The 60948-nt window shown below is 38.1% G+C and overlaps 3 protein-coding genes across 4 annotated transcripts; 2 read left to right on the top strand and 1 right to left on the bottom strand.

Annotated features, from left to right (window-relative positions):
* The first annotated feature begins 2212 nt into the window (after positions 1-2212).
* Positions 2213-7960, top strand: LOC116507166 (DNA-directed RNA polymerase II subunit RPB11-a). Its single transcript, XM_032215134.1, has 4 exons — positions 2213-2336; positions 5230-5319; positions 5995-6169; positions 7754-7960. Exons 1-4 carry the CDS (start codon positions 2284-2286, stop codon positions 7787-7789), a joined length of 354 nt encoding a protein of 117 aa, XP_032071025.1. The 5' UTR covers positions 2213-2283; the 3' UTR covers positions 7790-7960.
* A 108-nt stretch (positions 7961-8068) lies between these two features.
* Positions 8069-44864, bottom strand: LRWD1 (leucine rich repeats and WD repeat domain containing 1). 2 transcript variants are annotated; one of them, XM_032215132.1, is made up of 17 exons: positions 44732-44827; positions 32232-32306; positions 25824-25963; positions 24439-24673; positions 22985-23104; positions 20853-21005; positions 20312-20521; positions 17505-17849; positions 17151-17277; positions 16097-16206; positions 14280-14487; positions 13949-14021; positions 13727-13870; positions 12644-12741; positions 11587-11745; positions 11000-11124; positions 8069-9127 (listed from the first exon to the last, which is right to left on the bottom strand). In XM_032215132.1, exons 3-17 carry the CDS (start codon positions 25901-25903, stop codon positions 8987-8989), a joined length of 2328 nt encoding a protein of 775 aa, XP_032071023.1. In that variant the 5' UTR covers positions 25904-25963; positions 32232-32306; positions 44732-44827; the 3' UTR covers positions 8069-8986. The 2 variants fall into 2 exon arrangements, with proteins under 2 accessions (XP_032071023.1, XP_032071022.1); XM_032215131.1 differs by lacking the exon at positions 32232-32306 and having other exon boundaries at positions 44732-44864.
* ALKBH4 (alkB homolog 4, lysine demethylase) lies at positions 44825-54649 on the top strand. Its single transcript, XM_032215133.1, has 3 exons — positions 44825-44974; positions 50895-51092; positions 53178-54649. The coding sequence occupies exons 1-3, from the start codon at positions 44846-44848 to the stop codon at positions 53832-53834; spliced, it is 984 nt and encodes a 327-aa protein (XP_032071024.1). The 5' UTR covers positions 44825-44845; the 3' UTR covers positions 53835-54649.
* Positions 54650-60948: the final 6299 nt, after the last annotated feature.

The following is a 60948-nucleotide window of genomic DNA, read 5'->3' as shown; positions in this document are numbered from 1 at the left end:
ACTCTAAAAAAGATGTTGAGACTAGAAAAAATGCAGAGAAAAGCAACCAGGATGATTAGGAGGCTGGAGACTAAAACATGAAGAACGGTTACAGGAACTGGGCATGGCTATTCCAGTGAAGGGAAGGACCAGGGGAGACATGATAGCGGTTGTCCAATATTTGAGGGGCTGCCACTGAGAGGAAGGGGTCAAGCTATTTTCTAAAGCACCTGAAGACCAGACAAAACTGACCAAGGAGAGATTCAGCCTAGAAATAAGGAGGAACTTTCTGACAGTGAGAACAATCAACCAATGGAACAGAAGTTGCCTTCGGAAGTTGTGGGAGCTTCATCACTGGAGGCTTTCAAGAAGAGACTGGACTGCCATCTGTCAGAAATGGTGTAGGGTCTCCTGCTTGGGCAGATGGGGTGTTGGACTAGATGACCTAGAAGGTCCCTTCCAACTTGTTAATCTGTTATCCCTCCCATAGCATGGGATGCTCTTCCTTCCCTTACTTCAGAGTATTCCTTTGGAGGACACTGCCAAGACAAATTCTCTTAGCAGGATTTCAAAGGTAGCTTCCCACTGCTTCCTTCCTAGGGCTGAGAGGGTAGGATTGGCCCAAGGGGAATCCACGGGCTTCGTGCCTACAGCAGGATTCAAATTCACAGTCTCCTGGTTTTATCCTGGTGCCTTCACCATGACTCTAGAAGATGTTGAGACTCTAGAAAGAGACAAGAGCAACAAAGATGATTAGGGGACTGAAGGCTAAAACATATGAAGAACGGATGCAAGAACTGGGTATGAGCAAGAACTAGTTTAATGAAAAGAAGAACTAGGGGAGACATAATAGCATTGTTTCAGTGGTGGGTTGCAGGCGGTACGCCCTGGTATGGGCATACTGGAGCCTGCCCAGAGCACAGTCCGGTACGATGCTCCAGAGGGCCCACCCGAGCTCCTTACCTGTCTTTTAAGGCTTCCGTGCTTCCATGGACAGCACCTGTGCGACGCTCCGCGGAGCAGCTGGAGCATCACGGAGGCTCATGGAGGCGCTAAGACACATGTGTGTGCTGCGCATGTCCATGTGAACGCCGCCGAGCCCGTTCCAACTGCACCAGTTGGAATGGGATCTGGAACACACTACTGCAGTGTTCCAATATGTCAGTGGCTGCCACAAAGAAGAGGGTGTCAAACTATTCTCCAAAGCACCTGAGAGTAGGACAAGAAGCAATGGGTGGAAACTAATCAAGGAGAGAAGCAATTTAGAACTAAGGAGAAATTTCCTGACAGTGAGAACTGATGAAAGAAATGTCCTTCTGGGTTCGGCTCCAAGTGGGGAAAAAGACACTGGAGAGACATGGAGGCTGCTTGGAAAGATGGTTTATTGGTGGACAGGACCACATGGCTTGAGTCCTGAACAAAAAAGGTGATCACATGCTTCAATGTTGATGGAGAAAAGAGAAGGGCCGACTGAGATGCTGAGTCCCTGGTTTTACCCCCCTCTGGCCTTTGATCTTGATCTTGTATTCTAATTGGTTGTCAGACCCCCATGGGGCCATGCAGGGGCAACTCTCTAAGCTGCGTTTTGAATCCAGGTTTGGTTGAGTTCTCAGATGCCATGTGGTGAGTTGGGTAGAGGGCCAATATTATCATGCCTTAATCCCATCCCCTGGAGCTGAAGGGGAGAACTCTTTATTATGTAAAGTGGACTAGCTTGGCCTTCTAAATGGCCCATTGACAAAGTGGGGATGGGCAGGAAGCTACGGGGAGCTATTCTGTCTTTTAAAACATGTTTCTTCCTTTTCACATCCAGAGAAATATTCTGCCTTTTCAATATTTCCGAGGATATTTCATTTTTCTGGGAGAGGGCTGGGTGATAACTTCCTACAGAACAATTATCAGTGGAACTACTTGCCTCCAGAAGTTGTGAATGATCCAACACTGGAAGTTTTTAAGAAGATGTTGGATAACCATTTGTCTGAAGTGGTGTAGCGTTTCCAGCCTAAGCAGGGGTTGGACTTCAAGGTCTCTTCCAACTCTTGTTATATTCCATTCTACTCTGCACTAAAGAGGTTCCCAAACACCCACTAGGGGGTGCTAAAGGGCAGCCTCTTGGGAGAAAATTGCTACTGGAAACGCGACGGGGCATTTCGTCCTCCTTGCCGCTGGGTGATGCACCGTCACCATATTGGCACAAGGAACCTGAACCCGGAAGGAGTCGTAGAAATTTGACCCCCGAAAACATATTTCTCCCGGAAGCGGCGGCTTTGCTGAAGAAACGTCTGCGAGAAGCAAGTGGGGAGAATGAATGCCCCTCCGGCCTTCGAGTCCTTTTTGCTCTTCGAAGGGGAGAAAAAGTCAGTGGGAGAGGGGAAAGGGTCGTGGGGTGGGCGGAGAGGCAGCCAAAGTCAACCCTCCCGGTTAGGAGGGTGGGGGAAGGACTATGCTAGCCCCCTGTATCTCAAACCCTTGCAGAGAGGGATGGGGAGAGCAAATGGGGCGGGTGGGCTCTTCGTGGTGCCTTCAACTCCTGAAAGAAAGATTTTATTCACTTATTTAAAGAACTTAAAGGCAGCTCGCATCAACTGCCTTCCCCCTTAGAAGGGGTAGGAATCTAGCCAAAAATACGAGGGCGAGTTTTTGCCTAAAGAAGCCCTGGGCTTTACTTGTTTGACATTTCTAAGTTAAATTCTTCAAGATCTTGGGGGAAAAAATCAATGCTCATTGCTATCACTGTTAGTCTTCTCATCGTTCCTATCACCCATCCCCTCCCACTTATGACTGCAGGACTGTAACTTGGTATCCTTGTATCCTTACGATTTATATTGATACTGATTGTTTCCTGATTGCTTATGTGTACCCTGCGACTATCATTAAGTGCTGTGCCTTATGATTCTTGATGAATCAATTTTATTTTTCTGTATGGACACTGAGAGCATATGCACCTAAGACAAATTCCTTGTGTGTCCAATCACTTGGCCAATAAAGAATTCTATTCTGTGCTATGCTAGATTTTAGAAAAAGGTCTCAATGGATCTCATCTGTTGATTCTTTTTTTTAAAAAAACTATGTTTTTATTATTTACATAGAAGTATATTGAACATGCAGTGATTGTCCTGGCATTTCACTTGCCATAAAAACCAAAGTGAAAACAAATAACATATATGCTACTTAAACAGTGCTGCTGGTGTACAATTATTTTAAAGCATTCCTATTCATTCTAATTCCACGATGCATATATAGATTTCCAGGTCCCCCTACCCTAATTTTTTTCATATTCCAACTTCCACCTCATGCTTCTAACCATTGATAGAATCTGTTCCATGTGTCATAATATTTTATCTCCTTTGTCTTTTATTTTTAACATTAATCTATCCATTTCTGCACAGACTAATATCTTCCTTATTATCTCATCTGAAGGGTATTTTCACTCTTCCATTGCGGTGCATACACCATTTTTGCTGCAGTCAGGATGCGTAGTATTGGGTATATTGTTCCTTTATCATAGCGATCTGTGGTGGCTACTTGCCAGACTAACCAGCAACCCTAAATATATGTCTCATTCAAATTCTAATTAGGTCCAACCCCATTTTTGGGGGGGGGGTGAGCAGATAAGCTTAGCTATATGCTGCCACCTGACTAGACATACTGGGCTTTGAAAATATGTATGCAAATACTAAAAGCTCACTGGCATAGTATAGGATTTCCTGCCTGAGCAGGGGGTTGGACTAGATGACCTCCAAGGTCCCTTCCAACTCTGTTGTTCTGTATTCTGGTGCCTACAAATGGAGATTTGTATGTGTAAATATTTTCCATATTTATTTCATCATGTTTATTTCATCCATTAGTTTTGATGGTCAAATGGGTTCTAGATTCTATCTCAGCACACTCTTCTTCAATAAGAGACTGAGTCCAAAGATCATTTAATACAATTTATTAGAGTACTCTGACAAAGGGGTGGGGGTTGTCTCTGAAATAAGAAGAGACCAAGAGGAACCTGGGGCAAATCCTTGGAATACCTTAATACAGCAGAAAGAAATACAAAAGAATAGTTGGTTGGATGGGAAAAAAATCATCCTATCCAATTGCATCAGAAAGATGGACATTGCTAAACATCCCATAATATTAAGCATGGTCATTTGAATGAGCATTGTTTTAAAAGTAGGAAAAAATAAAAGTTAGTATGGGAAAAGATGTCACACTCTTTGAGTGTTGTAAAATAATAACAGTTGCAGTCAGTTGAAATAGTACATAAAGCTGAATATCCCTTTGTTACCTCCGCCTGAGAAAATTCTTATCTTGCAGTTAGAAAGTTACAGAAATTTGGTTGCTAAGGCAGAAAACCTCTGCATTCCATTCTCTACTACAAGGTTATGATAAAATGTAAAAGAAAATACAGTGCAACAAAACCTAACTTAAGAGTTGTGTGGCCCTCAGTTTCTTGATGATTTGTGAATGTATATTTTGCATATTTTTTCAATTTCCTCTTTTTGTTATATATTTAGCAGGACTATTCAAATTTTGTAAAGGTATCTGTTGTGTGTGTTTTTGGTTTATAATTTGCGTATTATGACTTGGTATATGCTGATTGATTTTTACCAGGTTTTAAGACTTGCTGGATTTTGTTTGTCCCCAAATAACCATGTAGATTGATTTCCTCTAAAGGCAATTTCCTATGCACTAAAAATCATAGCTTTTAGTTAATTAGAATGTTTTTAAGTAGGAAATTTGGATAGAAATATAGACAAACTTACATCTTTGCATCAAAACACTGTGTCTATTATTTTCTCTATTTTTATTTTTAAAAGTGTCATTATGATATAGTGATTGGAGGAGACCTGGATTCTAATCCCCACAGATCCATGGAAGTTTACTGGGAGCCAGTTCCTCTTTCTTAGTCCAGTCTATCACACAAGCAAGGTTGCAGAGAGAATTGGAAGAAGGAATGCATGGAGCCTGCCTTAAAAAATGGCAGATTGAAAAACAGATATTTATCTAATGAATAAAAGATTTTTGACAGGCTCTAAATGCTGCTTCCACTCTGAAATGGCTTTGTAAAGCAACTTCAACTTCGTGTCAAGGTAGCTTTATGTACTTAAAGTATGAACAATTTGGCTGAACTTAATATAATCTAGGTTTACATAAAACAGTTGTAACATTATTGCATGATTATTTGTAAGAGAAGACTGCACAAGCTGGTGTTAATATGACCCCTTTTTTTCTTTTTTTTCCTGGTCTGTCTCATTGAAGGATTACAATAAATAAAGACACAAAAGTGCCAAATGCTTGTCTATTTACAATCAACAAAGAAGATCACACTCTTGGGAATATAATCAAGTCGTGAGTAGCAATGGTTTTTGTTCTTACAAAATAGAGTTGATGAGTTGATTTAAGAATGCAATTCAATTGGTCAACTGCCAAGGAACGCAGAAAAAATAGTGAGCCTTTCAGTATCCCTACCAAATCTTATCTTACTTGTAAAACCCCAGAGTATATACAGACCATGTGGAGAGCTGGTGTAATTTAAATCTATAACACAGTGATGGCCATATATATTTAGCTTAATTTCCTTTCCAGAATTCTGTTCCACAATATGCTAAAACTTTTCATGTTTAATCATCACACTCAATATAAGCTTATTGATTGGTTTTGTTTCCCTTCTCTAATGGATTTTTTTTCCATTGAAATTTTGTAGAACCTTGTACGTTATTGGGATCTTTCAATACTAGTGCATTCTTTTTCTAATCGATGGATGGAGTTATTTTGGCTACAACAGTCAGCGCTCCGTGTAAATATACAGTGTGTAGAAAAGAGAGAAGAATAGTCATAATTACCCAAGCAGAAACTTTCTTTTCTAGGTGTTAAAAATGAGCAACAAGAAACATATTCTCTTTGCATTCTTATTGCATAGTTCCAAAGCTGTGTTGGAAAAAGAACTGTGAGATTGACTGGCCCTTAGTCATCCAGCATCAGTTATCGTTTTAACAATGAAATTTTGTCTGTTTTTTTCCCCAGGCAATTGCTGAAAGATCCTCAAGTGTTATTTGCAGGATACAAAGTCCCCCATCCGCTTGAACATAAAATAATCATTCGTGTTCAGACAACCCCCGATTACAGCCCCCAAGAAGCTTTTACCAATGCAATCACAGATCTCATCAGTGAGCTTTCTCTCCTTGAGGAGAGATTCCGGGTAAGTCAGCAGATCCTAACATCACATAATTTTGGGGGGCTGAGGGCTGCTTGCCAAAGGCAGAAATGATGAAACCTAAAGCTATGACTGTGAATTAGGTGAGATATTTCAGCTCTGTTAAATATTTACCATATTTTTCGGAGTATAAGACGCACCCTTTTTCCTCAAAAGAGGCTGAAAATCTGGGTGCATCTTATACATCAAATACAGCATTTTTTGCCTCCCGAAGCCCCGCCCCTTTACCAAAATGGCTGTGCAGAGCCTTATGGAAGCTTTCAGAGAGCTCCTGGGGGCTGGGGAGGGCAGAAATGAGCAAAAGATGGGGCATTTTTTCCTTTTGGAAATCTCTTTAACTGATTGATGAGAATTACATTGATCAAGTGCTGTGCCAGCAGAAACACCTACCTATCTACTGTATTTTTCTCTCTATTTCTCTCTCTCTATTCCTCTACCTACCTACACACTCTCTCCCTACCTACCTACTATATTTCTCTCTCTATTTCTCTCTATCCCTTTATCTACCTTATCCACCTACCTAACTACTCTCTCCTTACCTATCTACTGTATTTCTATCTCTCTACCTACCTACACTCCCTCTCTCCCTATTTCTCTCTCTCTATCCTTTTATCTAGCTACCTACCTACTCTCTCTCTCCCTCCCTCCCTACTGTATTTCTCTCTTTCTCTCCCTCTCTATCCCTCTACCTACGTTTTTTAAAAATTTGCCTCTTCAAAACCTTGGTGCGCCTTATACTCCAGTGCATCTTATACCGAAAAATACGGTAAGCTTCATTGGGGTTTTTTAATTATGCATCTACCCTTATAGCAAGATGAACTTTGGGGCCGAAACTTGAAATTGAGGCATGTTAAGCCTTCTGGGGAGACAGAATCTTGTAACTGTCACCCATAAGATATTAAAGTATATAGTTGTTAGAGAATAAGACATCAAAAAAATTGCCTGTTAATATCATTTGATCTGAAGAGGCTCCCAAGATCCATCATCTATTCCCACCTCTAATATGCGAGTTCTGGGCAATAAAGTCACATAGATGTCAAACATCATCAGAAATCAATGTGTGGGTCTTCTATGGCAGGGAGCTTTATATCCTCGTTACCCTAACCAAGAATGTCCTTTGTGACATTTCCATCAAATTATGTTTCTGGTAATAATGGGGCTTGCCATGAATAATTAGGTACAGAAAAAGAGATATGGCATTTTAAACAGCTGTGTTGACTTTTCAGATGGCTTTGTTTTCTGAGAAGGATAAGAAAAATCACAAATATAAGAAAATGTTGCAGTTTCTTTGATAATTTCACCAATCTGCCATTAATGATGGTGGATAATTAAATGGCTTCAGTTATTTGTAAAGAAGAATAAAGGTGGGCTATAAATAAATAAATACATTTTGTCTGGTCAGGTTTAGCTCATGCATTTTGAAGTTCGGATAGACTTGGAATAATGGCAGCTCCTTCCTCCAACAAGGGAACTTCCCTTACTTTTATAATCAGACCTTAAATGAAATTCTCAAGATTTTTATTTATTTATTTTTATTTTTCAGTTACCATGTGCTTATTTTTCTCTTAGGTTGCCATCAAAGACAAACAAGAAGGAATTGAGTAGTAGTTATGTTTATCAAATATATTTGTAAATAAAATTCATTTTTCAATGTAGTAGTCTACAAGAAATGTATTTATGATTACTTTGCTACTTTATAACCTCTAAGAAATTTCAATATAGGTCATTTACATGAAAGTTCAGCTTATGTGATGGCTAATAAATTATACTTCTTAAGTTTTGCTCTGTTTTCCAAGTGATTATACCTTCAGCAAAAAAACATGGTAAAATAGTTGTTGAAATTGTCTCCTAATTTAAAACTGACAATATACTGTGTGCTTTCCATTTCAGTTAGAAATACCTCTTGATTTTCTTTCAGATGCATAGTTGTTTTTACTCTTTCTCAAGATGTGCCTATAATTCTTCTCTGCGTTACTGTTAAGATACTGCTCTTTTTAAATTATGCAGGCAAACTGTATGTCTATGTACAATATATTTTCCAAGCACATATTTTCTGTGCCTGAGGGTATCCCCAGAGGCAATTGTATATATCAGAAAGGAGCAGGGAATGCATTGCAGAACTGCTATTGTTCCCTAAGAGCAGGCCAAGTAGACAAAGTTAATTACACCAACAGTCAGACGATGATGAATTATAAAATTAAATTTTACTTATATCCGCACCTTATGAAGTAATAGTTTTACTCAAGGAGGTTCTCATGCTTCCCCCTTTTTGCAGTTTCCTCTAAGGGGAATCTTCCTTTATGCAATTGCCTGAATGAAATTATCCTTGTACTGTACGTACAAGTCCACACTGCTTTACAATGAAAAGTATTTCTTTTCAGTGAGTTCAACAGTCCTGCCCGCACAATGCAAACTTGGATAGGTAGCTTTTTCCAAGACCTTTCAAGAATGGGGGCCTAAGTAAATATATTTAACATACTTTGTAAAAAGTGCTTCAATTATGTTGTATCAAGTTTTATTAAATACTGTCCTATAAAACAAATACACTTAAGACACAAATAAAGCAAAGTCACAGTTAAAAGATGTCGGCATTGGCAACAACTTCATGTAGTTCCAGCCAATACCTTTGGTTGATTTTCTTGCATTGAGATATATATATATATCTATATATATGAATTTCATCCCACCAACTCCCATCCCTATCCCCAACCCACCCTGATTATTCTCAGAACAGTCACAAATACTGCACTACTGAAATGTGGTTGAAAAAATGGGATTGCTCCTCCTGGGTTGCCAACCCAGCTAGACTTTCTTCCATATTGCGGCAATGTTGACATCTGTCAGTGCGACTAGATATGTAAAAGTGGGATCTGTGACCACGTTGTTCACCAAGACATCTGTCAGCAACTCACCATTTGCCTTCAATTCCGGCCACTTTAGAATCTATGTGGGAAAAGAGAGTGAATTTATCCGGAAAGTCACGAGATTCACAAAATTATTTTATTGTGCTATAAAATGTTTAGGAAATCAGCTATTTTCTTTAAAATTGCAATGGATGTTTGTCAAAAGCTAAGACTCTTCTCTGTATTAATCCTGACAAAGTTATATATATGGGCACATAAAGGTTTGTCAATCTCAGCATGTTGGCTGGGGAATTCAGGGAGTTCAAGTCCATACATCTTAAAGCTAATAAGATTGACAGTTTTTCTTGATTTAAGCTGAAACGTGTCCCTGTGCCAAGATCTTCTCATATCCATGTCTGTCAGGCGCAAAGAATAGCAATAGCAATAGCAGTTAGACTTATATACCGCTTCATAGGGCTTTCAGCCCTCTCTAAGCGGTTTACAGAGTCAACATATTGCCCCCAACAACAATCTGGGTCCTCATTTCACCCACCTCGGAAGGATGGAAGGCTGAGTCAACCCTGAGCCGGTGAGATTTGAACAGCCGGACTGCAGAACTGCAGTCAGCTGAAGTAGCCTGCAGTGCTGCATTTAACCACTGCGCCACCTCGGGAATCAGGACCATATGTTAAGTTCCAGTTAAGAAGATTTATTGCTCATGCCTTTGTACAGGAATCTACTCAACTGATGGTCAGCACTAAGAGGCAAAAGAATTTGGAGGGGGGGGTGTAGGTTTTTTTGGACATAATGTGGACATTTTTTGGGCATAAGTCCGCTCTTGACTCCACCTCAGGTTCTGCCTCTTCTGTACCTAATTCATAGGAAAAGGATGTATAGGAAATGAATTTTAATTTTCTTTCAGAGGGGGAGGAGGAGGGTTTTTTATGTTTAGAGGGTCATCATTCTTTGAACTAAATAAAGTATAGCACACTGTATTGTAGATAAATGATGCCGATTTGGGATGGCAGGGCAAGCAGCTGATGAAGCCTGAATGGTAGGAATGGTGGCTAAGAAGATAAAGCCCACTACTGAGATAGGTAAATCACGATTAGTACAAGTTTAAATAATGCAATATTATTTTAGTGCAAATTGTAAATCGATGCCAGGTTGTGTTTGATGTAACCCAAATTTCAATTAATGCGAAGTGTGTGTAACATGTGAAATGATAATTTGGCAACCATTTGAAGTTATGATGCGAAACGAATAGGGATTACAACTGGTCCTCGGAATTCCAGCCACCCAGCATCCCTATGCACACATGATTATAATCTGTGTGCTTGACAATCAGGTCTCATGACCGATTGCAGTGCCTTGGGATCATGATCTCCATTTAGAAGCTTCCCCAGAAAGTCAATCAGGAAGCCAGCAAAGAAGGTCACAAGTCACTGGGGTAAATCTCCCCCACCCATGCACTCTCCCTTAACCCTTCTGCTCTTGTACTATACTAACCATTTGCATACACACCTTACACCCTCCCTGAGCCTCAATGTGCCTTCCTCATACCCCTTTCCACCCTCCAGCAGCCACTTACCTGCCAGCCAGCCTGCTTGCAAACAAACTTGGTTGTAAAAACCTGGCCTTTAACAACCATGGGATTCAGTTAATGATGGAAGTCAGGACTGCATGAATTGTTAACGAATGCCATCATGCGTTACGACTGCATTGCATAGCAATGGAAATTTAGATCCCAATTGCTGTCATTAGTTGAGGCTTACCTGTGTGCTTTTAAATTTTTAAGTTTATAAACTTAATTTGTAAATTAATAAACAAAAAAAATTATAAGCTGCCCAGAACATTTTGGCATTTGGTGACCTCAAAATAGAATAAATGAATTGAAAACACTTGTTTCTTATTACAACTCAAATCAATCAACATTAGATCATCGTGACCTAGACACCATATCCTTGAATACCTGGGAAGGCCCTATTCTCTCGGTTGGGCAATCTTCCTTGGTGGCACAAAGAGCTGACAAATGGTTGCTGAGGTCATACATCCAGATGCTTCCTTTCTCATCACCACAGAACACATATTCTTCTGCTGCAAAAGTAAAACGAGTATCACCAAATTGTTCAAATGCTTCTAGGCCAGGTTTGAATTCCACATCTGGAGTGCATTTTGCTGGGGGTGCCTTCTCAGTTCACTTACCAGCATCCACCCTTCCTACCAACTATATTCTTACTCTACCTCTTCCCCAATGCTTCTCTGGGGTCCTGGCATGTTGGTGATTGAAACCAGGGAGCTAACCTCATCTACTGCCCCAAAGGTAAGCCTACATTAATCTGGAACTGCAGCATTTCATAAAATGAACACCCTGGTGATAATCTGTTACTATTTAAGAGCGTTCTCAAGTTTCCAACCCAACTGGTTAAGCTTATCTGAGGGGACAAAGAAGCAATAGCAGCAGTAATAAACTAAAATGGTGGCAGAGGACATGTTTGTGCCAGAGACATGAATGGAGCTATATATCCATGGCTATTCAGGGATGATACCAGCACTTACTTGGGCATGTACTGAGAGTGAGGTAAGGAAGATCTGTTGAAGACCATTCCAGTTCAGCCAGAATGACAGCCTGTACTGTCCTCCGTCCACCTTTGCCTTGTTTGAAAGAGCGACTCCAGCTCCAGAGGTTTATAGATTCTCTCTTTGAACTCTTGGTAACTGAAGAGGAAAAAAAAAACACTGGTACCCTTGCTAAACAATGGGTCTGCTGCTAGATCAGCATTTCTTCCTATATTCACTACTGTTTTAAGGCAATTATCACAGCAGGTTCAATAAAAATATGCGACATCAATGACATTACAACCTTTATTTTCTGGCAATTATGGTGCAATCTTAAAGCCCCTAATAATACAGCTATTACTCATAAGCTCATAACTTACAACACATCCTGTAAAATGCCTTTGACATCAATCAATTGAATTCAGTGGCTTTGGTCCAATGTACACATAGCAATGTTTTCCAACTTTGGGAATAATTTCCAGGAGTATGGACTTCAGCTCCCAGAATTCCATGACCATTGATGAAAATTCTGGGAGTTGAAGTCCCAAGGTTGGAGAATCTTGGTGTATAGCATAAAATAATATGTCAGGTATCATTTATTATTCTAAATTAAAACATACCAAAATAGAAGAGTTCTAATGGATAGTAGGAAATTTAGAATTTTCTATGTTCCATACTAAGCATGGAACAGCCTGGAAAAAAAACTCCATGCAAGCCTTGTTTCAACAAAGCCTCCTTATTCTCTTTAGAAAAAACAGACTGAAATAACACAGAAATAACACCAAACTGTAACATTTCCCTTCTCTATTGTTACTCTTTGTAAATATAGATGGGTCAGCAGCTCTGAGGGAATACTAATCTCTTAGTTTTTCCATTTCATCCTCTTCCACCCTGTTTTCTAAATGTACATGTTAAGACAAAAAATATTTTGAGATTATGTGTTGCTCTTTTGTGTGGGAGAGGCTCTTTATAAAAAAAAATGATCATGCAAAAAAAGAAAAGATGCTCCCATGAATTTCCCTAATTTACTTTGATATATCATAATGTTATTTCTTACCCACAATGTCTTCATTCAGAAAGGCTAGGCCATCCACCCGATGAGAAGACGTGTCATTCCCTTCATCATCTGGAAATTGAAATTCAACTTCAAAAGCTCTGAAATGTTAGAAAATAAAAAATCAATGTATTGAGCAATTTGTATAACTTTGACCTACAGTAAGCAAATGCTCTAATAATAAATATATTGGTTTTAACCCTTATTTCAAGTGGACATCTTCAAAATACGTAGGCTATAGTTTTTTGTACTGTACATCTTGATAGACATTGGACAATCAGTCCATGAATCTCTAACTAGAAAAACCATTGATTTAGATGAAGAACAAATATATCCTAAGACTTGAATAACCACTGATAGAAAATAGTAGACAACTGAAAATATTCATATATTAGCATTGCTCGTTAATCATTTTTGCATGTAAGGAGAATTTAGAAATCATTAAATTTGGCATAACTAACTACAAGTCAGAGTTATATTGTAACTGGTTTGCCATTCAGAGTCCGAGCCACAGATGGCCTTGCAAAAGTAGCAAAAAATGCAGTTTTTAGAGTTCTCAAAAAAAAAAAATCTACTTTTTTTTCCAACTCCAATTTTAAAATCCAATTTCAGTTTTAAATTCTTTTTATTTTTGCTTATTTTTACAATATTTTGCTCAGCTAAAACATCCTATAAAGACCAGTTTGATATCAAAGAGATCAAAAAGCTGCCAATTGTTTATACAGAATAGGCAAAAAAGAGGTGTAGTTTTCTTCTGATGAAAAGTGTAGTGTCCCAATTACAACCACTAAACACTGGAGAAAAAATGTTCCATAGTGAACAATGACTTCACTTTATGGCCACCATGCTTGCTTAACAACTACCACAAAAAAAGTCATGAGATCGGGTTTGCTGATGTGATAACATGCTTTCTGACTGTCACAATTTATGACTACAATTGCCAGGATCATTTACTGTTGTAATTCAATGACTACTTGTAATTTATCTTTCCAATATGCAGCATAAGCTGATTACATGCCATAACATTGGTATAGATTCTTAGCAGCCACAGAGTTAGATTTTCCCAGGAAGACACTTTCTACTCACCTGTTTTTCTGCGGTTTATCATCCAGTCTAATATCCCAGGCGAAGCAGCCCTGTTCGCAGCCAGCCACCAAGAACCGATCTGGGCAAGAGGGTACTAGGGCAATACGTAAAGGTGTGGAAATGGTGTCCAGTACCATCAGCTGCCTAACAAATGAAATACATTTCAGTTCCTCTCTTCTATTAATGCAAACACCACTTTGCAGATGTGAAAGGTGGAATTACCTTTCTTGGAAATTATAGTCACAGTCTGGAATTCCAATGTCCCAGGCGCATATTTTTTTGTCATAGGAGGCAGCTGTTGGGATACAGAGAAGAGAGAGGAAAAAGAGATGTAATGAAATAAAAAGATAGGCTTCCAAATAACAAATTAGGAAAATAAGACCCACTCCTTCAAACTCAGAACCCCAGAATATTGCAGCTAGTTCCAAAGATAATAATATGAGATTTAGCTTGTCATCTTTGTAATCGCAGACCAAACAAGGCAGTCTGCTCTTGTCTTGACTCAAAAAATGCTGAGAAGAAATGAGTGATTGGAGAACATAAGATGTCTTACTGAAAAGGTGTGTTTCACAGGTTGGACTAAAGCAAGCAGTAGCAATGGGTTTCTTGTGAGCCTTGATTTCTCCGTAACAGTAATCGGCAGTCACATGAATTAGCTTTACGATTCCTCTTCTCCCAGCAGCAGCCAAAACGTTGTGTTTTTTCTTTCTCCCGTCACTTGTTACCATTGTTAGAGTTGTCCATGTGACAGTGTAAAACTCCTGGTGAAAAAGGCAAGGTATTGGTGAAGAACAAGCCATGAAAGACGAGACGTTTGGGTAGACTTGGATAAAAACAACCAAGGGCACCAAACAATCTTTGAAATGGTAGTTTTATGAAAAATTGCCCTTACAATAATTTTAAAAAACTAAACCAAAAAGAAAAAAATAGAAGTGAATAAAAAAGAAAAGAAAAGAAAAAAAAATAAGAAAGAAAACTAAGAATGTAGTAAAGGAAAAGAAATATATAAATAATTTCTCCTTTCATCAGACATATAAACAATTTTAGTAGATTATTTTCTTTTTAAATACTGTATAACAAATCATCTCTTTTTCCCATATCTCGTCTCTTTATAAACAAACCCTTGCCATTTCAGTCCTGGTACAATGTTGATATATTTAATCCCCTTAAATAATGTCTCAGAACTTGATTTCTTTTCCTTTTTTTCTTTGTCCCACCCCCACATTTTTTCAAAGCTTTAATCAGCCTCTTTTGCAAATCCAATGCAGGAAAATTATCCAGGTTTGCATATACAAGTATCCCTTGGTTTGTTATATGTATATTCCTTTTAATTATTAAGACATCAGCTGGATTATTTTGTACGTGCAGTGTAGCATATTTTTCCATTTCATTCTTGTAAAAATTCACTCTCAACTCAACCTTGGTCTTGTCAGAAAGAACTTGCTTCTTTCATAATGAATTTTTGGCATTGTCTAAAGACAGATGCTCAAGTCCATTATTCAAAAATATCCTTTAATATGTCCAATGTTAAAATATTTTGCTTCATTCTGTAACTGTATACTTATTCCATTTGTAACTTTCCAAAATTTAACTTCTAATCACCCTTTTGCTGTTTATTGAAAAACATGTTTTAAAAAAATCCTTAAACTTGTATCTTTCACTAAGGAAACTCATCTAATGTTTTCAGACTTATCTATCCAAAGCAAGGTTCCTAATAGTTGAAGCAGTTACAAGCAATTTCTGAAAGTGATTAGAAAATGAAGTATGTGAATATAGTAGCACCTTTCAATGCCATCAACTATAATTTGAGCAAGATGGTTATCTCCCTCATCACTCAGAGCTCTAAACTCTCTGCTTTGCAGTCTCTTGGCATGGAGCAACTATCTGGAACACTTGTGGCCGATCACAAATCCCCTCCTCGTTCAGAGAGGAATTAAGAAGAGCTTGTCTACTTGCTGATTCTTCATTCTGCCATGGTCATTCAATCTATTTTTTTGTGGAGTCATCTTCAGTTTGCTATTTTCCCCTCTGGAAGTCCAAACATTCTAACATAGACAAATCTGATAAAAACTGCACTGAATTTCTAAGGGGTAAGGCATAACAGTTTACTCACGTTCCCTTTTTAGAAATTTTCTGATTATAATTTAGCAGCCTCCTGCCACTCTTCTGATGACCTCCCCAAGTCAAATTTCAATTCAACAGAAAGCTTTATTAGTTAAAGAATTCGGGTATTTTGAAGAACAGAATTCAACACAGCACCAGTGTTAAGTCATGGGGTGCATCAGGAGACATTACTGCACTCATAAAGCTTTTGATTAATGTCCCACTAAATAAAAAGCAGAAAGGCGAGAGCAATTGTGTTTCCCTTACCTCCCCAGTCACTTTGTACTTTTTCAAAACAATGCCTGTTTCACAGTCAACCAAACAAACAGAATCTCCACCACAGGTAGCTGCTGTCCGAGAAGAGCTCACCACAGGGTCTGAAAGATAAAAGCACAGTGACTGTAATCCTCTTGTCATCATAAGCCTCCTGTTTTTAATTGCTGTAGAAGTGAAACAGATATTTAAATAAATACAATGTATACATTCCATACCTATTATCTATATAATACTTTTGTAAGTGTGAATCAAGGATTGCTACACTAAATAGGCCAGTTTCTTCTTCATACAGGTAGACTTCACTTAATGACTGCCCTGTTAGTGACTGTCTGAAGTTATGACAGCACTGAAAAAGTAATTCCACAACCAGTCCTTGCATTTACAACCCATGCAGCATCCCCATGGTCCCATGGTTCAAGCATTTTGTAACAAGTGTGTGTTTACGACTGTCACAGTGTCACTTGATTTCCATTTGCATACTTCACAACCAATTTGACAAGCAGTCAATAGAGAAGTTTGCAGTGAAATTAAAAGTTGCAGTCATATGACATCTCACTTAATGACATTGATGGAGTTGCCAATCCCAATTGTGGTTGTTAAGTGAGACTACCTGTACAGCAAGAGTAAAATTCCCCAGACAAGCCTGATACTTTAAACTAAGAGTGAGATTAGGCTCTTCGCCAAAGATGACAAAGTCCTAATTTGCTCCTGTCTCTTTGCATTTTTATTAAATTAGGAGTGGGCACCAGCCTGATCACCACATGATAACTGCAACTTCTTTACTAATTTACAACTTCTTTACTATAGGCATACCTTGAATTATGAGTGTATTGAAAAATAGCAGCTCCTTTATAGCAATCACCTTCATATTTGAAATACAAATAAGCAACTTGCTGGAGAAAACAAACATGTAAAAATTATAGAACAATGTGCATAAAAATTCAGAATTCACAAGAGGAATGAGAGTTCCTGGAGAACACTGTGATCAGATTTACTGACTGTCATTTTAATTCTAGGACAGCCCAGGCCACTAGACCATGCTCACCTTTTCTCGTCCCACAATCTAGTGGTGGCTCAAAAACACAGGCCCATAATTGAGTCTTGAAGTCATCCCTGTTGTTGGCCTTACTGTGACATTGTAGAAAATGGACCGGTTCCAGGGTGATTGTCTCCTGTAAGAAGGCAGAAAGCTTTGAATGCAAAATGTCCCATGATATGTGGTATAAAACAGAGGTTTTCTGGATGGAGTTAAAATCTAGGTAGGTACACAACAACATAGCCATGTTTTAAAGTCAAGCTTTTTAAAGTAGCCCTTTGCTACATTGTTATATAACTATCTAACTGACTCACAGAGTTTATATACTGTATATATCTTTGACAGTGGAAGAAAATGGATTACCTCGCCTTCCAAGTCCTTCTCTGGAGTGCTGCAAGCATCTCTTTCATCCTCTTCCTCTTTGTGCTCCTCTTTCTGCTGAGTGGCCTTTTTGTGGCTTTGTGCTTTTGTGGCTTTGTGCCGTCCTCCATTCCGATGAGCTCCGTCAGGATCCGGAGGGGTCTGAGATTCCTTGGTCTGTGGGCGAGAGGCTCTTGTGGCCGCAGTACTGTGCTCCTCCTGCAAGCGGCTGAGCTTCTTGGGGCTGGGTGATGCTTCTTCCTTGGAGCTGCTTTGAGAATGGGATCTCTTGCTTTTTGCTCTTCCTTTGGAACGAGCCCCTTTCCTTTTGCTGGGAGTTACTGGGCCCTAGTAAAAATAAAAGATCAGCAATGTTCAACATGATGTTGTCAAAGTCATCTCAATTGTGCAAGATAACTTTCCCAACAGAGAAATTTGCCTGGACTTCTGCTTAAATCTACAAAGTCCCCAATCAGATGAACATTATTTTCACATTTAAAAGAGCACCATCCACTGTTACCTTTCCTACTGAAATTAACAGAAAATAATCCATTCATAATCCACTAGACCAGTGGTTCTCAACCTTCCTAATGCCGCGACCCTTTAATACAGTTCATGTTGTGGTGACCCCCAACCATAATATTATTTTCGTTGCTACTATGTAACTGTAATTTTGCTACTGTTATGAACCGTAATGTAAATATCTGATATGCAGGATGTATTTTTATTGCTATAAATTGAACATAATTAAAGCATAGTGATTAATCACAAAAACAATATGTAATTATATATTGTGAAATATTTATTTCTAATTACAAATAAATGAAATATTGTCTTGAAGCATGGTATAGCACAGGGGTCGGCGATCTTAAACACTCAAAGAGCCATTTGGATCCGTTTCCCACAGAAAAGAAAACACTGGGAGCCACAAAACCTGGGTGGCTGTGGCCAACTCAACATCACTCCCACCCAGTCACATGACATCCCCCCCCCCCCGACATGCCTATCCAGGTTTCATGGCTCATTGTTTTCTGTGGGAACAGGGTCTCTCTCTCTTCTCCCCCCCCCATTTCTGTTTTCCTCTATTTTTCCTCTCCCTTTCTCTTCTTCCTTTCTTTCTTTCCTTCCCTTTCCTCTTTCTTTTTCTTTCTTTCTCATTGAACATGATAGCAAATCCAAAATAAAGTTATTAATTGTAGGAAATTGCTTCTCTGTAATCTTTTTATAGTTGGTAGAAGCTTGCAAGATTGTACTAACAGCAATAGGATATATATTTTGATTTCTTTTGAGTTTGACAATATAATACGTTATCCAAAATTATAAATAATCTTATTTTCAGATGCATTTTTTTGCCATCTCTGTTATTTTCTTTTAAAAATATTAGACTTGCTTCCAATTTGTGCCTTCTGGCAAACTGAGGTTTTCTTGACAAGAGATCTAGCTTGCCATTGCTTTCATCATAGGTCTGAGAAAGTTAGTATCTCTTTCTTTTTCTTTCTTTCTTTCTTTCTTTCTTTCTTTCTTTCTTTCTTTTTCTCTTCATTTCTTTCCCCGATTTGTTTCCCTCTCTTTTCCCTCTCTCATTCTCTCCCTTCAGCTCTCTTTCATTTCTTTCTCCCTCTCCTTCTCCCTCTAATTTGTTTCCCTCTATTTTCCCTCTCCTATTCTCTCCTTTCAGCTCTCTTTCTTTTCTCTCTCTCTCTCTCTCTCTTTCTCCCCTTTTCTCTTTCTTGCGCGTGCAAGCAAAATACCTGCCTGGGCCGGGAGCACGGCAGCGGGGACAGCCACTCTTTCTGCTGCCGCCACTGAGAAGTGAGTAGCTGGCTGCGCTGCACAGGAGAGCAATGCTGTGCAGGAGACTCCTCAGCGTCAGACTCAGGTCAGCGTCAGCCGTGGTCCAGTTTGTGTTGGCTCAGGAAAGAGCTGGAGCAGCCGTCTCTGGATGCAGAGAGGGAAGAGTTCCAGAGCCCTGCGCAAGGAGAGCTCTGTGCAGCGCAGGAGAACTGGAGCTCTTCCCTCCCTGCACCCAACCAGCTGCTGCTGCTCCCCATTCCCCTCCTTAAGCCAACACAAAGGGGACAGCGGCTTGCGCTGACCGTGGCTCCCCTGCGCTGCTTATCCAGTTACTCCCTTCATTGTGCAGTGGCGACAACAGGAGGAGAATCGTTGTCCCCTTCACCTTGATCCTGGCCCAGGAGGGTATTTTGCTTGCACGCATGCACAAGAGATGAGAAGCTAATGATCCAGGCCTGTGCCGGGCGAGGGGGGGGAAGCGATGTCAGGTGGAGACTCGGCAGCCACTGCAGCCGCTCCTCAGCCATTGCCCTTCTCGCTGCCCAAGCCTCCCCCTTTGATGCAGCTCAAACCCGGTGAAGGCGTGCACCCTGTAGGAGCTCCCGGGCAGGAACAGTCACAGAAAAACACCCGCATGGGAGGCTGGCCGGACTGGCCTGCTAGGAAGCCTGTCAGTCTACTGGCACCTCTCCTTCCACCGCGCGGGGAATCAGAGCAGCTCTTTCCTTTCAGGCCGGCTCCTCGCCAACCTCTCCATGGGAGGCGATCCGTGAAAAGGTCGTTTGACCCCCAAAGGGGTCATGACCCACAGGTTGAGAACTGCTGCACTAGACTATTGCAATATGTTGTACATGGGGCCAGCCTCAAAAATTACCAAGAAGTTTGCTGGTATAGAATGCAGCCTCACAGGCAATCTCAGGCATCCAAGAACAGTTCATGTAACTCTTTTATTGCGCAACCTGCATTGGGTGCCAGGTTTTGAGGGGCAGGGAGGGTTGAGTCTCTTGAGTTCTGACCTTAGCAGTAACTTTGTTGTCAGCATCCGTGGTATTTTTCTTAATTTCTTCTTTTTCTTCCTCCTCCTCTTCTTTCTCCTCCTCTTCCTCCTCCTCTTCCTCCTCCTCCTCCTCCTCTTGCTCCTCTGTTGATTCTGCTGCTGCTTCTGTGGCAGACTTATGTTCCTCATTAATCAATGAAGTAAGAAATTCCTCAGCAATCATTTTCACCTAAAATAAGAGAATAGAGACTTCTCAAATTGTTATAATAGGAAAGGAATTTAGAATAGTGTCTCTCAACCTCAGCAACTTTAAGGTGTGTAGAATTCAAAAAAACTCTGTCTTGCCTAACTCTTAACTCTAACACTAACTACTCTAAGCTTTGTACTGGCTTACTATTAATTAGTGGTGTCTTGATTTCATGTGTGAAGGTTATGTCTCACAAAGCTATTGGCTAAACACTCTGGCTTTGCTGCCCTACTTTTTTCTAAATGTCATCTACTGACCAAAATTCTACCTATTCATGTGACAAGAATGCAAACAATTCATAGTCTGAATTTACCCTCCAACGTGTGAAATCACCAAGGGAGCTGGGACCATATGCTACATGAGCTTGTGCAGACCTGATGAACTTTTTTCTAATTGGCTTCAGTTGTTCAGAAGACAGTGTTTTAGGCATTTGTTTTCGAAAATTTTTCCCCCAATGAGCAGAGACCTAGAAAAAAGACAAGACATAAAGTGATTTGGGAAGCCATACATGATCCTGTACAAAACTTTCCATGATGCAATGTTAGAGATTTTTAGGTAACAGACTCTGTTCAAGCTGTGTCCAGCAGATGAGGTAGCAAGAAAGAAATAGGGAGCGCATCTACAGGGAGCACAAAATAAATTAATAAAATAAAAATCAAGATAGCAGCTACAGCCATATGACCAAGATTCCATCTTTTCTAAATGTGCGTTGTAGATGTTCCACATCTTAAAATTCAGTGGGTTTTCAATTTTACAGTTGCAGGCACCATCTTGACTTTATTAACCTCAGCCATAGATACCCCAGGAAACAGGGCTTTTTCTAGATCCTTATTAATCTGATGTTTGTCATCTTAACTTTTAACCACTAGTTCTCCTTTTTTCAAAACATCCCTCTATTGGATTTCAAAAACTGATAAAATAAAGAATAGGAAAGGTTAGGGGTAAAAAGAAAAACATGAAAAAGAATTAAATATTTAACAAGAAAAATATATATAAATGATTTACTAAAACTTTTACTATAAAATAGTAAAATCACTGGAGATTTTTAAGAAGAGACTGGGTAACCACTTGAAATGATATCAGGTCTCCTCTTGAGCAGGGGTTGGACTAGAAGACCTCTATTTTGATTAGCATTAAAAAGATTAACTTCCAATTTCTTCACTACAGATATAAATATATAATGCCATAAAATAATGTCTTACTCTAAGTTTAAACAAAAAATAAAAGCATAACTTGTAAAACATACATAACAACAAAAGCAATAACAATGCACAATGTTTCTATAAAACGAGATCTAATCATCAGGTGCCAAATCAGAGTTTTATTTCAATCCTTTTCGAACAAGAAGCCCCAAAGTGGTTTCCTAATGAAAATAAGAGTAGACAAATTTTTGTTTTTCACCAAAGTGGTCATTTTTTCCATCTTAGCCAATTGTGCTGCAAAGTTTCTATAAAAAAAATTCCCAAACATTGTTATTGTATTTTGATTATAAAAGCAATTGATATTTTAATAATAAAACCATACAAGTAAAAAAAAAATCATATAGACCCACTAAGTAATCAATCACTAAATCAATCAATCACCATAACTAAATGTTTAAAATCCATAATTCATTTCATATTTCTTTGGCAGCTTCTTATCTCAATGTTGAAACATTGCATTTTAGGAGCCTATTAATGGAAAAATTAAGAGTATTTTTCCAAATAAATAAATCCACATACCAGAGAGGAAGGAATAAGCTTAAAGACACTTGTCGAAGGCAGCTAGATGAAATAGCAACTAGAACAGACAACTCTGTGCAAGCCCTTCTTCCTTCTTGTCACAAATTTTGGTTCTGGATTTATGAGTGACATGTAAAATAATGAAAACTACACAAACACTTTTCATAGATTTGAAATTGTTCTCATCTTATCAGAGTATAGGTTGTCTGCTTTAATAAAATCAGATTCACCAGCCAACATTTTCTTAACAGTCATGAGAACAAGAGAATTAAGCTGCAATTCTAATTCTTACAATACTAACCAACACTCACTCAGTTTCACTGAACTAGTTAAAATTTATATGTAAATGGATATGCAAAGGAATTATGTTGTTAGTTACATAAAGAACTAAATAAAAAATGAGACACCAAAAACATGTTTCTCATGCTTCCAGCATGCTTCTAGCTTTTTATAGGCATGCAAAGAAAATGGAAATTGCTCATTTATTTTATTTATATTTCTGATCAGCAATGTTCTAATACACATAAGAAAGTCAAAGCTATAGTTTGTTTTGCAAAATTGATGAACAAAATATTTATCTAAATCACTATTATACCACTGTTTCAACTAAAAGGTTTCAAGTTTATAAAAAAGGAAATCACTTTCACTTCACTTTCCTCTAATACCTTTAAAAATGCTGTACAATTTTTGATTATTAAGAAATTATTCATACTTCACCACTTACTCTATTAGTCAATTCTCGGCTGTTGACGACTCTCACATGATTGGCCAGCTTGGTGATGTCTTTGCCATTCAACTGACGGAGGTTTTGCAAGAGAAATATAACCTTATAATCATCATTGACCTAGAGAGAAAAAAAGTAGTCTTGACTTAAAAGAAACCTTGAAAGCAAAATCTTCATGTGGTAAGTGCCTACAGTCCAACACTGCCATCTATTGCTGTGTAGAGCATCTTAGATTCAGCGCTCTGAATTTACAATGATCCAGTTAATCTGAATCAATTAGTTAATAAAATAAAACCTTCAGGATCAATCTAAAAAAGATGGTTTAAATAACACTCTGTGGGAGCACCTTCCCTCTGGAATGAGCTGCCCCCGGAGCTTCGCATAATCCCTGACCTCCGGTCCTTCCGATGCGTCCTAAAAAGTTGGCTTTTCCAGCAAACCGGCCTGGCCTGAACAAAATAAAATAAATGATTGATTTAATTGTTAATTTTAATCTAATTTTTAAAATGCTATTGTTAATATTAATTGGGTTTGTTTTTGGATACTCTATCTAATTTCCTTTTTAACTTTTATAATATATGGGTTTTTTAATGTTGTACACCGCCCTGAGTCCTTTGGGAGAAGGGTGGCATATAAATCCAATAAACAAACATACTCTCCTCCATGCAGATTTCTGTTTCAATGATACATATTTTTTTACAGAATCCTATGAGCCTTCTGAACCACGAGATAGGCAGCAAGTAAGTTTCATAAATAAAAATGAAAAATAACAAAATGAACCAAAATCTGTTATAACTTCTTTCTATCAAACTTTTATATATATTATCTATTTAAATGTATACTCATCAAAGGCTCTTGGGTTAGCTAGTGGTGGATATTTCAAAACTTTCTCGGAAGGATTCTCAGTCTTTTTAAAGAACATAACATAGCAACTGTTCTTATAAAATGGTAAAAGTATGTAGTTTTTAAACAGTTTTAACTTTATTTACATGCTGAAATCAGTAAATGATATTTCACAAAAATATTAGAGGCAACACATCTGAGCAAATGCAACTGAAAATCAATTAGGATTGAGATTGAGTTGCATTTAAAGAGCTGTATTTTCAGGCAATTCATATACTTTCATATGTTTGAAATAAAATATACTAAATCCCAATTTTTCCTTTCTTTACATTTTGAGCTACAACTCAAAATGTGGTGACAAGACTATTATGAAGATGATGAGTAACTGCAACATCAAATTATCTTAAATAAACCATACAGTTCACTGAGGATAGATGATAAGACTAGAGAATGTTGAACAACCTCAAAATAGGCAGAATTTACTTTACTCTGGGACATGAAGGCATTGTAATTATAGCTCTTATTGCAACTCTTTAGCTGTCTGAGGACAGCAGTTCTTCAAGAAGTACTTGCAAGGCCTAGAATTTCTACTGGCTGCCAGATATACTCACTGTCAGGTATAGATTGTTGGTATAGGTCAGCTCTTCCAGCTGTGGAAACTGCTGCAAGGCTGTCACATCTTCCAAGTGATTGTTGTTACAATTTAGGATGCGGAGGTTTGGCAAACTGAGATTGTCAGGAAGCCGTTCTAACAGGTTGTCAGAGAGATCAAGTTCCTGGAGATGGCGGAGATGAGAGAATAACTGTGGCTCCAAATCTTCAGTGGTTATTTGCAACTTGGACAGGCTGGAGGAGGAAATGATTCCATATATTACTGGTGACCATCCCATTCACATTTTGGAACTTTCTATGTTTTATGTTAAAAATCCAAAAAATGGAAACATCAGACTCTTTTGAGATGAAAAACAGGCAATCCTCATTTAATGACCTTAGCTGGGACCAGAAGTGCCAGAGCAAAGTGCTGCAGTCATTACTAAGATGGCTTACAATAGTATTTTCTCAGCAATCATAAGCTAGGACCACAGAGGTTAAGAAAGGATTCTACATGACTGCATTTCACAATTTGCTACAGTTTTCCCATTGACTTTGCTTATCAGAAGCTGGCTGGGAAGGTCATAAACAGTGATCATGTAATCACAGGATGCTGAACCATTTGGAAATGCAGGCCAGTCATCATGTGCCTGAATTATGATCCTGTGACCACAGGGATGCAGTGATGGTGGTATGTGCAAGCATCGTCATAACTTTAAAAGTTTATTGAATGAGTGGTTGTTAAGCAAGGATTATTTGTACTGACTTGCACAGACTATTAGGTTACATCAATTAATTTACAATTAAACAGAGTACTATCCTAATTTAATGTAATTAAAATGTTTAAACTCCACCATTACCATAATAATTTGCTGTTCACATAATATATTATCACCTATATTTTATCATTTGAAGCTGCTTTTCAGAGTAATTTCAGGAATAGGAGCCGGATCAAAATAGTTCTTAAAATACTTGGGTTTTTTTTTTTTAAATAATCCCAATAATTATTCTGGGAAAAGATGGGGACACTGTTACAGAGTATAGGAGCAACTTCAAATTGGAAGTTGTCCTGATTGTAGTTGATACTGCTATTCATTCATTCATTCATTCATATAATTTATCTGGCAGCCCATCTCACAACAATGATTCTGGGTAGCCAAAAAAGATTACTATCCAACAACAAAATTAAATCAGAATATTATGTTTGTTCTTTTACTGGTGATTTAGATTAATTCTATGAACTTTGTATAAAGCTGTAGTTTTGGAGAGAAAAGAGAAAGAGGGCAAAATCACAACTGAATTTGCTGTGAAGATTGAGAAAAATGAGGAACCAGGAGTAATATTGTATGGTTTTGTTTTTAAACGTCAGATTTGTGGAGTTCTATGTACACATACATGCACTTACTTCAGTGTTTTGATCTTTCGTAGCCTTGTAGATTTGGGCACTGCTCTTTCCAACAGAAGTTCTGTAGTTATTTTAGACATTCTTAATTCCTTCCAATATTCGGCAGATCCAAGAGTATATTTAATCTTCCTAAAATGTTGCTGGTAAAAAGAATGAGAGAATTGTTTAAATATTATCCCAATGTTGCAGATCAATGAAAATATTGCTCAGCCAGGGGTACAGTTGTAATATAGGCATTTTATCTCCTTATTTTCTTTAGTAATATTGGACTGAAATGCTGGTTGGAGGCACTCTAAGAAATGTGGCTTGTGTCTCTTTTGAAATGGAAGAAATTTAATCTTCTCTATTTATTTATACATGCCAGTTTAAGATACCACGATCTGTCAAACACTTTATTTAATTTTGGGAGTTTGACTTAAAGTTTTATTTTAGAAAAATAATCCCATGTAAAACAAGGTGTCTACTCCAGCAGTTGACCTCCTCAGAAGTATTGTGACAAGTTATTTTACTTTGATTATCGCTGTCTTTCTTATGCCAGTTTATTTATTTTTTATAGGTTTTTCAACTTCAGGTCACTCAATTAAATAGCTCATTTAAAAAAAAACCTATTTAACCATTTATTCTAGGTCATTTGGTGATCATAGTATGCTTGGCAGACATTTTGGTACTGTGCTAAACTGATAATCTTTCTAAACAGCTTTAGGATTTGTTACCTGTAAATGGAGGTTTCTCCCACCCCTCCTGGGATTGCTTCTGAGCATTTCATTCACGTACACACTCCTTAAAAATGTGAATTTACATTCAGCCAGATAAGCTCTAAATTAATCAGTATTCTAGTTTTTTTTCAGCTTGCTAATGTTAGTTTGCTGGATTCTAGTACTTGCTGACTGCATAGTAAACCATTCTGCATAGCAAATTTGTTTTCGTTTTACCAATTCCAATAAATAAATAAATAAATAAATAAATAAATAAATAAATAAATAAATAAATAAATAAATAAACCATTCTCCAGTGAATTAACTGTTATTATGGGCTTCTAATCTAGGCTATCATCAGTTGGAGTCTTGGGTATATTATGCCAGGCATAGCAAAATTATGATGAATTTATCAAATGTTCTGCACCTGCAATAGCCAACTCAGAGGCTAGATTATGTTCAGGTACCTCTGTCTCTGTTTATACACAGATCTGGTAAAGACCATCATACAGTTGTTGTTTACTGCCCCACTCCCATATGAAATAGGAAGGGAAATCCTTCCCTTATTAAGATTTCATTCAATATTACTTATGGTCAGTATTAAGCCTTGTTCATGAGTCCTTTTGGTCCTTCGGAATTCATTCAGTCTCACTTTCTTAGGCCATAAACATCTGCTTACATTAGGTCTTCAAAGCACAGGCATAGCCAGAAGGAAAAAATATATATTCCAAAGAGAATATCCCAGAAAGATAAACAAACCTTCACTTCGGGAGCAGAACATCTTATCCAATCTTGGGAAATTAGACTGAAATGAAGTGCATTTTACTTCCTTTGCAGCATTCCTCCCCAATTGTCATGGAGGTATGGAAGAAGATAATTATTTTTTCCTTGCCCCATTAATTTTAAACCATAACCACACTCGGTGCCTTGGCAAAGCAAAAGTTCAGCCAACCATTTGCTAAATGATCAAGGAAAGATTTTAAAAAATATTTTAATAGTTATTGTTCCTGGGGTGGACAAAGGGGAAGTGGATCCCTTAAATTTTGCAGAGACTTAAAAGGATAAGCTGGGGGGAGGGGAATTGAAGACCTAAAAAGGGATGCTGGGAGACAAATCTGGCAGGTGGATTTCTTCACAGGTGGATTTCCTTACTTAATATTATCATTTGATGTTACTTGGATATTCATTTGTCATTTTATGAAACAGAACAATACTTTTAATGTTTTTACTTATGTTTTTACTTATTTTAGATCAGCTGTATCTTCCCCATTTTAGGCAAGCTGCACAGCCAGAAGGAATGGAACTCCCAGTTATTCAAGTAAAAAACAAAAATGTCTGATGCATAGAAACACCAAGAGTTCTTTATTACACACATAACTTATTTCCATGTTGAAAATGTGCTCCATACAAGCCAGACTTGTCTCCCAGCAGGGATCTTCAGCATCAATAGAAATCTCCATAGGCATACACCAAACTTAATGTAATGATCTTTAAAAAGCATTACTATTTTTATGGATTTATTTATCTAGGAGGCAAAGTAAATACAGCCTCCGGTGTCATTTATTTCCATCAATACTTCTATTTCATTTTTTATAAATGAATACTGATTGCACTTCAGTATTTTGAAGCCTCCTACGATCTATTTACATGCCGCTTCATGCTTTTTTGGGGGTGGGTGGGTGTTGATTTTGCAGGATGCTATTTTATCATAATAAGCTAAAGAGGAAATGAATATCTGACCACAAACAGTTACTTGAAGAAATGATTGTATATATGGGAAGATGAAGCTTGAAATAAGTTGTTGGAAGATGGAGAGAGACTGTGCCCTTCGGCCATCACTTGTGGGTGCCACATTGTTTCATGCTCTCTCCCCTTCTGTTTACCATGAAATTTCTGGGTGAAGTTTATTTGTCAGTTTGGAGTCAGGCACCCCCAATATGCTGATAATACCCCGCTGTACATCTCAACATCAGATAGACTGGCTGCTGCTGCTGAAATCCAGGGCTTGGGACCTCTATGGTTCTTGATGGGGAGAAACAGGATGAATTTTGACAAGACCGAGTGACTATATCTGGGGTCCTCTGGATTTGGAGATACTACATTGTTAACTATTAGTGGGGTAGCACTTCCCCATTCATAATTTGGGGGTCCTCTTAGACTGTGGCTGTTGTTTTTGTAGCAAAATTCGCAACATTTAAAGACCATCTAATTGGCTGGCAGCCCTGTGTCTGAAACTTTGTTTGATACTGCAGCCCATGTATCTGACAAATTGAGTCATAATTTACTTATGACTTATACGTTTATGCCTTTTCATAAAGCTTGTTAGTCTGAAAAGGTGCTTACAGACTCTGATATCTGACAGCCAATTTCTATTTACTTTTACAGGTAATCCTTGTTTAAAAACCGCAATTGGGATGACAACTCAATCGTTAAGCAAAGTGGTGACTAAGTGAAAATGCAAGTATGTTTATGATCTTGTTTCAGCTGTCTTTTGCTTTACAGACCTGAAAAGTTACTTTTTCATCACCATCATAACTATGAAAGATTGCTAAAAGAAGCCAGTTCCTAAATGAGTTGCTACTTACAAAGACTTTCAATATATTTGCCACAAGAAACTCTTTCTCTCTCAAGTTCTTAAAAGAGATAGTCAGAATTTTACTTTTCCTAGCGGTTCAGTTCTTATTCAGTATATTGCCTTGCTTCACTTTCACAAGTAGTTGCAAATAGGACTTTGTGTATCTTTTTGCTAAATTTAGCAAAATCTTCTAAATCTGAATCTATATTGGAATTTTGTTTAGAGAAAATAAAATATCTTGGCCATGGAATTTTCTCTGGCCAATGTTGTATTTCTCCATCTTGCACCAGGTGCTATTGCAGATTCTAATCACAACCTCACAAGTTTGCTCTTTTCTGATATGTATGGTTACTGTACATTATGGATTCTCACTTATGTCAACCTGCCAAACTGCTGTATGATTTTAACTGTTCGTGAACGAACTTTCCTGTGAACTAAAACAGTTGAATCTACAGTTGTTGTTCTGAAATAAGCTTTATTAGCAGGCCCAACATTGGGAAATTTAATTCTGAACCCTTTTCTTGTATAAATGGAATTGGCTAGCCCAGGACTCAAATGATTCTGCAGCTCTCTTTACTTAATGCTAAGGGCAATCAAACACCTTTCCATAATTAATATACATACTGATGCCTTTTTGATATTCTTCTTAATACCCAAACAACAGTAACTCAAATATGAGTTTTAGAAAGAATCTATTATCAATTTGAATTCTGCTATAGACTGTTGCAGCTGCACTCCCTGTTTATACTAATACAGCTGCTACTTTTTGGTCAGGCATCTGCCTCTTTGGTGCATGCTTACATGATTAATAGTGTGTATCTCCAATTTGGAAAAAAAAGGCCTGTTATATGGTTTTGATGACTATTAGAAGTTCATAGTTCTAACAAAATATGTAAAAATAATAAATTCTGTTAAATCCATTGCAGCTGGTCAGTCATTACATTTCTTTCAAGTCACTGGAATGGACTTGGCACTGCAGAAGTGAATGAGAGAATAAACTATTAATCATCTGTTGTGCCATCTGCCCTTACTCTGAGCAACCTGTAACATCACACTATTTAGCAACCCTACACAACAATTATACACTTATTCAAAGGTTTGGGATGTAAACTTTCATTACATTGGGATGTAAGTTTTGGGAAAGATGCAGAGAATAATATTTCTCAGTTAATATTACTGCTGTTTTCCTTGTCTCAGCATCCTTTAATGTTAAATCCCCCATTCCCTAAAGTACTTGTTTTTTCTTGTAATCTTACAGGGCTATTCTCCACAATAATTTTAAATTCATAAATTTTGTTATATGCAGTTTACTGGTTGAATGCAAGTTGAAATTATCACTGAGACTGTTATTGGACAATGTCAGAACACCAGATAAAAACTATGCATAAGCCTAGGGGCTATCTCCTATTTTATGAAGGCTTTTGGGAAGAATTTACCATAGCAAAATTAAAATTCTCCTTTTTAAATGTTCTAAGTAGTCCCCTCCATTAAGTTTGTTAATTCTTTTTTATACCAATATATCAGCACATTTTTGAATCTTTATATCAACAAGGGATTTACAGTTCAACCATGAGCTACATATAGTCTCTGCTACTGGAACGTTGTGTGTGTGTGTGTGTGTGTGTGTCTTCACGTCACTGTTGACTCCTGGCTACTGCCTGGATAAGTCCCTGCAGTTTCCTTGGCAAGATTTCAAAATTGGGTTGCCATTGCCTTGTTCCTGACTGACCCAAGTTCACCCAGTTGACTTTGTACTGATTCAAGTGGGCCTAGAACTCATGGTTTCCTGGTTTCTCCACTGATGCCTTAACCACACTAGACAGACTCTACATATTCTTTAGCTGTTGATAACACTCGTTTGCTGCCTTTGTACAATAGCAGTTCACCTATTTTAAGTTTGGAGTTTTTAGAATTAGATTGTGAAGAGAACTTTTTCAGCTTGCTTTTACTCTTAAGTTTGTTGCTTTCTTTTATGCTATTATTATTTGTATTTTTTAAAATGTTCAGGCAAATTGCTTGCTCCTCTCCAATTTCACATTGATTTTCTATAAAGTTTGTTTTAACCTCACACCATCATACCTCCCATTAGTTGACAGTTTTGTGGACTATGTGGACTATTCAAAAGAATACAGATGTTGTAATCTCAACAAGGACAGGTTCATGAAGTTAACAGTTATTCCTATATCTATCATGAACCTGAAAGATGACCAAAATACTAAATCTGGGCTGTTATGAAATAACATGATGTTGTTATTTGCTGGAGCACTGATTTACAAAATGGCTTCCATCTCCATGAAACAAGTAGTGGTATTTTTGTTTTCAACAAGACTTTTCCTCAGGTAACCAATAAGGAGATCCTACCCTCACCCCTCTCTGCACCTTTATGGGCACTTCTAGGAAAAAAGTTATTGTGCCATATCCTTGGATCCATAGATACTGTAGAAGAATTGTATTTACAATCTGAAAGGATACACTGAGCCATGGTAGCGCAGTGGTCAGAATGCAGTACTGCAGGCTAATTCTGCTGACTACAACTGCCTGCAATTCGAATCTCACTGGCTCAAGGTTGACTCAGCCTTCCATCCTTTTGAGGTTGGTAAAATGAGTATCCAGATTGTTGGGGAAAATATGCTGACTCTGTAAACTACTTAGAGAGAACTGTAAAGCACTGCAAAGTGGTATATAACTCAAATAGCTATTGCTAATTTATAAATTATCAATAAAACCTCCTAGAATTGGTCCTTTGAGTCTGTGTCATTTTATTCCAGGTCCTACATGTTGAACTAGAATCAATTAATGATTGAACAAGGGAAAACATCAATCGCCTCAATTTATGGTCCAAATGATAAGAACTGAAATTTTATGGGGAAAAAATCAATCACTTTTTGAAATTGCAGAAAAAGATGTTCTAGTTTTTGGAACATTCTGGATTACAAAAAAAGATATCTGGAAAATGTCCAAAATTCTTATAGATTATATATCATTATTGTCCCTCTCAGACAATAAGACGGAGAGCCACAAGTACCCTTCAGAAAGAAATATACATATTATTCGTCTATTCCTAGAAGTTGTTCAAAGAGTGACATGTTCTAATTCATTCCCAACCAAACATATAGATATGGAAATTGGATCTCTTACCTATGCTGATCATAATCCAATAACTGTAAGCTTACACAGAGGATTCTTCGAGTGGTGGAGTGTTTATTATTATTGCTAAAAGAGAATATTAAACTGAAGGATCAATAAAGATTAAAGAACGTCTAAATCAATTCAACTTCTGATGGTTATTTACAGTATGGAATTCAAATAAAGCATTTATGAGGAAACTATTTCAATAGCATCAAATACAAAACTATACAAACCAAACCAACAACTTGATCAACTGAAGCTAGAACTAAGATTTATTTTAGAACAAAAGATTAAAGCTATCTATACACATATTAATAGAAGTGAATGACACTTATAAGAAGCTGAGCTTTGCCCAACTAAAATATTTTGAAAAAGGTAATAAACTAGATAAATTGCTGGGTATCAATTATGAAAGGAACAAGACAAAATTCTTATAATTAATTGGGATGGCAACAGATATCTTTTAACAGATATAGTCACAAAAATAAATCATCTTCTTAAACATTATTCCAAATTATGTAGTAAATATTAACATTAGAACAGTATGAAAACACAAGGCAGTTTAATAAAATCACAAAATAAAAAATGAAGCTCTTTACAAACCAGTTACAATACTGAAAAGGAAATAAAAAATATAAACACTGAATTGAAGAAATCTGTAGAACCTGATGGATTTTCTACAATATCATGTAAGACTTTCTAAGAAATTCTTGGGACTTCCGGTTGACGTTGTGGTGATATCAGACAAAGGGAACGGGTCTCCGTGTTCCCTGTGCTGAATTCTCCCTGTTTGTGGTAGGGACGGTGAAGCCAAGAGAGGTGCCCTGTGCAGTCACGGAGAATCGCAGCTCTCCTGTCTGACCCAGGGTTCTTTTTCCTTCTCAGCCATGGCGAGAAGAGGCAGCCAAAAGATGGCTGCCACAAAGCTGGGACAACCGAGGAACTACTAACACTGGTGCTGCAGCGAAGTAGGTGAACAATAACTGGAACTGGGGAGAGGATTTTTTTTTGCCTTAAACTCAACCCCAAGGAATAATTTAGAACTATTTGCTCAGAACTATTTGTTAAAATGGTGTCTAAGCATTCTGAGAAAATAGCAGACTGGAAGGGAAAGACTCAAGAAGAAAAACAATAATCTTGAAATATACAAAAATTGGACTCTTAAACTGGTAAGATGTGGTACTGGGAAGGCATTTTAAAATGCTGGAATCATTTACTTATAAAACTTATTCTGCTTTTATAATTGATTTACAACCAAAATTGATGATTGACTAGTGGCAACATTGAAATTTAAGTTGAGAGTGCCATCTACTGATGAAAGGTACAAGCCTAGGAATACTTATATGAAGGACTGTGAAAATATCTATTGGATTATTCCCAACTACCCCATGACTACTGGAGTTTCAAAAATGAATAGGAAGCTATCTAATGAAAGGGACCCCTGAATGTTATACTAGAAGATTGAACCATAAAGAGGCTTCTGATAACCTCAGGAGCTTCCGGGGGAGGAGCTGTCGTCGTCGGGGGCTCAACGGAGCTCCCCTCAGAGTTCTGGTCTGTATATCTAAAAGATCTATAGATATCTCCCCTTTTAGGCAGAAAGGGGCAGGGAGGAGCTCAGTCGTTAGAATCTCTTTGAAGTTCACAGCCTTTTGTCTTTCGCTGTGAACGGAGAAGAGGTTCAACACAAAGCTGAGCTTTTTTTTTTACTCCAGCCAGATCTTCTCAGCTGTTTTTTTTTCCAGCTCAAGGCAGGTCGTCCTCCCCCCCCAGAACAAATCTAAGCTATTTAAAATCGGTCCGGGCAGTGACCATTCCTGAAAACCTTTTTTGTTTATTATTATTTAAAATACCAGCTTCAATCTTACAAAAAACTCCTTTGTTTAACTGTTTTTCAAAATGGCGATTTTATAGCCTTCGCAGTTGATATATTTAATCAGCCCTGTTTTTCTGAAGACTTCTCTTTACTAATTGCCAAAGCTTACTCAAAGTATTTTATTGCAAATCAAGGTGTGCAGAGACTTTCTTTGTTCGCTTTTGTTCTTTTATAATGGCTCCCAAGTCAAAAAATTCTAAGCGTTTTCTTAACAATACATCCCAAGTAATCGCTATAAAGCCACAGTCTTTGCCTTCTGCGCCCCCTACTGGAGATCTGTTAACGAAAGAATTTCTTTTTGAAACTCTCAGAGAATTTAGAGAGGAAATAATGGAATTTATTTCGGAACTATGTGATAAACGATGCCAAGATTGCCCAAACAAGGAAGGATACCATCGGAGTTATAACCGTGATGACAGATTACATTGCAGGAATGGAGGATAAATTGGAACTTTTGGAACAAGACAATTTTAATCTGACATCTAAAATCGAAAAGTTGCAACAGGAAGTTGAAAAGGCAGAGAGACAACTTGTTATGACAAATTATAAAAAGACTGCGTTTGCAATAAGAGTTAGGGGATTGCGTGAAAACAAACAGGAGAATTTGAAGCAGACCTTTTTTGAGGCTTTCAGTCGTGTAGTGAGAGGTCCGGGACTCAACTTTGATTGGCAGATCCAAAATATTTACCGCCATAATTCGTGGACAGCAAAACAGAGACAGCTTCCGAGAGATGTGGTTATATATTTTGCTACAAAAGAATCCAGAAACGCGATACTACAAGAGTTCTACAACAACAGGCTGCGAATTGATGGACAGGATTTGATTGTTTTTAAAGAGGTGCCACCCCAGATGTTAAAAGTCAGGAGACTATGCTTTTTTAACTAAAGAACTTAGAGAACTTAGAGATAATCAGATACAGTACAGATGGGAGGCGCCATTTGGTATTACAGTCACACTCGACGATCAGAAACATCGCCTCAACTCAGCTTGTGAAGCCCGAGACTTTTATCATAAGATTTTAAAGGCGGGACTTCCTGAATTACCCGGACTTGGACAAATACAAGGAGAAGTACAAGAGAAACAACCAATCACACCACTACAAGGCGGGAGCTATCGTTTTTCCCCTTCGGAAGGGCAGCAGAGTGGAGAATAAGGATTTAGTTGTGCTTCCAAAACATTTGCTTAATCTTAACTTGAATAACACTCTGTGACTATGTCTTGTAGAAAATGGCATAGCGGTATACCGATCAAGAGACATTAAGGCTGTAAGAAATGATGCTGATCGCCTCGGAAATTAAATTGTATGGGACTTTAAAAAAAAAAGACTTGATGGACAACTTGGAACTTTTACATAAACTGCTTATGTTTTATTCTCTAGGGTGAGGAAGGCGGAGATTGTGATGCTTTCGGATTATGGTTTAGGTTGAATCGAGTTGGGAAGGGTGGCGCAGATGGGAGGGTAGTGAAGGTTTAATTAGAGCTTATTTTGAGCCAGAAAGTAAGTTGACTTTTATAGTAATTTTTATTTGAACATAATGTTTGGAAGAATATACTCAGGGAGCTTGAAGGAAGGTGGAGCAAATAGGGGAGGTGTACGGATGATAATAAAATATATATATGGACACGGGTAGAGGCAGGATGAGAGGAGTTGGAACAGAAACCGAGAGAAATATTTGAGGTGTTTAAGTTGCTTTATAGAGAAAGAGGTAAAAGGGATATATTAAAGGTTTGGAAATGGATACATATTTAGATAAAGAGATAAGGTCCCTAGCTAGAGTAGAATTTTATTTGATTAACTCACTTGGTTTCAACATAGTTTGAAATCCTGCAAGTAATAAATTAATTGAGACTAGGAATGATGCACATTGCTTAAGTGTTAATAATGATGGGAAGCTGAGCTTAAGGTAGAGAGTTTATTGATTTCTCTTTTCCCCCTTTCTTTTTTTTATTTTTATTTTTATTATTATTTTTATTATTATTATACAATTGTATCACAGCGGCCAGTTGTTTCGCCGGATTTGGCATTGGTTACTAGTCGGGCCCCACCCAGGGGCCTAGGACGTCGTAACGTATTTTCGTAATATGCGTGCAGATCATTATTATTATTATTATTATTGTTGTTGTTGTTGTTGTACAATTGTATCACAGCGGCCAGTTGTTTCGCCGGATTTGGCATTGGTTACTAGTCGGGCCCCACCCAGGGGCCTAGGACGTCGTAACGTATTTTCGTAATATGCGTGCAGATCCAAGCAGTGCGGCTTTTTGCATTTGACTGATGGTGATTTTGTCAATTTTTAACTGTTTTAAATGTAATTCCAGTGCTTTTGGAATAGCACCCAGTGTGCCAATTACCACTGGAATTACCACTGCTGGTTTGTGCCATAGTCGTTGAATTTCGATTTTTAAGTCCTGGTATCTTGCGATTTTTTCATGTTCCTTCTCGGCGACCCTGCTATCACCTGGTATTGCAATGTCTATGATTGTGACCTTATTTTTCTCAACCAGTGTGATGTCTGGTGTATTATGCGCCAGTATTTTGTCGGTTTGTATACGGAAATCCCACAAGATCTTGACCATCTGATTTTCGGTGACTTTTTCAGGCTGATGTTCCCACCAGTTTGTTGCTGTTTTAATATTATAATTTTTGCACAAATTCCAATGGATCATTTGTGCTACTGAATTGTGCCGCAATTTATAATCAGTCTGCGCGATTTTTTTACAGCAGCTGAGTATGTGATCAACAGTTTCGTCAGCTTCTTTGCAAAGTCTGCATTTGGCATCATCAGAGGATTTTTCGATTTTGGCCTTAATGGCATTTGTGCGGATAGCTTGTTCTTGCGCAGCCAGGATTAGTGACTCTGTTTCTTTCTTTAATTTACCTGTTTTTAACCATAACCAAGTTTGTTCACTGTCCACTTTATCTTTTATTTTTTCCAGAAATTGACCATGCAGTGCTTTGTTCTGCCAACTCTCCATTCTTGATTTTATCACATCTTTTCTGTATTCTTGTTTTGTCTGTTGGGCCTTCAGTAGATTTTTGTTCTTTACTTCGATTAATAGATGTTCTTGAGTGTCTTTTAAATAATCAGCCAGTGCATGTTTTTCTTCTTCAACTGTTTGCTTCACTTGTAATAATCCTCTGCCACCTGATTTTCGGGGCAGATATAGTCTATCAGTATCACCACGTGGATGTAAACTGTAGTGCATTGTCATTAGTTTCCTGGTTTTTCGGTCCAAAAGGTCCAAATCAGCTTGTGTCCAGTTAACTATGCCAGCTGTGTATCTTATAACTGGTATTGCCCAGGTATTTATGGCCTTGATTGTATTTCCACCATTCAATTTAGATTTCAAAATTTTCCTAACTCTGTTGGTGTACTCTCGCCTGACAATAGTTTTTACTTCTCCATGCTTGATGTTATCCAACTGCAGAATGCCTAAGTATTTGTAGGCTTCATTTTCTTTGCATTTAATTAGTTGGCCATTGGGCATTTCAATTCCCTCAGATGCAGTGATTTTGCCCCTTTTTATGGATACAGTGGCGCATTTTTCCATGCCAAACTGCATTGAAATATCGGTGCTGAATACTCGGACTGTATTTGTCAATGATTGGATTTCTATTTCTGACTTTCCATAGAGTTTCAAATCATCCATATATAGTAAATGCGAAATTTTTTCAGCTTTTTTGGCTGTTTGGTAGCCTAATTTCATTTTTTTTAAGATTACTGATAGTGGGATCATTGCGATGATGAAGAGAAGAGGTGAAAGTGAATCACCCTGGAAAATTCCTCGCTTGATATTAACCATTCCGTAGCTCTCATTCCCTACTGCCAACTCAGTTCTCCATTGTTTCATTGCCTTTTCAGTAAAGGATGTAATATTTTTGCTAATGCCAGTTGTTTCTAAGCATTTTATGATCCAACTATGTGGCAGTGAGTCAAATGCCTTTTTGTAATCAATCCAGACCATATTCAAGTTCGTTTTTCTGTTCTTACAATTTTCTAGTATCATTTTATCAATTAGAAGCTGATCTTTTGTGCCCCTGCTCCTTCTTTTGTTGCCTTTTTGCTCTACTGGCAAGATGTTGTTTGTTTCCAAATAATCCATCATGTTATCTGCAATAATGCCTGTGAGTAATTTGAAGGTTGTTGGTAAGCATGTTATTGGTCTATAGTTTTCAGGTGTTGTTCCTTTAGTTGGATCTTTCTGAATCAAGTATGTTTTTCCAGTTGTCAACCATTCATCAATTTGGCCCTTTTGTAAAATTTCATTCAGTTGCCTGGCCAATATTGCATGTAAACTGGTCAGATATTTGAGCCAGAAACCATGTAATTGGTCCTTTCCAGGTGATGTCCAATTCTTTACCTTTTTAACTCGATTTTTGATCATCTCAGTTGTTATTTCTAATACTTGCATTTGTTTGTTGCCAATGCTTTTCTCAAAGTCATGTATCCACTTTGCTTCCTTGTTGTAGTCCTTTGCATTTTCCCACAATTCTTTCCAGAATTCAACTGTGGCCTGCTTTCTGGTTTTTCACTTTTGGTGTCACCATTCACATTAAGACTTTGATAAAAACGCCGTTGGTCTGATCGAAATTGCTGATTTTGTTTATATTGGATGATTCGTGCCTCATATCTTTCAATTTTTCTAGCTGTTGCTGTTATCTGCTGTTTTACAATCTCTACAGCTTCATTGATGTTTCTTGTATCCAATCTATATCTTCTGATTAGCCGATCTATGATTTTGTTGTTTTTAAGCCGTTGCTCATGCATGTTCTTTAAGTTACTAGCATCTGCCCTTAATTTTTTGATTTTTTGTTCTAGACGGATTTTCCACTTTGGCTTTGATGCTTTTTCTGTTGTGTGACTAGGTACTTTAATTTTAATGCCTAGTTCATTAGTGACTATTACAGCTGCGCTGTACATTAACTGGTTTGTTTCCAAGATGGATCCCGATTCAATTGTTGAAAACACTGCATTAACCATTTTCATGATAGGGGCCAAAATTTTCTTAGGCACAGTTTTTAGTGATGGTAAACGTTGCCTTTCCTCATTAAGCAGAAAATGCTCCATGATCTTATCCTTCAATTCTTTTTGTTTTTGAGTTAGTTCATCAGTTGGTTCAGTGATAACTGGTTCTAGTGGTGGTGATGTTATTTCCTCCCCGAGAGCTTCTTCTGGGAGTTCTACTATAATGTCTTTAGTTGTGTCTTGAATATCAGTTATTTCCGCTTGTGATATTGTTTTTTGGGTTTTGCAATTTGCCTGAATTTCCTCATGTTCAACTTCACTAAACACTTTATTCCGTATAATAAATCGCCTTTGATCTGCTAGTCGTTGTTCACTAACATTTGAATCTGGATATTGTTGTTTCCATAATTCATACATTATTCATTATTATTATTATTATTATTATTATTATTATTATTATTTAGCTTCTAATCTATTTGGTTTCAATATACTCCAGACTTTGCTTGATAAGGAACGATGTCGGGAATGGGATCTGGGAAGTCGGAAGGGGGTCTGGGAGGGGGGTTCATGGGGGGGAGGGTGGAAATATAGATTCAATTTTTAAAACAATGAATGCACTTGGATACTGTTGCTTTTTCTTTCTTTCTTTCTTTTTTCCTTTCCTTTAATTTTTTTTTTCTTATAATTTTAGTGTAAATTACAAAACGAATAGACCAATGAATAGTAAAAATACACCGAAGTGAGGAGTAGAGGGAAAGAAGAGGGAGGAATTAAGAGGGAGTGAGAAGGGAATGTAAGGAGGGTGAGATGGCGGGAAGGGGAGAAAGGAATGGTTGAGGGGGAGGGGAAGTAGAAGAGGGGATTGTTGGAGGGGAGAAATGAAAGTTGGAGGGGTAGAAGAAAGGGTGTATGAAGGACAGAAGTGTTATGAGCTGTGTTTATTGCTTTTTTTTAACTGCACAGTATTTAAGGGATTGTATAAAGGAAAATGAAAATGAAATAAAAGATGTAAAATTCAAAGAGGCTTCTGATAACCTCTGGGGCTATTAAATGGAATTGATTGTTTACCTATGGGATAAAAAGAACTGTGATTAATGCACCCCTTGAAGGGCAATTTAAGGATTGAATAAATAGTTATTGGGCTGCTGGACAAAAGTTGAACTTTTTAAAATAAAATAAGATGCTTTATAAGGAAGAAATGAGTGAAACCTTGAAGGAGATGGTGTTACTTTTTCAAAACACAAAGGACATCATTAAGGAGATTACGGAAAAAATGGAAAATACTATATGAGGGATGTTGAGTAAAGACCAAGACGCCCAGGAAAGGGAGGAGTCAACAGTAGACATGGAGGAAAAAACTGAGGTGAAGATTCAGAGAATAAAAGAAGACAAGGAGGAGATAACAATGAAAATAACAGTGACTGATAAATTAAACCAGGGGGAAAATATATTAAGAGAGTTGAAAAGAGAATTGGAGATACAGGAAGATACTTTTGAAAGGGAGACAGAGGTCTGGGCAGAAATTTTGGAAACTAGGCCCTGAAAGAGGGTAGAGATGGGAGAAATACCTACATCGAACAGCCAAAAAATAGACGCAGACAGAGACAAAGATCCAAGAGAGGAATATGGGAGTCAAAAAAAGGATAGCAATTGAAGTATTAAAGTGGACAAGAGACGATGGATAGATGATTTCTTTTTAATGTTATTGTTCTGATTTGCTTTTGTTTTTTTCTCTCTCTCATTTCCTTTTTTAGGCAGATGACATGACTAGAAGTTAGGAAGGATCAAAAGAAAATGTCTTTTAATAAAGGGTGACATTTTTCTTTCTTTTTTTCTGTACTCTTAAGTGGATTCTGTTGTTTTTATGCTTTGAAAGTCTCCTTCTCCAGATCATGCTTGAAGAATGGTGCAAGGTAGCTTTGGTAAGAAAACTACACCCTGCATAGGCTGAGCGTGCCTGGCAGTAGAAGAGAAAAATGCTGAAGTGGGGTGCTTTGTGCCAGGGAGTGGGATAAGACCACTTGGGCTTTGTCAGGCCAGGGGCTGAGATCTCCTGGATCTGGTAGGATGGAGCAGACCAAGGCCTTCTGGGCTTGGCAGGATAGGGAGCAGGCTGGAATCTTCTAACCATAGCAGCTTCACATGCACAGGTGGGCCAAGTGGGTGGCTGAGATGGGAGGATAGGTGGTGGTGGGTAACTGCAGTGCCCTTGCAGTCATAAATACAGGTAGACTACCAAGCACCCATGACCACTGGAGGTGCTGCAATAGCTGTAACTTTGGGCACAGGTAATAAGTCTCTTTGTTCAGTACCGTTGCAATTTAAAATGGTTGCTGAATGTATGGTAGCAAATCGAGGAATATAAACACTCATATACATTTATGTATATGCAGGTATCTGAAAGCAACAATTAGCCATTAGCTAGTTTTTCCTATCATCTTTTAATTTTTGTATGTTCTTGTAAATCTTAATATATTGTTTCTATACAGTGACATTTGTACAATATTGATTGAAAATTATTAACACTCTACTGTTTAGGTAACTTAGACTATTGTTAATAAAAAGAGGTATTTCAATTATTTACAGTTTAGAATGTCAATATTAATGAGAGTAAGATTTTTTAATTTTAATCTGAAAATGAATATAGGCAGCTCTAGGTAGGATACTTAGAGATTTTCCTGAATTAAAAAGCTTACAACACAAAATTTAGATAATATATTGGATCTTACTTATAAATTGCTGATGATATGATTCAGAAAATGAACAAGTCAAAGATTATGTAGTTCAATGAATGCAGAATCCAAACATTAAAAATATGCAAACATGGGGATAACAAAGGAAAATAGATAATATACCATCAGTATTACACATAGAGAGAAATGGCATAAGATGTCCTGTTGGTGGTATATTACACAGTGTTGAGTGCCAAAATAGAGAATCCATTTTGTAAAAATGGCTGGAAATGCAATATCAGATTAGATCGTTTTTTTCTTCATATTTGGTGGCAATGCTATAAAGCCAACAATTTTGGAAAATGATTTGTAACAAAAGGAAACAATGTTGCATTTTGCTTTTCAACCTATTATTTTTACAATTAATATCCATTGTTTAAATTAAAGTAAGTAAAAATACAACATGGTGAGGGATGTAATATTCTATTTACACATCAATGATTTCCACATTTTGTTAAAGAAACTTAAATCGTAATAGTGATATACAGGCAATCTGGACCCAGATCAACACCTGAAGCTATACCTGTGACTGGAATTGAAACTGAAACCAGGCCACAGAGAAATATAACCCAAGCAGAAAAATACTTGTCTCAAACAATGCTCAGGATCATTAATTTGTTTCTAATCTCTATAAATAGATATCATCCCAACTCTGTCCAAATTCCTTCCAAGTTCAGAAGCCATACTTTTGCTAACATATGTAAAGAGCTTCCTAAAGCTTCTAAGATGCTTTCTTTAGTTTTCTACTAACATTTTCCAATTCTTCATTATCTTTATCAGAGAGACAAATGTTTTTTTTAGCTGGCAGTTCAGAGTTATGGCTGAGGAAACAAGTTTCTGAAAAAATATTACACCTCTTTTCCACAGAAGGAAAAAAGGTGATAGATAGATAAGATAGATAGATAAGATAGATAGATAGATAGATACACGCACACATATATCCATCATTTAAGGAATCAGAAGAATCTACAATAGCTAACATAAAATTGAGTGAGAGAATATTACAGAAGAAGCATAATTCAAAATAAATAATAGGCTATTAAAGTGGGCTCAAACTAGAATGAATATTAATAAAGATGAATGCAAAGTTCTTCACTTACAAAAAAGAAAGAAAATACACACATACATGATCTCTTGACCATACTAGAACATATGAAAAAAATTTGGGAATGTTATTTGTAAACTATATATGAATCAACATGCTAACAGCTCCAAAGGGAAATGCAATTCAGAATCCATCAACAGAAGCAGTTGCCAAAGCAACTATATTCGGCCTTCCTCAGACTCCACTTCATGTACAGTGTCCAGTTGCAGATACTATATTTTAAGAAGATTCACAGAAACAAATAGAAATGCAAAATGAATGATCAAAAACTAAAAATTTAGTTTTATACCTGTATGTTTATTCCCAACAGAAAACAACTGAAAGCAATTATCAATCAATAGAATGAAGAAGGTTGATCAACAGTTGGTCAGAACTTAAAACACTTCATAGTGCAAAAACATGGAATAAGAATCTTTAAATGTCCAGTTTACAAAAAAATTAATGTAAGAGAGTTTGACAGTAAAAATATTTATCCCTCAAAAATGGTGGGCTTCCATTGACTCAATGTTTACAGAAAGAGGCTGAAGGGCCATAGTTCAGGAATATTTTAATTCAAATTCCTAAACTGAACAAGGATTTGATGTTAATGGTCTTAACAGTCACCTCTTTGATTTTCATTTTGCTTACCCCCTGTACATTGCCTTATATAGATTTTCAGAAATTCATGGCTGAAACACATATTTATACATGCATATATTACATAGCACCACCCCTATATTATGGACCTTTAAAAAATTAATCTCAGCTCTAACAGTCTTACATATCTGGATAGCAATTCTGGACATACCAGAAAAGCATCAAAAGACAGGGAATGAGTAGAATTTGGGTTAAAATGAGGGAGCTTTTCCAGTTTTGGGAAGCGTTGTCATCATAATTGGGTATTTTGATTTCCAGGTCATTTATAATAGCCGACTTGTGCCAAAATGATGAGCACCTTTGACTCCCCTGTTCCCAATAAAAAAGGGCTTTGTGTGTGTGTTATTACTGAAACTAACTAAATCAGAGAATAGGCAATTTCAAAGATATGGGGAGGGGAATAGAACATGCCTAAGCATCTTGGAGAAGGCGGCTTATTTTTTAAGAGCAGTTTTCAACTACGACGATGTATACCTGAGGTGGCGGAACAGCAGGGAGATGCCGAAAAGGAAAAAACCGACCCACTTATCTCTGAGGCAAACCTCAATCTGAAATGAGATGGAAGAGGGAAAAACTGCATGTCCGTCCCCCCACCCCAAAAAGGGGGGGTTATTGTTTCAAAAGGAAAATGAGCAGCTTAGAGGGTCTGGTTGCCGCCTCGTCTTCCTAACACCCTACTGAACAATGGGGGGGAAAAAAACCTCTCTCCTCCGACAGACCGACATCTACCAACATGTAAACAAAATTACACATCATCTCACTACGGAGGGACAGATTTTATTTAAAAAAAAAAACAAACGAGCCCGGAGAGAAAGAGGCGCCGTGTGGCGGCGAAGAGGAAAACCGGAGAGGGGAGGGTAAGGCAGGAGAGCAGCGGCATCTTTAAATGCTCGGCCGGCCTCGGAACCACAATTCCCATCACGCCCCGGCAGGAGGCGAGGATGCCTTTCTTAGACACAAACCGCGCAAAGCGCTGCTGGGAAGGCGAGTTTCCCGCCAACAACATCGCTCCTTCAAGTCAAGGCGGCCGGTAGGGCCTTGAGGAGAAAAGTCCGAAGAGGGAGGCGGCTCGCCTCAATATTTCCCGCCGGGCGCGCGCTCGCTTAACGCCCCATCGGCTGCCGGCCCCTTGTCCCCACGCCCCCGGGCTCCGTGCCAGCCCATCTCTCGCCGTGCTCGGCCTGAGCCTTACCTCAGGCGGGCGCCAGAACCTTCTGGTGCTGCTTCTGCTGCCACCGCCGAGGCTCGCCGAACCGGAAGCGCGGAGGGGGGCCGACGGCGGCAAAAGCTACCGGGGTCGGGTAGGATGGCGGCTGCTAAAAGGCGAGGAGGAGGAGGAGGAGCAGAAGATGGAGCCGGCCTCGGAGAAGCCAGGGGTTGCGGGTGCAAGGGGATCCGCTCTTGCCTGCTCTGCGAAGCCGCCCCGCCCCCGCAGGTAACCCACGCGGCCTCAGAGAAGGGGTGGAGAAGGGGGTGGGAATTGAAGGGTGGGAGGGGGAAAGTTTGAAGCGGGTGGTGGTCGTCGCCCGAGCTTCGGCGTAAGAGCGGCTCTGAGGACGTGCAGAGTGCTCGTCTCTCCAAGAAAGGGAGGAAGGGTATCCTAAGCCGAGTTTACTACAGAGGTAAGAAGTTCCCACTTCAGGTTGCCGTCGTATTTTTTAAACATTGTATCTTTTAAAAATCCATTTTACTGTTATATATTAGGAAAGTTCAAAAGGATAAGTGGCAATTTCAGGCAGGCAAATTTAGAGCAATGGAGGAGAGATGGAAAATCTTACAAAGAAACTTCCCAAACTCCAGTGAACATCCAGAAAAGTCTTGTCCAACACAGATGAATCTTCTGTCCAAGTATTGCCTTACCCATTGTATTTCTCTCTTCCCATCAAATGTTACCTATGATCCTAGCCATCAACGGATTGCCTAGTCTTTATTTATGCTTTGGCAAATTGTGTGAACTCAGTCCAGAAGCTCAAACCTTTTAGGAATTTGATAACAAATATATTTACAACCTAAAGGTTAGGGAATACAAAGGTTGCCAAATCATTTCTTTGGATGATTTTATCTAGACTATAATTATATGTATTCAAATCCAGAAAGCTTTAAAATGGGATCAAGTTATTTCAGTTATGGATCATCTGCAATAATTGGGAACATAACTAAAATAGTATTGAAGTAGTTAAGCATTTTAGACAATTCATGGAAAAGAATATTTTCATTAATGAAATTCAAGAAAGGTTGACATGAATGTGTTTCATTCTACAAAAACAACAACAACCAAAACAAACCATGTGTGTATGTGTATATTCATATGACACAGCTTGAGGATCGATATGATGAATTTAGCAGGATTCTGATACAGATAGTCTATTTTCTCCTTTCTGCTAAGGCAAAAAGCTGAAGAAAAATTGTGTTTTGTCAGAATTAGGAGGCCATTATTGTGAATAGATTTGTTCTTTCTAAGTCATCTTGTTTTGTTTGGAGCAACATGTTCTTTCAAGTAACTATCATGTTTTGTATGTATTTGTCAGTATAATTCTAGGATTCTGCATCCTATTACTTCTGATATCTTCAGTAGGTCCAGCAGATAGGATATATCCTGCCTTGATCCCAAAGCCAGCAGTCTGCCCATTGTTTTAAGTATCAGTTTTTTTAGAATTTTAAATTAGTACCAAAGAGATACAAAATTACAAACCTCACTGAGGCCATGAACATCCAGGATGATACTGGATGATTTTCTGTCAGATTCATCTACGGTATCAGTTGTAAAATGGAGGAAGAGAGAGGGCAAATTATTTATTCATTCATCGTATATTGTTCTAACTTTTCACAAAGCTGAATAGTTTTTAAATAGTGAACATTAATACAAATAAAAAGGAAAAATATGCACAAGTTGGCTTGAAACACAAGAAAACTAAGATCATGGCATCTGGCCCTCTCAATTCCTAGTAAATAGATGGAGAAGAAATTGAGGTAATGACAGATTTTATTTCCTGTGCTCCAAAATCACTTCAGTTGGGGGCTACAGCCAAGAAATTAAAAGACGCTTGCTCCTGGGGAGGAAAACTATGGCAAATCTAGATAGCATACTAAAAAGCAGAGACATCACCCTGCCAACAAAAATGTATATTGTAAAGGCTATGGTTTCCCCAGTTGCAATGTATGGCTGTGAAAGTTGGACCATAAGAAAGGCTGAGCGCCAAAGAATGGAGGCCTTTGAACTATGGTGCTGGAGAAGACTCCTGCGAGTCCCATGGACTGCAAGGCAATCAAACTGGTCAGTCCTAGAGGAGATCAACTCTTAGAAGGCCAGATCCTGAAGATGAAACAAGTACTTTGGCTACCTAATGAGAAGGAAGGACTCACTGGAGAAGAAGAAATTAATGCTGGGAAAGATCGAGGGCAAAAGAAGAAGGGGGTGACAGAGAATGAGATAGCTGGATGGAGTCACCAAAGCAGTCGGTGTGAGCTTAAATGGACTCCGGGGGATGCTAGACGACAGGAAGAACGTTGTCCATGGAGTTGCGATGGGTCGGACAGGACTTTACAACTAACAACAATACACAAGTAGCCTAGTACATATATGGCTACATTTTGGCCAATTGAAACTTTTGACATATCTTCAATGGCAACCCAATTTAAATCATGTTGCTGTTGCAAGAATATATTCCCAAAAGACCTTGAACTGGCTCACCCACCATAGGGTGGCCGACCCTTGTTATATACTGCTTGTCCAGACATGTCCCAAAGATGCTTTTTCAAAAAGGCAAATGGACTTTTTTTTTGAAAACATTTTACTTCTCATCCAAGAAGCTTCTTCAGTTCTAACTAACTAGAGGGGAATGGAAGGATTTATATTCTTTACAGTCATCTGATTGTTAGCACTCTGAGTCATTGAAGCCACTTGGGACTTTATCTGTAACTCAAGAGTCATCTAAATCAGAGTGCAAATGGTGTTGAACTGTTAAGTGCTAAGTCAGGTCTGGGTATGGTTAGTTTTATTAGCATACTGGTTATTCCCAATCCTGAACTGAAAAAATTACTTTTTAGAAGCTTCAGGCAGATGTTAAAGAGCAGAAAAAGAGAGAAGACTTGCATAGCACATATGGGAGGAACCAAAAGGCCAGGCCATAGAAAACACTCCATCCAGATCTTAAGGCAACTGGTACTGTTTTTGTGCATTGCCTAGTCCTGAATCCCAGTCAACACAATCCTTTTTCTCTAGGATCCTCTGTGGCTAGAAATCTAATGTCTTTTCCATGTTCAGAATGTAGGTAATCCTCAACTTACAACCATTTGTTTAGCAATTGTTTGAAGTTACAACAGGGATGAAAAAAAGTAACTTATAACCAATCCTCACACTTACAACTATCAGCATCCACATGGTCACGTAATCCTGATTTAGGTACTTAGCCACCAGTTTGTGTTTATGGCTGCAGCATCCCAGGATCACATGATTGCCATTGTGTCCTCCCCAGCCAGTTTCTGACAATCAAAGTCAATGGGAAAACTAGATTCACTTAATGACTATGATTTGCTTAATGAAAAAAGCCATAAAATTGGATATGATCATGTGATGACTCACTTAATGACCACATTAAGGAGTTCTGGGTCCTAATTAGAATTGTAAGTTGAGGGCTACTTGTAATCACATTTGATCTTGCAGAATGTTACCCAAGTAATTTCACCAGACTCTCTATCCAAGTGGTATCTAAGCCCAAGGATTTGCAATGTGTTGGAATTCATTCCGGGTGTTTGCGTGCAGGGCAGCTTCTGCTGTCTGAAACACACATACACAGGGATGCAAAAACATCGCATCAGAAACATCTTTCTGGCCTAACGGTCATAACTCACTATGCAGCCTCATGTAACAAGAACTATGTGAGCCAGCTACTCCCACACATGCCCTTTCTCCCCCCTATGCTGTGCTATAACTTTCTATTCCCTCTCCCCCACTCCCAATGCCATGCAGCTTGTAATCTTCTGTTCCCCCTTTGCCCACCCTTTGCCATGATGTGATTTTCTATTGGTTTATTTGTAGAATGCTGTGAACTTTTCATTAGTTTACTTGTACCATGTGTGATTATATATGCCTTTTGATACGCTCCTTTTTGATGACGCTGTAACTAACTTTTTCTAATAAAAGAGCCCTTCGAGGATCATTCGAAGCTTTTTGCTCATCCCAAGGAATTTCGTCTGGTGTTTTCCTTTTGATTAGGCAAGGACACATGAGCAGCCCACCAGTGTGGCGACAACGCCGCAGCAATGTAGTGAAGAACTTTGCAAAAAATATAATGGTGTTTGAGTCGATATTATTGTGGGAGCTTAGAATAGACTGCTTGAACTGCCAGAGATGAATGAGACTTTTTTGTGACAAATGACCAAACCTTTAATGAGGTATCTTAAATACCCTTACATTTGCTGGAAATCTTATTCTGCCAAAGGTCAGAGGTCTAACAAAATGCTCTCCTCTCTTGCCGAGTACATAAAGGACAGAACAAGGAGATTTGTTATATTTAATAATAATTTTATTTTTGTCCTGCCCCTGGAAAATATTTGTATTCCACTGTTTAAAATACTGAACCAATAGTTTAAATAACCTGTTAATTTTAAATGTGCTGTTGTTTATTATTCTTAATTTGTTAATTTGTCCCTATAGTTTGATTCAATATGGAACATAATTCTTAATTTTCTCAAAATTACATCTTTACGCATGGGATATAAATTACATCATTATAATATCAGCTCTTGAATTCTGCTAAAAGAAACATTGTGAAAATAAGAGATTAATTATACAACACATTTATGTGCCTTTTAAAAGAATAGGAAACTGGTTATCTTAAAACATTTAGAACATACTCAACAAAACTATGGCATAAGCCAAATTACCAAAGCCCATCTTCAAAATGTAATACCAATTATAGGTAGTCCTCAAGATATGACCATGATGGAGCCTGCATATTTGTCACTTATTGCCTTAGCTATTAAGCAATATTACCTCACTTAAATACCCCTACTCTCCCTGATGCAACTCTTAAATTAATGCAAGGGTTGTTAAGTGGAGTACAGGTAGTCCTTGACTTACAACCACAATTGAGCCTAATTGCTAAGTGAAACATTTGTTACGTGAATTTGCCCCATTTTACGATCTTTCTTGCCACCATTGTTAAGTGAATCACTGCCCTTGTTAAATTAGTAGCACAGTTGTTAAGTGAATCTGCCTTCTCCATTGACTTTGTTCAGAAGGTCACAAAAGGGGATCAGATGATCCTGGGATACTGCAACCATGATAAATATGAGTCAGTTGCCAAACCTTTGAATTTTGATGACGTGACCACAGGGATGCTGCAGCGGTCGTAAGTGTGAAAACGATCATAAGTCACTTTTCTCAGTATGTTTGGTCACTAAATGAACTGTTGTAAGTCGAAGACTACCTGTACAAGCTGCTTCAGGGATAGGAGTTGCCTGCCCTGGACCTCTCAAGGCTACCCCTATCCCTTAAGGCACCCATGCTCCACTTCCTCCCACTCACAGTCTGCAACGTCCTTCTCATCCAGTGAGCAAGAGAGATCCAAGCCAGCTGTAGAGCTTACAAGCCTTTAGCTGTCTTCCCACCCAGAAAGCCTGGCAAACTCTTCTCTTTTGCATTAGGTTCTACTTTTGCAATACTGCATGGTGGGTTTTTTGTTTCATATTTTTAAAGAGGTTCCATTTCTTTATGGTGTTTATGGAGCCTCCTTAAAATTACAGGTGCCTGAGAATTAACACCTGCGTTGTTAGAAGGCTATGTCTATAAATCCTGTAATCAGGGCTGAATGCCTCTCTCTGAAGCTTCAAAAACAGAAAGATACATTGGGTATTGTTGGGCTCTGGAGCAGGCTGAGTCCTGCAAGTTCCTGAGTGGGAAAGAAACTGGAGGCTCCAGACAGCCTAATCTCCCCTTCCTTGCTGAAAGTTGCAAACTCCAGAGGCCTGATCTCCCCTTGGTTGCTCATTGAGAAGGAAGATGGAGGCTTGGGTAAATAAGTGGCTGCAGGAACCCAGCGGGGTGGGATAGGGGGTGAGCACTACAGCATCCCTGGGTTGGCCATAAGGGCAAATGATTGTGGTGGCGCTGCAGCTGATGTAACTTTGAAACTGGGTCATAAGTAGTTTTTGGACCTGTGTTATAACTTTGAATGGACACTAAAAGACGTGTTGTAAAGGAGTAGCTTTAATATAACACGAAGGAATTCTGCACATTTAAGCAAGTGATTAGAAGGCTGTATTTCTGCAAACTAGAACATTTGACAAATAGCAAACGTGAAGATCACATTCGGTTACTAGTTTCTCCTCTCACATTTCCATTTTTTCCGCAGAAAAGTGCAAACTTTATTTACTGCCCACTGACCGGCTTCGCTGTGGGAGAGAAACAATCAGAATTTGAAGGCTGGGCTTTCCAGTTTCCAGGAGTTTTTTTGCTGGAAGACTTTATAAACACAAATGAGGAATATCAAATGGTTGAACTAATGGATCGGAGCACATGGAAGCCTTCACAATCTGGCCGAAGAAAACAGGTCTTGTCTCAAACTTGAATTGCTCCTTAGTTTGGGTCATAGGGATGGGGTCAACTTTCAGTGTTTATCTTTGGATATCTTTATTTAGTTTGTGAGTTCTTCCTTCTATTCTCTTTCCCTGTGATTTTTTTTTTCCAAAAGAAAAAGTCAAAGCGACAGAGAAATGTTAGTAGCATCTCTGGTGCAACCACTTTCATTCTGTTTTGATCATGATAAGTACTTGGTTTATTTTATCAGGGTTTATTCAATCCAGTTTACTTGGTTTACATGAGAAAATGAATTATGAACACACCATAGGCTGTATTTGCATAACAGATGGTTGAACAGAATAACAGAGTTGGAAGGGAGCTTGGAGATTTTTTTAATTAACAGATTGTTGGAAGGGACCTTGTAGATCTTCTAGTCCAGCCCACCACCAAGCAGGAGACAATACACCATTTCTGATAAATGACAGCCCAATCTCTTCTTGAAAGCTTCCAGTGTTGGAAAATCTACAACTTCTGGAATCAAGTCAACCCACAGATTGTTTTAACTCAGGAAATTTCTTGTTAGTTCTAGGTTGCTTCTCTTCTTGATTAGTTTTCATCCATTGCTTCTTGTCTTGCCTTCTAATGTTTGGAGAATAGGTTGACACTCCCCCTCTTTTTTCTAGCAGCCCCTTAGATATTGGAAGACTATCATGTCAGTTTGTGATGCAGTGTGTTATGCAAATCACCTTCTACAGAAGTCTATGTGTTTGCCCATCTTTCAACAGAAACAGCAGTGAAAGGGAGAAAAGCTAGAACAATATATTTTTTAGGTGAAGGAATAGCTGCACTGAGAAAAAAAAGGGAAACAAAACTGAGCTAAAGATGCATAATTCAAATCTCATTGTCAGAAAATCTCTAGACATGCTTAAGCAAGTCTTTTTTATTGCCATTTGACCTATTAAAATTAGCTATCATAAAGTCAATTAAGAAAAGAAAGAGCAAAGGGGTGGAAAGAAAAATATCCAACCACTACAGAAAAGTAACATATGTTTCCTTGTAGTTGCAAAACTACTCAAAATAAGCAGATATTTAAATAGGAAGTAGAGCTAGAGTTACAATTTGATTATGTGCAACCAAGTCAGTGTTAAACTCATCACAACCATATAGATTTTCTTTGTGACAATATGTCCTGAATGTGACCCTTTTAGGCCACCTATCACCATTGTAACTCAGTCCATCGAACTTGCTCCTGGTCACTCCTCTACTTTCACCTTTCCTCCCAAATATAGAGTTCTCCAGAGAAAGAAATGTTCACATAATGTGTCCAAAGTATGATAATTGGAATTTGGTTATTTGTAACTTGAATGAGAAACAAATCCTAGTTTGCTTTGTTTGAAGATGCATTTGTTTGTTTTCTTGGTTGTTGATGGTGTTTCTTAAGAAAGCAAATTGAGGGCAGAAATTTCTTAGGTACTAGCCAGTTAAGCAATCAATAAATATTCTTCAGTTGTTAAACAGGAAATATGTTTCAGGTAGCAATTTCAGGAGAAATTAAAGCACAATTAATCACCAGGATAAAATCCCTGCAATATGTTGATGCTTGACTGATTATACTGCCATATTGCCCAAAATCATTGATAGTCTGACATTTTAAACCGTTAAACACTTTTTATGTCAGATGCAAAACAGATATAAATTCTTATATTGAAATCGAGTTTTCCTGTATAAATATTTATGGTGGATTTTGTTTTGAAGATCATTTGTAGTAAGAGATACCTCTTTTAAGATGATATTTTCTACAATGTATGCAGAAACCAAATATTTTAAACAGATTTGTTTTCAAAATTAGTTTTAGATATACAATATATAATTTTAATTAAAATTATAGCCAAGAGTTTGTTGTTCAGGAAACAGCACTGTTGGACTGTGTTTGTCAATCTCAACTAGAATCTTATCAATTAATATTCTAACCCTGTTATTGCAGGTGGTGGACTAAAAATAGCAGCCTAAGCCTGCATTTTTTTTAGCGATGCAATCTGAATTGGGGATTTCATTGCTCTCAGTCTTCAACTTTTAATTCAACCCTCCTCAAATATTCTTTGTTCTTTTTTAATAGGACTATGGCCCCAAAGTGAACTTCAAAAAGCAGAAATTGAAAGCTGGCAATTTTTCTGGGTTGCCCAGCTTCAGCAAGGAGATCGTGGCCCGAATGAGAAAATATCCAATTCTTGAAAGTTTTTCTCCTGTTGAGCAGTGCAATTTAGATTATGATCCTGAGAGGGGATCTGCTATTGACCCACATTGGGATGACTGGTGGCTATGGGGAGAAAGGCTGGTGAGTTTAAACTTGCTCTCAGATACCGTACTTTCCATGTCCTGCGACTCAGAGGACAATGTCCAGTTATTTCCTCTAGTTCTTCACAAAAACAAGCAGATGCATGGGTATAAATCTCCTGATATTTCTCAAGATTACCCGATTCAAGATTGCAGTCTTCTAAAAAGACTAGAAAGCACCTATTGTTCACCCACAAAGTTAGTCCCACTCAGAGAAATCCTTGTGGCGATTCACCTACCTCAGAGATCACTTGTCGTTCTCAGCGGAGCTGCTCGCTACCAGTGGAAGCATGCCATTTATCGCAACCATATTAAAAGTCGTCGCATATGTATCACCTTCAGAGAATTGACTGCTGAGTTTGGTCTTGGAGGAGAACAGGAAGAGCTGGGTAACAATCTCTTGGACATTGCTCTAACATTCAAGGGATCACCTGTATAACCCCAAGGGGAAAGCATTGAGGCTTTTCTTTGGCTGCTGGATATTAACATCCAGGGATTTCATAAACCTGCTTCCTTATTTCCCGTCCCCAGAGCAAAGTTATACAGCATTCATTAATCTTACAAGGGTGTTTCTCAAAGTTATATTCTAGAATTATTTACTTACTTACTTCCCCACTATAATTAAAATAATTTGAATTAATTTTTTAATCTACAGTGTGGCTCTCCAGATGTTTCTGAATTTAATTAATGTTAACAGTGAAGCGAACACATGCATCTTTGGAATCAGAAGATTTCCTTTTAAAGTCTGTTTTCAGCTCATAGTCTGTGGCTTATGTTTCAATGTTGGGGTACAGCACCCACAATCCTCTTCCTTAGCTGACTAACTTGGGCTGTTGAGAGTTGTAATTCACCATCTGGAGGACCGTAGGTTATATGTTCAAATGTATTAATTAAGAGTTAAATTTCTTATCCCTAACCCTGTTAAAATCATTAGTTTTAAGGGTGGGTATACATTCATTTCTCTTTTTATTTTATTTAACTCAAACTCAAATTTCAATATAAGAGAAATAAATTTAAAACAGAGTTTATTAATCCTTCTCACAATTACGGCATTTGTCCAAGGATGCCATCCTTGATATATAACCAATAAAATATCTATTAATCACAGGATGATCAGTATCTAAGCTGATTTTTAAAATGTGGTGAATTTACATATGCATAAATACCAGAGCATTCATATTTTATCTTTACCTTCCAATCTCTGTATCACAGAGGTCCTGGTATAGATTTTTTTTTATTAACCAATTTTTTTTTTAAAGCAAATTTTAAAAAAAAATCATTAGAAAATTGAGAGGAAACAAAGCTGAACAAAGAAATGAAACCATAAATACATTATTTTGTGTTCTTCAAGTCGTTGACTCCTATTGACTGCCTGGACTTGTCGCTGCAGTTTTCTTGACAAGATTTTTGGAAGAGTTTCCCATTGCTGCCTTCTTAGGGCTAAGAGAGAGTGACAGGTCCAGGTTATCCAGTTGATTTTGTACCAGGCAGGACAAGAACTCAAGAGTTTCCTGGTTTTTAATTTGCTGCCTTAACCACTATAGTAGGGGTACCGAACCCCTGAGCCGTAGCCCACCACCACGATTTGGCCCATTCAGAACTAAGCTGTGTGAGTGGTTGGGCACTTACACTCATGTCCATTTGTGTGAGTGGTGGGCATGTGCGCCTGCTGTTTGCACAAATGGAACTGCATACATTCATGCGTGTGCCTGCCACTCTCACATAACCATCCCCTCTGCTCCCCCAACCAGGTCACAAAGATGGATAGGTTGGGATCCACTGCACTGCAGTAAAGTGGCTCCCAATAGTCCTCATCCTTTTCTAACTAGGTTTATAGACACAAGAATAAATTGATGCCACAATTCATTATCTTCCATAGCTGTTCTTAATTGTAAGTCCATTTTCTTTGTCCAAAAATAAAAAAAATGAAGTAATTTCATTCCCATGGTAGCACGGTGGTTAGAATGCATATTGCAGGCGAATTTTGCTGACCGTCAGGGGTTCAGTCCTTACCACCTCAAGGTTGACTCAATCTTCCCAGCCTTCCGAGGACCCAGATTGTTATGGGCAATATGCTCATTCTGTAAACCACTTAGACTTAGACAGTGCTGTAAAGCACAGAAGCAGTATACAAGTCTACATGCTGTTGCTAATGCTATTCTCAATAATATAAATGCAGTGAAGTGATTTGTAAAATATTTCTTGTGGAAAAAGATATAATCTAAAAATCTGTTGAAGTTTCTTTAAACACTTTTTAATTGAAGTTAATTATTTTTTAATTGAAGTTAGTTAAACATGCAAGCAAAACAAAAGATACATACATGCATGCATGCATGCATGCATACATACATACATACCGGTACATGTGACTTATGACCACAATTGTACCCAATTTTTTTCTGTTGCTAAGCAAGACAATGGTTAAGTGAATTTTGCCCCATTCTATGACCTTCCTTGCCATATTTTAAGTGAATTACTGCATTATTGAGTTAGTAACATGGTTGTTAAATGAATCTGGCTTCCTCATTGACCTGGCTTGTCAGAAGGCTGCAAAAAGTGATTATATGATCCTGAGAATTGCAATATGCCAGTTGCCAAGTGTCTGAATTTTGATCATGTGAGGATGCTGCAACAGTCAGGTGTGAAAAATGGTCATAACTCATTTTTCAGTGCTCTTGTAACTTTGAAGTCACTAAACAAATGGTCATGTGTTGAGAACTACCTGTATGCGTACTTAAGGTATTTTGAATTTGTAGTTATATATATATACACAGGTAATCCTTAATTTACAACAATTGAATTTCTGTTGCTAAATGAGACAATTGTGATGTGAGTTTGCCCAGTTTAATGACTTTGTCACAGTTGTTCAATGAATCCCTGCAATTTGAGTTAGCACCGTAATTAGCAGTTAGACTTATATACCGCTTCATAGGGCTTTCAGCCCTCTAAGCGGTTTACAGAGTCAGCATATTGCCCCCAACAACAATCCGTGTCCTCTTCCTGGGAGGAGCCTACTGGTGAAGGCAGCAAAAAATCAGCTGCCTCCGAATTCCTGGCTACGTACCTGTTTAGAGGATCTTCCATCTGACGTCTTATCAGGTTTTCTTATCCTTCAGGCAAGAGGGAAAGAAGAAACTGTTTTGCTGGCAAATGCTCTTTGATTTTTGCAGCTTTTGTGCTTGCAAGGAAAGGGGGGCTAGCCCAAGGCAGAACGGCTGTCCGTGCTGGGAACTTCAAACTGCCTTGTGCAGGACAAAGTAGGTCTCTCCCACTCTGCTCTAAGTTTTGTTTGATTTAATCTTATCACGAGCTGAATCCGTTTACTGCGAGGACAATAATTGCTTATCAACATTTTAGCTTCTTCTCTTTTTCTTCTCCGAAAAATTATTTACTCAGAGGCTTTTAAAATGGCGCTGAGCAGGCTGGTTTCTCCGGTAATAACGAACACTTTTTGCTAATTCTCACAAGACTTCAAAAGAATTCAAAACAAAAGAGATAGCTTATCATATGTTTTGGTTTCACAATAGAAGAATTTTACTCCTTCATTAACTTTGCTTATTTGGAAGTTAAATGGTGATGAATCTGTTGAACGGTCTTGTTACAATGTTTACTCACTGAAACTTTTGCCAAGCCTTAAACTTTAAAATAAAAGCCTCTTTACTTAAAGCTGCATATTTAGGCAATAAGAGTTTTATTAACTGCAGGCAGACAAATTTTGAAATGGCCTCAAAACCAAATATTAACTTGAAGTCGTCACCCTCTACTTCCAGGGGCACATCCTCAGTGCCTGGCACAAAGCTGCAGCCTCCGCTTCCTACGCCCCCTGCTGGGGATGTGTTAACGAAAGAATTTTTTCTGAGTAATCTAAGCGAGGCTCTTAATGCACAGACAATTAAAATGGAAGATAAATTTAGAGATAATAGAGAGGAGAGAAAAGAGGAAATAAAAGAAATGAAAGAAGAAATTAAAAGTGAAATTAAAAGTGAAATAAAAGGACTTAAACAGGAGTTGTATGAGAAATTTGAGGCTAAGGTTGATAAAATTAGAGATGACATGCTGAGTCTTGTAACTGTATTAACAGAACATATTTCTGGAGTGGAAGATACTCTAGAGGTTCTTAATGATGCCAATGCTAACTTGACATTGAAAACAGAGGTGGTGGAACAAAAAGTGGAAAATGCTGAAAAAGAAATTATTATGATACAGTACCGACAAATGGAGTTCGCATTAAGAGTGAGGGGGCTGCGTGAGGAGAAACAGGAGAACCTGAAACAGATCCTATCGGAAGCTTTTGACCGCCTGATGGGAAGACCAGGGACCAACCAAGGCTGGCAAATTGACAAAGCTTACCGCGTTAACTCCTGGCTGGCAAAGCAGAAGCAGCTTCCTCGAGACATCGTTATATATTTTACTACAAGAGAGTTCAGAAATATGGTACTGCAAGCGTCTTATAACACTAAGCTTCAAATTGGCGGTGAAGACCTGGCTGTTTTGAAAGAGATACCACCTCAAATGTTAAGAGCCAGAAGAGACTACGCTTTTTTGGTCGAAGAACTCAGAAATCGTCAGATACAGTATAGATGGGATGCACCATTCGGCATCATATTTACATTTGATAAGCAAAGGTACCGCCTCAACTCTGTATGGAAAGCCCGAGATTTTTATTATAATATATTGAAGGCCGGACACCCTGCACCATCTGGACCTAGAGAAAGACCACAAGAAGGACAGGATAGACAGCAAACTATACAACCACCAGACAAGATGGAGCATCTCTCTTCTCTAGAAGTGCAAGGTGCTATGGAACCAAGACCTAGCCGCATGACTACTAGACGTATGGAGAAACAAGCTAAGAAGCAACAGCATCAACAATCATCGGCCATCGATCAAGGAACTACAACAACAAATCTGGAAGCAGTGGGAGGAGCTAGACCTAAGGTTAAACAGGCCATGCAGGAAGCTCTAAAAATGCTTCAACCAACCAAAGATGACAACTAAGATTTTAACATGGAATGTCAACGGACTGAACTCTCCACAGAAGAGGAAGAAAATATTTCATTATCTTAAACAGTTTAAGAACGATGTAATTTGTTTGCAAGAAACTCATATCAAGTCAACTGATCAAAAATATTTGATCAACTCAAAACTTGGTCAACATTTTGCAGCTTCTGCTATGGAAAAGAAGAATGGTATAGTTGTATACTTAAGAAAAGATATGAAAGCTGAATTAATAGAAGCAGATCCCTTCGGAAGATATATTGCTTTAGACTTAATCTTAGAAGGGAAAAAGACATTACTTTTGGGAATTTATGCTCCCAATCAACAGCAAGATAGATTCTATAGAAATCTTCATGCTAAATTAGTACAGTGGGACTATAGTTCCTGTATACTATTGGGTGACTGGAATGGAGTGATAGACACTAAGAGAGATAAGAAGATTTCCCGCCTAAATACCAAGATGCGAGCAAAGTTACCCAAATCTTTCTTTGACATTATGGATGATTTTGAATTGAGAGATATCTGGCGAGAAAGAAATGCAGAGGAATATGACTTCACTTTCTTCTCGGACAGGCATCAATCCCTTTCAAGGATTGATTTTATTCTAACCACTAATGATTTGCTTTCTAGGGTCAAGAAAACAAAGATTGCAGCTAGAGTCCTTTCGGACCATAACCCAGTTTGGATGGAGTTGGGAAGGGTAGTGCAGGCAAGAAGGTTTTGGAGACTGAATGAAAATTTATTTAGATATGAAAACTATATTAATGATTGTAAAAAATTACTATCTGAATATTTTGTTTTGAATATGAATAAGGGTACATCTATGGAATTTGTATGGGATGCAAGCAAAGCGTATATGAGAGGAGTTTTGATGAATATAAATAAAACACATAGAAATAAGCAAGGGTTAAAACGAACAGAACTGGAAGAGGAAATTAAGAGAAAAGAGCTGGAGTTAACAAGGAAACCAGACGATACAAAGGTTAAGGAAGCTATTAACATATTAAAATCTCAATTCGACATGTTGATCTCTGACCAGGTAGCTACTAATTTATTATATGCAAAACACAATACTTTTTGTAATGCAAACAAACCTGGCAGATGGTTAGCTTATCAGATTAGGAAAAAAAGGAAAACTCGAAATATATCTAAACTGATTTACAGAGGGAAGGAGGTGTTCCAACAGGAAGAGATTCAAAAGGCTTTCTGGGAATTTTTTACAGAACTGTATAAAGGGGATAAAATTAATGGTTTAGACATAGACAAATATTTAGACAAGGAGAAAATACCTTCAGTTAGAGAAGAACACAGGCAAAAATTGAATCAACCAATAACCTCGGGGGAAATCCTGCAGGTAATTAAGCAATTAAAGCCAGGGAAAGCACCAGGTACAGATGGCTTGACAGCGGTTTACTACAAAAACTTACAGTTAGAAATGGTAGAACCTCTTAGAGAGGATAAATACGGGACTAAGAAATTCCAGTTAGCCTATGCTTAAGATCAGAAATGATTTAAACTGTTAAAAGTCAGTTCAGTAAGAAGAAGCTAAGGTCAATCTAGAATGTCATTAATTTCTTTATTTCTTTTTTCTCAATAGATTTTAGACTGTGTTAGTTAAAAATCCATACCGTGTACGGGTTCTGGGAAGTCGGGGGGGGGGAAGGAGGAGGGGGGGTGGGGGGGTGGAGGGAGGGAGGGATACACACAACAAAAAAAATTGTACTTCAATGTCTTAATGATTGACAAATGATGAAATATTTGTTTTTTTTTTTTAAACAAAAATAAAAAATTTGAAAAAAAAAAAAAAAAAAAAAACAATCCGTGTCCTCATTTTACCCACCTCAGAAGGATGGAAGGCTGAGTCAACCCTGAGCCGGTGAGATTTGAACAGCTGAACTGCAGAACTTCAGTCAGCTGAAGTAGCCTGCAGTGCTGCATTTAACCACTATGCCACCTCGGCTCTAATTGTTAAATGTAATTGTTAAATGAATCTGGCTTCCTTGTTGATTTTGCTTCGGGAAGATCCCAAAAGGTGATCACATGACCCTAGAATACTGCAACTGTCATAAATATGAGCCAATTGCCAAGAGTCCAAATTCTAATCACATGACCATGGGGATGCTGCCAATAGAAAAAGTCACTTTTTTCAATACTGTTATAACTTTGAATGGTAATTAAACAAAAGGTTGTAAGTCAAGGACTACCTGTATGTGTGTCCATGTATGTATATTTTAGCTTGCATACCTACATGAGGTGCTGTATATAAGGGAATACAATAGCAATAGCAGTAGACTTATATACCGCTTCATAGGCCTTTCAGGCCTCTCTAAGCGGTTTACAGAGAGTCAGCATATTGCCCCCAACAATCTGGGTCCTCATTTTACCCACCTCGGAAGGATGGAAGGCTGAGTCAACCCTGAGCCGGTGAGATTTGAACCGCTGACCTGCTGATCTAGCAGTAGCCTGCAGTGCTGCATTTAACCACTGCGCCACCTTGGCTCTTGGAGTTAGTAACATGGTTACTAACCATGGTTAAGGGAACATGGTTACTTCCA

This window comes from Thamnophis elegans, chromosome 4, assembly GCF_009769535.1.
Source record: "Thamnophis elegans isolate rThaEle1 chromosome 4, rThaEle1.pri, whole genome shotgun sequence".
Classification (NCBI taxonomy): domain Eukaryota; kingdom Metazoa; phylum Chordata; class Lepidosauria; order Squamata; family Colubridae; genus Thamnophis; species Thamnophis elegans.
This window is presented reverse-complemented; position numbering and strand designations above follow the sequence as displayed.

What these genes read in the sequence shown, in the direction of transcription:
- LRWD1 (XM_032215131.1), bottom strand. Translation starts at nt 25,903, where the DNA reads ATGTCTAAAATAACTACAGAACTTCTGTTGGAAAGAGCAGTGCCCAAA. An exon ending in CCAACAATCTATACCTGACA is followed by an intron (nt 23,105 to 24,438) that starts GTGAGTATATCT and finishes TTTTCTCTCTAG; the next exon opens with GTCAATGATGATTATAAGGT. An exon ending in GTGATTTCACACGTTGGAGG is followed by an intron (nt 20,522 to 20,852) that starts GTAAATTCAGAC and finishes CTCTTATTTTAG; the next exon opens with GTGAAAATGATTGCTGAGGA.
- LOC116507166 (XM_032215134.1), top strand. Translation starts at nt 2,284, where the DNA reads ATGAATGCCCCTCCGGCCTTCGAGTCCTTTTTGCTCTTCGAAGGGGAG. An exon ending in CTCTTCGAAGGGGAGAAAAA is followed by an intron (nt 2,337 to 5,229) that starts GTCAGTGGGAGA and finishes GTCTCATTGAAG; the next exon opens with GATTACAATAAATAAAGACA. An exon ending in CTTGGGAATATAATCAAGTC is followed by an intron (nt 5,320 to 5,994) that starts GTGAGTAGCAAT and finishes TTTTTTCCCCAG; the next exon opens with GCAATTGCTGAAAGATCCTC.
- ALKBH4 (XM_032215133.1), top strand. Translation starts at nt 44,846, where the DNA reads ATGGCGGCTGCTAAAAGGCGAGGAGGAGGAGGAGGAGCAGAAGATGGA. An exon ending in AAGCCGCCCCGCCCCCGCAG is followed by an intron (nt 44,975 to 50,894) that starts GTAACCCACGCG and finishes TTTTTTCCGCAG; the next exon opens with AAAAGTGCAAACTTTATTTA. An exon ending in AATCTGGCCGAAGAAAACAG is followed by an intron (nt 51,093 to 53,177) that starts GTCTTGTCTCAA and finishes CTTTTTTAATAG; the next exon opens with GACTATGGCCCCAAAGTGAA.